The 55,269-nt window shown below is 45.1% G+C and overlaps 1 protein-coding gene and 2 long non-coding RNA genes across 3 annotated transcripts; all 3 read left to right on the top strand.

Moving 5' to 3' along the window:
- Positions 1-15,635: 15,635 nt before the first annotated feature.
- On the top strand, positions 15,636-22,937 carry MGST1 (microsomal glutathione S-transferase 1). The gene is made up of 4 exons (XM_083461663.1): positions 15,636-15,826; positions 21,052-21,200; positions 21,746-21,840; positions 22,391-22,937. The coding sequence occupies exons 2-4, from the start codon at positions 21,075-21,077 to the stop codon at positions 22,638-22,640; spliced, it is 471 nt and encodes a 156-aa protein (XP_083317789.1). The 5' UTR covers positions 15,636-15,826; positions 21,052-21,074; the 3' UTR covers positions 22,641-22,937.
- Positions 22,938-23,270: 333 nt separating this feature from the next.
- On the top strand, positions 23,271-25,755 carry LOC310687049. Its single transcript, XR_014516151.1, has 2 exons — positions 23,271-24,066; positions 24,143-25,755. It is a non-coding gene; the product is annotated as an uncharacterized lncRNA (long non-coding RNA).
- A 26,218-nt stretch (positions 25,756-51,973) lies between these two features.
- Positions 51,974-53,754, top strand: LOC310688190. Its single transcript, XR_014516798.1, has 2 exons — positions 51,974-52,222; positions 53,265-53,754. It is a non-coding gene; the product is annotated as an uncharacterized lncRNA (long non-coding RNA).
- Positions 53,755-55,269: the final 1,515 nt, after the last annotated feature.

The raw sequence follows: 55,269 nt of genomic DNA, 5'->3' as shown, positions 1-55,269 counted from the left end.
CCATCACAGCCAGCATCCTTGGAACACGAGCCAGAACCTGAACCCCGGACCAGGGAACACCACAGGCCACAACGCACACGTAGGCCGCCGGCGTACCTCGAGGACTATGAATGCGACCTCCCGGGCAGGACTGGAACTTAGAGGGGAGGGGTGTTATGTACTGAGTTGAATAGGATCCAAACTGCAGCAGTCTGATTGGTCCTAGAACAATAGGATCCAAATTGCAGCAGTCTGATTGGTCCTAGAACAATAGGATTCAGAATGCAGCAGTCTGATTGGTCCAAGAACAATGCAGCAGTATGATTGGTTGGCAGAAACCACCCAATCATGCTCCAGATATAAGTGAATCCACAACCTGATTGGCTTACAGTAGAATTCCAGAATTAACCAATCATGTGCAGCCCATTGTGTAAATAATGTATATAAAGCAGAGACTTTGAGGGGACTTTCATTCATTCCTCCTCACCACTATGAGCTGAATAAAGAGCATGAAATCACTTTGCGACTCTGAGTATATTTCAGAGGGTTTCTTCCTCATCTTTCATAACACCAGAATTTGTGGACTTCCAATGAAGCTTCAGGTTGGAAGATTCAGGACAGATTTTTTAAAAGTACTTATTCACACAGTACATAGTTAAAACTGTGGAACTCACTGCCACAGGAAGCAGTGATGGCCACCAAGTTAGATGGCTTTAAAAGAGAATTAGACAAATTCATCCAGGAGAGTGCTATCAATGGGTAAAGGTAAAGGTAAAGGATGTCTGGACGGTTAAGTCCAGTCAAAGGCGACTATGGGCTTGTGGTGCTCATCTCGCTTTCAGGTCGAGGGAGCCGGCATTTGTCCACAGACGGCTTTCCAGGTCATGTGGCCAGCATGACTAAATTGCTTCTGGTGCAACGGAACACTGTGACGGAAACCAGAGCGCATGGAAATGCTGTTTACCTTCCCGCCACAGCAGTACCTATTTATCTACTTGCACTGGTGTGCTTTTGAGCTGCTAGGTTGGCAAGAGCTGGGACAGAGCAACGGGAGCTCACTCCATCCTGGGGATTCGAACCGCGGACCTCCCGATCAGCAAGCCCAAGAGGCTCAGTGGTTTAGACCACAACGCCACATGTGTCAATGGATCAATGGGTACTAGCCATGATTGCTATTGACTGCCTCCACATGCAACTGGCTGGCCACAGGATGCTGGACTAGGTGGGCCTTTGGTCTGATTCAGCAAGCTGTTCTTATGTTAACCAAGAGAACTGAAATTGACAGATCCACCCATCCCTACCTCGGAGAAAGCATTCTGAGTAGGATTGTGTTGCATGATGCTTCCACCTGCTGTCGAGTCTCCCTGCTATTCCTAAACACAGAGAAATAAGAGGGGCTCATCAGGCACTCTGCTGACAACCCAGAGATAGGTAATGATAGCAATCTTCCTGATAATGATCTGACATCCATTTAATGTCTCTTGTTCTCAGATCGCTGCAAACGTTGCACAACTTCATCCCTGGGAAAAACCAGCTTCTTTACATAACGTTAGGCAAAATCTATAGAATTTCACAAGGAGAGGACTTTGGACTAGGCTTGATTGAAGAAAGTTTTTTTATTTTAAAGATTTCCAGGCAAAAAGCCCTCACCCCCAAGAAGGGCGAGATTAAAAAAAAATAAAACAGAACTACAATCCAGTTTTCAATAAAAGACCATAATTTATTACAGTAGTTAGAAAGATCTCAAGAGTCTAACCAAGTGATCCATAAAATTGAATAAGGCTGCAATCCTATTAATGCTTCCATGGGAGAAAGCTGCTGTTGTACACAGTGCAACTTACTAGTGAGTAGGCATGCACTACTCCACAAAAACCCCAACACTACTCCACTTAAAACCAGCATGAAGATAAAAGGTAAAGGTAAAGGGACCCCTGACCATTAGGTTCAGTTGCAGACAACTCTGGGGTTGTGGCGCTCATCTCGCTTTACTAGTTTGTCGGGAGACAACTTCTGGGTCATGTGGCCAGCATCACTAAGCTGCTTCTGGCAAACCAGACCAGCACATGGAAAAGCCGTTTACCTTCCCGCCGGAGTGGTACCTATTTATCTACTTGCACTTTGACGTGCTTTCGAACTGCTAGGTTGGCAGGAGCAGGGACCGAGCAACGGGAGCTCACCCCGTGGCGGGGATTCGAACCTCCGACCTTCTGATCAGCAAGTCCTAGACTCTGTGGTTTAGCCCACAGCGCCATATAGCAGATAATAATTCCAAACCAGGATGTATTATCAAGTCCTACGGTCATGCACTGGTTTGATGCAGAGGAATGGTGAGAGGAACCACTTGGGGAACCATCATGGGAAGAAAGTTCAGAGCCAGGGGATTGGTGGTGGGGCAATGGTGAGTGGTCAGAGGGAGAAGAGGGAGAAGACTGGGAAGAGGAGGTGTCGGAAGCTGAAGAGGTAACAGGGCTTAAAGAGTCTCTGGCAGAGAGAGTGTTGGGACTCACAGAATGCTGAGTGAGATAGTAAGTCTGCAGGCTTGAGTTTGCTAGGTGATGCAACTGGCTGATGCAATCAGCCTGCGATGATTTCTGTGGAAGTGCTGGGTCAGAATGATTCAGCAGTAATGTGCTGTCAGTTGACTGGCTGCCATTGGTTTAAAAGAGAAACCTTCCAGCAGTAAGTGGGTGGTGTAGAGGAGTGTGGTCAGAGAGGGAGAGTTAGAGATCCTCCTATTTGCCTTAAGGTGCAGCCAGGTGCTCTGTTTGGCTGTATGAACTGCTCATGTATTATATAGCCTGTAGATATTTGTATATATAGCTCACAATAAATATACTGCGCTGAAGAGCCTGGAACTCTGAGCATTTCTGCTAAAGCGCCGTGAAGAATTTGTGACAGAGAGGTCCAGAATCAGAAGCTGAAGCAAGAGAGTGAGAAGAGGGAGGCCGAGAAGCAGAGATGAGTCCAACTGCAAAAGAGGCAAAGGTGTCTCCCCCTCCTGCTGCAAAAAGCTCCCCTCATCCATGGTCTCCCAAAACCAGAAGAGGCATGAGAAGGACAAAGGAGAGATTGGCAACACAGCGATCATTTTTATTTTGATGTTTGTCAAAATCTTATTTTTGGAAACTGACCTGGAAGTTGTGCTGAAGGATGGGATATAAATTTTTGAAATAAACACAGCACATGGAATGGCATACAGTGGTACCTCGGGTTACATACGCTTCAGGTTACATATGCTTCAGGTTACACACTCCGCTAACCCAGAAATAGTGCTTCAGGTTAAGAACTTTGCTTCAGGATAAGAACAGAAATCGGGTTCTGGCAGTGCGGCGGCAGCAGGAGGCCCCATTAGCTAAAGTGGTGCTTCAGGTTAAGAACAGTTTCAGGTTAAGAACGGACCTCCAGAACGAATTAAGTTCTTAACCCGAGGTACCACTGTAAGGCTAGTGCTTCTGTCCTGTTTTATAACGATGGTTTCTCCCCAGCGCCAGCCTCCAAACCAGGTCGGGGAACAGCGGGATGGCGGCGCTGCGCCTCCCAGCTGTCCCCCGAGCTTGTGGGGCTGCCCGATATCTGCATGAAGCTTGTGGGGCTGCATGCAGGCTGCTATCCGCAAGCCTTGGGAGCCCAACGGGAACTCCCGCGGAGTTCCCAAGGCTTGCGGAGAGCTTCCTGAAGCCTGCATTCGCCCCATAGGACGCACACACATTTCCCCTTCATTTTTGGAGGGGAAAAAGTGTGTCCTATAGGGCGAAAAATACGGTAATTTATGGACCTAATAGGTATCTAAAGTCATTTGCATATATGTATTTTATCAACGTAATTGTTGAACTGAAAGACAATTAAGAAGATGTATAGTAATAGTGAATTTTTTTGGGGGGGCTCAAGAGAGTGGGGCCCTAAGCTATAGTTTGTTTGCTTATACGCAAATCAGGCACTGGATACAGCGAATGAAAACTAGTAAAAAAAAAAATGCCGCCATTTTTGTACAGTTATGATGTGACATTCTTTCCAATTCATTTCCCATTCAATCATGACTTATTTGACTGTTCATCCTGTTACCCCCCCCCCCATTATCTCAGCCCCAGTTGAACCATCCAAATAGCCATTTGGTCCCAACGAAGATAGAATTGCATCACTTTTCAGGGGCGGACAGTTCAACAGGGTTTCCATCCCGCCCATGCCCACTCCCCGTGAACTGCTTGTCATGTTTGTTGTAAAAGATGCAGCACTTGGAACTGTCAGTCAACACACTTGTTAAAAACACAAGTGAGCTATGGAAGAATTAATCGGCTGCCTCCTCCCCTCCCCCTCCTCCTCCCCCTCCCACCTAAATATAGTAATAAGTAGAACATTGACCCGGCAAGGCAGCAAGCATGGAAGAAGGTCTAATTCGAAGTAATTAGCAATCCATCATCCCCACCACCGCCCCTGAAATGTTTATATTGACCTTGGGCCAAATGCATCCCAGGTAGAGCAGCTGTTAATCCTGAGTAATGCTCAGGCCATCTCCACCAAGGCTGGTCCCGGGAGAGGGAGGGAATGCTAAAATGAATTTGGAAGGGCTCAGAAGAAGGCAAGAGGGTTTATATGCAGGGCAATGCACTAAAACACATCCATGCAGGGATCCAAATGGCATGAGGTGAGAATTCAGTACCAAGAAAGCTGGATTTTGCAACCTGGATAAATTGCGCAAATGAAGCTTCCAAAGATCTGATTCATTTTAATGCTGGAAATGGACTATTGCTGCTTGCAGACCTGGAGAGGAAAACAGAGCTGTGCATAGCATTGAAACCTTGATTCCAAGATGGCTTGCCTGATTTTATTCCTCAGAGGTTTTCAAGTCAGTCCTTGTAGGTCTATAGCAGGCATAGGCAAACTCAGCCCGCCACATGTTTTGAGACTACAGCTCCCATGATCCCTAGCTAACAGGTCCAGTGGTCAGGGATGATGGGAACTGTAGTCCCAAAACATCTGGAGGGCCGAGTTGGCCTATGCCTGGTCTGTATAAATATATTTTCCCTTTTTCTTTTTTAAAATGTGCCAAAGAGACCGTGCTTGTGGAAAGCCAACGTTTCAGAGGGAAGGCCTCTGAGCAACCTTTCTCCATGGCAGGGTAGTTTTCTTTGTGCAATAATCTTTATATAAAAATAAAAAATGTGGGAAATTCAAACATGGAAAAGGGCCACCTGTATTGCGAGTGGTACATTCCTAGAGGACAGAACCACATTGTTTGCTGCAGATTTGCTCTTGGTCCTTGATATAAGAGTTGTTGTTTATTATTCTGTGCTCCCATACGTAAAAACAAATAAAACCCAACAGCCCACTCTGCACATAGAAATCTAGCATCTATTATCATACACGCAGAGTGAGACACACTAATACTAGTTATAAAATATGAAAGATAACCAGAGCAAGCCAAGGAACACATGATGATTAAATGGGTTCAATACAGAAATAATATCCCATTCCGTGCCTGGGAAAACCTTTAGAACAGAGAACATAAATTTTCATTAAATGTAGCAATTAGAGAGAAATGCCATAAGATCATGGCAGGGGGCTATACTCTTGTGGTTGTAATAAATAAAATACATACAAATTATTCAAAGCTTTGTTGGAAATGCAAAAGGGCAAGTAGGTGATTTTATATATGTATATGTATCAAAAGGCAAAGGCCAAAAGGGGAGAAATTATTGGGAAATGATTAGTAAGATGATAGAGAGGATAATGGGGTACACTTTATTCCTTTCAACCCTCTAATTTACTAAGTTATGTAGACTGGTTTGTTAGATGCAAACTTAAGTGCACATGTTACCTTCAACAGAGGCACAATCTGTGCTCCTGTGTGCACAAATAGTTGAGCTGCACACTCGTAAAGTTATTCACATGCTATCTTCAACGTGTGTAGAGCCTGTGTACATGTGCACACAACAGTTGAGCTGTACAAAACAACGTGTGCAGTCTTGCACACATATAGCTGTGCATGTACAGAGAGTGTTCAGAGTAACAAGACAACAGAGAGCAATGCTACTGGTATGATCTATTTGTGTAAAAAACTGAAGGTCAAATACGCTGCCTTTGATAAAGGACTGGTTTGACAAATTATAAAATTATGCTTTGATGGCAAAATTAACATATTAAAGGAAGGCAGAGTCAGAACAGATCATTGGGAATGTTTTACTGAGCACTACTGATGTACATCAGTGCATCTAAATATACATTTTGTTTCTCTTTAATTTAGATGGGTTATTAATAGATTGCATGGCGACAAAGCCTGATCCGAAGAGCCGATATGCTTTTGTGTATGAAAAATAAAGAAAATATTTGTGCTATTAAAAAAAGAAACATAGCCTGCCAGGCTAAGTGGGGCAGGGTAAACTCTTGAGTGAGCACGTCCGTAATGGAACTGCAAAAGCCAAATTCAGAGGGGAAATTTGCACTAAAATACTGGTAGATTTTCATGGGGACTTTAAAAAAAAAAAGGATTATGGGGGAGAAGTGAAAAAGTGGAGATTGTGAGGGGATTGGCAGAGGGAAGAACATTTAAGACATTGGTATGAAAATCTCTGTGTGTTTTTTTGTCACCTCGAACATTCATCTTGAGGATGAATTCTGTGCAACTTGCGACCTGCACCATCAGCATTGAATGGGTGCTAATAAGGCTTTTACATTCCTGACCATGTAAAATTTTTTCTAAGGAACAGACACAGCTGCCTGGTTTTCATAAACTTATTGCACACTGTTATCGTAGCATACATGAAGGACTTTGCAGCCATTCAACCTGCTGTTACAATCAACCAGCCTCAAGACCACACCTTATAGCATGGAAGTATTGGTGGTTGAAGGCCCTCTTCCCTGAAATTTCCCTCTTGAAAACATGGATGGGTCAATCAATCAATCAATCAATCAATCTCAATTTCTCATTTTTCCCATCTTAAATTCAGTTGATGACAGGTATTTTGCGGATCTTTCTTCCATTTGTAAGAACATTTCAATTTCTGCAGAGTTGGCATCAAATTTTTGTTTCTCTCCATTTCTCAGTTTGCCTCATTTCCATATCAGCCTGTGGTTTATTTATTTTTAAAGGCCTCATGGAAATTCATCATAGAATTTATCCTAATATTTGTGTGCATTTTGTACTGATATATGTACACATTATCAAGCAATTATCCCTAATACGATGTATTTTTGTATGTTATTTTTACTAATTAAGACATACGTTTTAATGCACATGGAACCCTAGTTTATACATTTGTGCCCACATGGCTTGTCTGGAGAATTCAGAAAAGTGAGAATTGTTTTGGGAAATATGAATTTGGCAAGTTCACCTTGAAATGCAAACTGAATTGAATTCCTGCCCACCCCAGTTGCAAGACTGCAAGAACTTTCACACCAAGGTCCAGCACCTAAGAATAAACTTCTGCTGAGAAAGCGACTTAGCTCTATTTGCCTATTTGCCTTGTTTGAGTTTCCCAACCAAAAACTTTGACCCCTTGCTATTTATCCTGATAACTCACCTCCGCCCCATATAGGGCAAAGATATCTCCACAGTGAGAATAGAGGGCTTCAGGAATCATTATTATCCTGTAGTTAGAACGGAATCCGTTCTGGAAGTCAGTTCGACTTCCAAAATGTTCAGAAACCAAAGCGCGGCTTCCGATTGGCTGCAGGAAGCTGCTGCAGCCAATCAGAAGCCCCATCAGACGTTCGGCTTCCAAAAATAGTTCACAAACTGGAACACTCACTTCCGGGTTTGCGGAGTTCAGGAGCCAAAACATTCGAGAACTAAGCTGTTCGAAAACCAAGGTACGAATGTATTGTTGTTCAAATGTGTTACTTTAAATGTGGAATAATAATAATAATAATTGATAAAATGAGCTGGTGGAGAATTGTGTGTACTGTGGAAGGATATTTTCAGGGGCATAAAAAGCTGGCTCATTCCAGTGAGCCAGAGCTATCCACTCTGTTCCAAAAATGTTAATAGCTTGGGAATGACCAACTGGTTGGCACCGATGTTCTGCCCTCTTTATGTTGGTAACAGCCTGTGCCAAAAGCTAAACAGATCCATTTATACTTTCCCACAAACTCCCTCTCTCTTTCTCAGTTTCCTTGCCTCCTTGCATCATATAAGGCCTCTCTCTACCCATCTGCAACGATGCACATTTTCCTGCTATACAAATGAGGGAGGGAATGCGAACTGCTTTCATTCATCTTTCCTCGGCTTGCGTCATGTAGCCTGGGGCCTCTCTGCCAAGGATTCTTGTTATCACTCAGCCAAAAGTTTGCTATAGAGAGCTTTCTGTCCCAGATTTGGAGACAGGAGCAAACTGTCCCTGGAAACCAGCGTCCGGGACTGAAGATTCGTCACCACCACTTGTTCTATGGCATCGGCTCTCCTCTTGGTGACTACTGACCACTCAGAACAACCCTATGAAGTTTTGCAGGGTGGCATAAGCAAAAATAAAAGGTCTTAAGAGGCCCTTCACGGTATTTGAACCCATAACCTATGGATGCAATTTTTTAAGGAAAGTGCTCTGACGATGTCTCCTAAGCCATCCTGGGTTTGATTGATGAAGGATGGAATATAGGTGTACATAAGTCCTACCACTGTTGTACACGGTGTGTGTGTGTGTGTGTGTGTGTGAGAGAGAGAGAGAGAGAGAGAGAGAGAGAGAGAGAGAGAGAGAGATTCTGGCTCAGCATCCATGCAGTTCTTCAGAATACAGCCTCTCCCCACACAATGCTTCTTTTGAAATAATTGTCCCAGGCGGCTATTAATGTCTAGCAGAGTCCCGTAAAATCATTAGGAACAATCGTGCACCACAGCAGAAAATCCTTGCCTAAAGAGTCGACCCTGTAGAACATTATTGCCTTCGGTAGAGGACGGCTGCTCCTGCAAGCCAGCAGAAAAGTTCAGGGTGACAAGGAACTTGCCGCAAGAAGGGGGGGGGACACAGGGGGGAGTAGAGGAGGTAGGATCTCTCACTTTTTAAGCTGCCTCTGCCTTTGCTGGCTAAGCAGATTCTGATTATTATGACGACTTTAAATTGGTTAAGCAGATCCCTAGCCCTTTGAGGAGGAGGAGGATAAAGCTCCACAAGGGATGAATGAATTCCGCGTTAATAGCTGTCTGGGATAAATCTTCCGCCTTTTCTTCCTATTCAGTTTCTCCTGCTCTTTAAAGCGACATCCACACATTTTGTAGAGGAGCCATTTTAAGGCACTTGAAAGAAATGCAACCAGGATGTGAGGAATAGTTCTTAATTTTCCTATGGCTTTATATATAATACACACCATCTTTGCGCCATCGTGGAGCCCAAGGGGGAGAGCCAGTGTGGAGCGACGGCCAGAATAACCGAGGCTCAAGTCTCTCATCTATGTGTCTGTGTCACTTTGGACAAGTCGCTATCAACCTGCCCTATCGAACAAAGTTGTTTTGAGGCCACTATGGTGCTTTGGCACCACTGGAGGAAACATTACTTCCAGCAAACATTTCAGGAGAAGGTACACTAAGTTATCACCTGTGGCTTAGGGAACTGCAGGACATGGACTGACTTAGGAAGAACCCTAGCTTTTAATGATGATGATGATGATGATGATGATGGTGGTGGTGGTGGTGGTGGTTTATTTATACCCTACCCATCTGGTCTGGCCTCCCCAACAACTCTGGGCAGCTCCCAACAGAATATTAAAAACCCGATAAAACATCAAACAATTTGATGAAACAAGTCTGAAGATGGTAAAAAAATATGTTAGGATTTTGAGGGTTTCTGATGGGATTGTTGATAGAGTTGAGCACTTATATGCTGCTTTCCTGCCTTGCCAATGCTCCTCATATAACAGTTTAAGAACCACTAAACTATTGTTGTTGTTGTTGTTGTTGTTTAGTCGTTTAGTCGTGTCCGACTCTTCGTGACCCCATGGACCAGAGCACGCCAGGCACTCCTGTCTTCCACGGTCTCCCACAGTTTGGTCAGACTCATGTTTGTAGCTTCGAGAACACTGTCCAACCATCTCGTCCTCTCTTGTCCCCTTCTCCTTGTGCCCTCCATCTTTCCCAACATCAGGGTCTTTTCCAGGGAGTCTTCTCTTCTCATGAGGTGGCCAAAGTATTGGAGCCTCAGCTTCAGGATCGGTCCTTCCAGTGAGCACTAAGGGCTGATTTCCTTAAGAATGGATAGGTTTGATCTTCTTGCAGTCCATGGGACTCTCAAGAGTCTCCTCCAGCACCAGAATTCAAAAACTATACAATCCAACATCCAGTTAAGAAAGAAAGGAGGAAACGCTGACTACTCATCAAAAAAGTTGAGAGAAAGAACCCATGGCTTGGGGAGGGGAGGAGGTGGAGCTGCAGAGCAGGTGCACCACCACTAACAAGGCCCTGTCTGGCATACCGACCAATTTAGGCTCAGACAGAGGCGAGACCTGGCGCAGATTAGTGAAGCCTCTCCTTTTATTAAAACTCAACTACATTAGTATCACTATTCTTGCGAGTAGAATTTGTTTTAAACTGTTTTTAATATTGCATTTTTAAATTGTTATTACCTTGCTGTGAAGGATGGGTGCAAAATAACAACAGCAGTAATAATGGTATGTTCAAGGGAGTTTTTAAAGAGTTTCTTTCTTAGAAGAACAGTACATTGCCAACTTTTGCAGTATGTGTAATAATGTATCCCTTCACAAGGGTACAAATTTAGCAGGTGCAACAACAGGCACACAGGACATGGTAGCAATGATAGGATCTATTTCTCCTTGCCTGGTGCAATTAGAGGAGAGGAAAAGTTTTTCGGATCCCATTTATTACAGCTGCATTTCAGGTGCAGATCCCAGATCATCTGGAAGGGGGGCAGGGAACGAGACTCTCATTGCTGACATCCATCAGAGGGTGACACCTTAGTTTCATGAAAAAAAACCCAGAACAAAGAGCTGGGAGTGTTACAATAGAAGTGACAGTTGGCTTTCTGAGGACTTCTAATTAAGACTGCACTTCTTCATGGCCGCACAGCACAGAAACTAGTTAATCACTGGTACATCACCTCAAACCCATTGCTACTGTAAGCAGATGTACGCAGATCTCGATAGTGCTATCAGCACAGAACACCCTTTCGCGAGGGACAGTGCCTATTAAAATCCAATTAGAAAGCCCCCGTCATAATCTTTGATAAATGATTTTGATTAGTCATGCTGATTACTTAATTAATGGGCCTAGCAAGGGATTGTGGAGTGAGGAGGGGAGGGATCACTGTGATGGTCGGGGAGAAGAAGACCCCCTCAACCTGGTTATTTCTTCAACTAGACCTGCACTGTGAAACAGGTGGCAGCAACAGAAATGGAAGCTGCCAACTTTGGGGAGGCCTGTGAGCACATTTGCAAAGAGGAGAAATTTCTGTGGGAACCACATGGCACTGGGTAGTGACCAGGCATACACTACAACCTATTCTGTTGAACACAGTAGAACGCTTATTTCCTTTGAGTATTTTTTTTTTATTAAAAAGATTTATACAGCAGAGCTAAAGGCCTGGAAGTTGCAGCTGTCCAGTTCCACCAGCATCCGTTCTGTCTCACATTCACACATCACTAAAGGTAAAGGGACCCCTGACCATTAGGCCCAGTCGCAGACGAATCTGGGGTTGCAGTGCTCATGTCACTTTATTGGCCGAGGGAGCCAGCGTACAGCTTCTGGGTCATATTATTATTTATTACTTATACCCTGCCCATCTGGCTGGGTTTCCCCAGCCACTCTGGGGGGCTCCCAACAGAATTAAAAGCATAATAAACCATCAAACATTAAAAAAGTCCCTAAAGCAAAAACAAAACAAAACAACAAACAAACTTCCCTAAACAGGGCTGCTTTCAGATGTCTTCTAAAAGTCAGATAGTTGTTTATTTCCTTGACATTTGATGGGAGTACATTCCACAGGGCGGGAGCTACTACCAAAAAGGCCCTCTGCCTGGTTCCCTGTAACCTCACTTTTTGCAGGGAGGGAACCAACAGAAGGCCCTCGGCGCTGGACCTCAGTGTCTGGGCTGAACGATGGGGGTGGAGCTTCTGCAAACCCAGGACTGTCCCTAGAAAATAGGGACATTTGAAGAGTCTGCAAATGCCATACTGATCTGAGCATTGGTGCCTCTAACTGATCTCCACAGATGAGGCAGCAATTCTTCTGAATGTCAGTTCAAGAGGGAAGAGGGCTCTTGTGCTAGAGATTGATTTAGGGGAGTGCAACCACAGGGGGTGCTGCAACTATGATGTAGAATAGAAGGTCAGAGGGGGGTGGGTGGGTGGGTGGGTGGCACCAAATGGTGGCATCGCCAGGGTGCCCCTGAAATTTGAGACCCCAAGGTCCACCAGTGCTTGTACTCTAATCCTGTTTGTGATTTCTGGCTGGCCACTGTGAGAACAGCAAGCTGCCCTAGATCCACCAGGATCTTATGCTATCAAGAAAGCCATGTTCTGCATTCCAGAAGCTCCATTATTCCCGTTTTAGAACACAGATGGAGAACTTGTGCAGCCTGCATCCAAAATTAGCAGGACTAATGAATCATCAGAATGCGCTGCACTTTCCTGGAATCCATGCTGACTCATAAATGGATGGATGTTACGACTGAGAGGGCAGTCTGTAGCTTTTGAGTGCCTGTTGTGGCTGAAAAATATGCATATATAGCACTCTGAAGCCAGATAAGTACTATTATTATTTGGTGTAGTTGCTTTATTCTCTCTCTCTCTGTGTGTCTCTCTTTCTCTCTCTCACACACACACGGTTTTAAATTGTAGGTTGTACTGTAAATCCATATTTTATATTTGTGTCAAAATCTCTCTCTCTCTCTCTCTCTCTCTCTCTCTCTCTCTCTCTCTGTGTGTGTGTGTGTGTAAAACAAACCACTGAGGAAAGCTTGAGGGTCAAAACATGTTTCCAGAGCTGGTCCAAGACATTTTGGCACCTGTTTATATTGGTTACATAAAATTCTTTCATAATATTATACTACCACTACTAATATCCCAGTTCACATAAATCACTAAACAGTTGTTTGAAAAGCACAGACCTAACTTTACGTGTTTGTTTGCAGTCCTACCTAAGGACCATGGAGAATCTTCATGCGTAGCGCTTGGGGTCTGTAATCCTTGGAGATCTCCTTCACTTAACTGGATGGTGCTGGGTGGTGCTGAGGCTGCATTCTGGATTCCCCATTAAAGCCAGGAGGCCTATTCACTGCAGTCGAGGCTTCAGGAACGAGCCCCTCGAGAGCAACTATCGCCCCCCAATTGCTTGTCTTAATTTTCATTTATGCCAGAAGAGTTTCTAACCACTGGCTAAGCAGTGTGCGTCGCTGCTTAACTTCTAAAAGGAAGCGTAAGGTGGAAATTCTTCAACCGTCATTTGGAAAAGTCTGGGCATTTGAATGTAAATTTCATGTATGAGCTCAGAAAGTACAGAATCTGGCATTTGATGCAGAAACAGACATTGTGAGAACCTTTTTTTGTGTGGCTTTTAGAGTGTCAGACGTGGGAGAGCAGGGTTCAAATCTCAAAGGGTTGTTGTGGGAATTAAATGAGCAGGGGGAGAACTATGTAGAGCACTTTGAGCTTGTTGGAAGAAAAGGTGGGGTATAAATGCAAAAAATAAATAAACAAAATGTGATATGCCATCCTGTTTTTTATATATATAAATATTTTTATTAAGCAATTTCAACATAACAAATTATCAAATCATATAATCACATACATTATTTTCCCCCTTTCCCCCCACCCCCTTCCACTCCCTCCACCCCCACCAGGGACTTCCCTCAGCTCCTTTCTCTGATTTCTTTGCACATATTATTCTCTGCATGTTATAAAATTATAGATATACTTGCATTGTCTATCTATCATGTTATCAACCAATAAATTTGTGTATGTTTATTCAAAACCTGCCAAGGAGTCCAGTTCATTTTGTTGTCTTTTTAGATAATTTGTAAAAAGTTCCCATTCTTCCTTAAAGTCACAGTTGTCCTTGTTCCGCAGTTTGTATGTCAATTTAGCCAGTTCTGCATAGCTCATCAATTTTTCTTGCCACTGTTCTTTTGTTGGGATTTCTTCATTCTTCCATCCTTGTGCTAGCGAGACTCTTGCCATGATATACCATCGTGTTTAACCCACCCTCCTAACCTGCCCACCATTTGTGTGAGTTAGCCCTGTGTGGGGTTGCCCCCTTCGGCTAGGCATGAAATTTACTAGCCATACATTCGTCCTCCACTACAAAACAGCCAGACAAACCAAATGCCCAAAGAAACACAATGGCTGTTTTTCTTTCCACCCCCTCCCCATGCCGTAACATTCTATTAAAGCTTTTCTATAATGCAATAAGAAACTAATCTAAATAAAAACAAAAATGGAGAAAGAGAAAAGAAACACAGAGTCCTCTCTCAAAGGTACTTCCTGCAAAGGGGAAGAAATGGAGGCAGTGAGAGATTTTACTTTCTTGGGCTCCATGATCACTGCAGATGGTGACAGCAGTCACGAAATAAAAAGACGCCTGCTTCTTGGGAGAAAAGCGATGACAAACCTAGACAGCATCTTAAAAAGCAGAGACATCACCTTGCCAACAAAGGTCCGTATAGTTAAAGCTATGGTTTTCCCAGCAGTGATGTATGGAAGTGAGAGCTGGACCATAAAGAAGGCTGATCGCTGAAGAATTGATGCTTTTGAATTATGGTGCTGGAGGAGACTCTTGAGAGTCCCATAGACTGCAAGAAGATCAAACCTATCCATTCTGAAGGAAATCAGCTCTGAGTGCTCACTGGAAGGACAGATCCTGAAGCTAAGGCTCCAATACTTTGGCCACCTCTTGAGAAGAGAAGACTCCCTGGAAAAGACCCTGATGTTGGGAAAGATGGAGGGCACAAGGAGAAGGGGACAAGAGAGGACGAGATGGTTGGACAGTGTTCTCGAAGCTACCAGCATGAGTTTGCCCAAACTGTGGGAGGCAGTGGAAGACAGGAGTGCCTGGCGTGCTCTGATCCATGGGGTCATGAAGAGTCGGACACAGCTAAACGACTAAACAGCAACAACAACAACACTTGTCATGCACAGAAAGTGATGGATCCTCCCAGCTCTCACCTGGGAGAGCTTTCCTTTCTTTCCCCAACATCTCACCTGGGAGATCTTCATTTCCCTGCCTAGAAGACAAGAAACCTCAAATTTTCTGCCCATCAATTGCATGTGCCTAAAAATGATTGCTGCCTGTGTTATTTTCCTCTTTCCTCTAAGATGCCCCATTTAAGCAGGAATGTGACGCACAAAGCACCTGGCTTCTCTGCAAGAATCCTGGGAACCGTAGTTTACCCTGTGCGGAGGTACTCTTCCAAGGACCCTTGACAAACTCCACATCCTAGGATTCTTCACCATGTGCTTTAAATGTATGGTGTGTACGCAGGCCCTCTGCACACATTCAAAGGCACCTGACGAGCATTTCTGCATTCTGCTTAGTTTCACCCCATTTTGGTTCAAGGATTGCGGTGGTGGGGGGAGTGCAATTGAAGCAAGAGGCCTTGGGCAGTAGGGAGGCAGGGAAAAGCAGAGCAAAGGCTAATGAGCACATTGCAAGGGACTGTGCGTGTGAGTTGGAAAAAGCTGTACAACAGCCAAGTGGGAGGGCCAGGGAAGGAGCCCGTTGGAGCTGGAGGGTGTGTGAGGCAGGCTGCAGAGCAAGAGAAGCTGGGTGACTCCATTAGGGGAGGGTTGAGGGAGGAGAGTGAAGTGGGCAGAAAAGGCAGGGAGCTGTGTCTGTTGGAGAGAGATTAAAACAGCAGCAGGAGAGTCTTGCTTCCTCAAAACGGTGGTGTTGTGTGGATCCGGAAAAAGACAAAGGTGCGTTGGCTTTAACGCTTTGCAGAGCATTTTCCCTTGCAGTAAAAGCTTTTTGCAGGAACAACAACAACGAAAGAGCACAGTGTGCGTGGCTGGGCCTTCGCTTTCTGTGTTTTGCTTGTGCAACTTTTGACAAAGGCTTTCTGGTTCACAGACCAGTGTGGGAAGTTGGAGGTGGGGAGACTGAAGTTGCAACCGGATAGATAGATGGGTAGAGAGACAGACAAATGCTTGCCTAGGAGTAAGTCCCAGAGAACTCACTGTGGCCTTTTCCTGAGTTGATGTCTGTAGCATTTCACAGGGCAGGTGCAATACATACTGGAAATGTTCAGGCCCTTTTGGGATCTTGGAATGAAATCTAAAATCACCTCATTGGCCTCGCCTCCTACATTTTCTACATCGCCAAACTTAGCATGCTCACTCTCTCGAGGAAAATATCACCTTATGGTTTGCTAGACCAAGAAGCAGGGGAGAGGTTGGTGAGCGAGAGAGCATGCGAGTAGGTGCTAGTGGAGCCACTAAAGCCTTTCTATGTCTCCAGTTGCACAATTTATTTCTGGGCTTTCCTAATTTATTTAGTTAATGCAGTTGCCCATCTTAACTTCCCAGTTTTTGAAGAGTGTTATTATTATTATAGATTTATTATTTTAAGTATGGGATTTACCTGAAGCTAGAGGAACACAGGACCTGGTTTTACTGAGAAGGCAAACCACTATGTGAGAGGGAAAATGCCAGACTGCAAGTCACATGACTGAATGCTCCGTGATACAGATCATATATATATATATATATAATCCCTGCACATAGAAAATCAGCAGGGAGAATGTGGCTTGCTAGTGCAGGCGAGTTTTTAATTCTTGGGTGGAGGAGCCTTTAGTCATGTGAACTTCCCCTTGCCTCACTGACACAGGTTTTCCACCAATGAAAATTAGCCTTCTTGAACAAGAGGAGCCGCTGCTCCTCTGTGTTTCCCTGTGGGGTTCTAGAAAGCAAAGATTCAAGCAGGTAATTTCTTCAGCATCTGCAGGCGTTTATTTATTTTCTGCTCTGATTTTCTATCTGCAAGGGGGAACTGCAACATAATGTTGCAGCGTGGTGTACACCTCCTCAATGTTCCAGCAAGATGGACATGTACTCCTCCAGGATATTGTACCCTGCTCTCACCCTGCTTTTCATCCTCCTCACCCCTACCAAAAATCTCAGCATCCTGTAGTCACTGTGCATGTTCCTTCCTGGGGCTGTTTTTACCTTCCATTCCATGTTAGGGTTGCCTCCTTCCATCACATGTTTTGTAAACCTTGGTTTTCCCCAAGGCTGCGGACATGTCCCTAGTCTGCCTGCCTGGTGCCATGTTGGCTACAAAGAGTAGAAGCTGATCTATCAGAGCAAGTGGACCACAGCCTCCCCAGCTCCCACCTGCCTGCCTTCTTACTTACAGCCAGCCCAGGGGCTGTCGGATTCCTGTTCCTTAATGCCTGTAGAACTTGGCATAGAGTTCTAGAATCAGTTGGCTCTGCCTGTCGGTGGCTCTGGCTCCCCCTACTGTCAGCCTCCCTGCCTTTCACCCTACCAGCCTCTATGGGCCCCAGCCATCCCTAGCTACCTAAGTGATGACACTCACATATGTACATTGGAAACAGAGGGGCTAATTTTATCAACTGCCAAATGTTTCTAGTTCTTCAAGTTCCTTTAGTAAACTTTCCCTCTTGGCACTGATAAGATAAGACAGGTTCTCCCGCTTGAAATGTCCGTAGTGGGTGTTGTTGTTTTTTATAAAAAAATGTGGATATATTCAAGATGCCTGCCATTGGTTATTAAAATATAATAATCCCCATCTCTGCATAGTAGCAAATGATTGACTTATGAAGTGCTTAAGGACTCATTACTTTCTTTCAAAACGAATTGCTTTGAACAGCAAATGCAGTTAATCTTTTTTGTGTCTATTTCAGATATATTTGCAGGAGGGGGGAGGGGGGAGAAGGAGAAATCTCTCCACTTTTCGATGCGAGTAGGATTGAGTGAATTGCACTTATTTTTATAAGCACCCTTCAATCAAGCCCAACTAAATGCAAATTATTTGGCCTATCCTCCCCCGTGCCTCACTTCTTCTGGAACTGCTGCCAGTGCAACTCCCCTGCAGTTGCTTGGAGAATCTGGCAGATAAAAAAGTTTTTTGCTAGTCTGAAAGGCTGTCTCGGCCACTGTGGCCATTAGTGAATGAACAGGTGCATTTGCAAGGATGTGCTATGCAAGTAACTGCACAGAGGCACATTCCTATGCAGGCAAATGCAGCATGTGGGGATGCAGTGGCAAACTGCCCTGGTTTCTCACTGTTTTGCAATGCACACTAGCATATAGCATAGTCATTGCAATCTTGGGCACAGACTTTGACCGCTCACCTTGTTGCTGGTGCAACATTATCCCAGGAGGTGTGATCTCTCCAAAGCATTCCTGCCAAATACCTGCAACACAAAGGTTACTCCCCACGCCCATGCCAGTGGCTCAGTTGTTCACCTCAAAGTTCATTTTTCTTCTGCTTTGCCATTGCAATGTGGTAAAACCTGTTGTTTTAAGTTCTCCCTCAAGGATCAATCTAAGCTGGGTTTTGATTACCAAAGCTCCAAGCAGTTTGTTCCTGCCTGCACTCTTCCCTCCCTTCCAAACATCCATTTCCCACCTTACAGAGAGGGGAGAGGAGGAGGAGCAGGCAAGTCTAAACATGAGAGTATATTGTGTATTGGAATGTTTATTTCAGGGATGGGAAACATCAGACCCAGCCAGGGATTGAACAAAGTCCTTCAAGGAGTAGTGTAGTGGCAAATCCAGAAATGCAGGGTCCCTTTATGAGAGTCACTGCTGCGCTGCTTTTAAGGTAAAGGTAAAGGTCTGGCGGGAAGGTAAATGGCATTTCCGTGTGCTGCTCTGGTTCGCCAGAAGCAGCTTAGTCATGCTGGCCACATGACCCGGAAGCTGTACGCCGGCTCCCTCGGCCAATAAAGCGAGATGAGTGCCGTAACCCCAGAGTCGGTCATGACTGGACCTAATGGTCAGGGGTCCCTTTACCTTTAAAGGTAAAGGTAAAGGACCCCTGACAGTTAAGTCCAGTTGCGAACGACTCTGGGGTTGTGGTGCTCATCTCGCTTTACAGACCGAGGGAGCCAGCATTCGTCCACAGACAGTTTTTCTGGGTCAGGTTTGCCAGCATGACTAAGCCACTTTTGGCGCAATGGAACACCGAAACCAGAGCAGTGCATGGAAATGCCGTTTACCTTCCTGTCAGAGCGATACCTATTTATCTACTTGCACTTTTGGCGTGCTTTCGAACTGCTAGGTTGGCAGGAGCAAGGACTAAGCAACAGGAGCTCACCCCGTCATGGGGATTCGAACCACCGACCTTTTGATCGGCTAGCCCAAGGCTCAGTGGTTTAGACCACAACGCCACCAGCGCTGCTTTTAAGATTACATTATTGGCATCCACCTGTCACTGGAGACAGTGGAGGAGTGCGTCTTTTGGGGTGAAGTCAAACTGAAGTCAAACTTTTGGGAGGTTGCAGCATCTGCAGTTCTTCATAGTGCTCTACCCATTACTTCATCTGCTTGTTGTTGTCTGTGATGATCTCTCCAGAAAAGGTTTTCAGTGGCACAGTTTTCCTGACTGTTGGTCTAAAGGCTTTTGCAACCATTCTGCGAGTATTGCCACTGTCAGCAACGAGTTGGATGCTATAGACACAGCTTTAGGCAGTAGTCATTGGCACATCGTCTGGCAATCCACTGGGCATCGCTCCTCGCCTTTCTCAGTGTAGCAAGTGTCTTTTCACAGAGTGCGCACTTGTAGCTCACAAGAGCCTTGCGCTATGTGACAATAGCAGGCTCCATGTCATTTAGGTAAAGGTAAAGGGACCCCTGACCATTAGTCCTGTCATGGCCGACTCTAGGGTTGCGCTGCTCATCTCGCTTTATTGGCTGAGGGAGCCTGCGTACAGCTTCCGTGTCCTTTATGCCAGCCTCAAACCAGTCAAGGATCTGTTGCTGAAGAAGGACATAGCTGTTGGAAACATGCCCGGGAAGGCCGCCAACTTCCCAAGTCTTCGGGGCGTCTCTCTGGTAGTCCTCTATGGCCGTAAATCTCCCAGACACTGTGCTACATCAGCATATCATGGTGTTTAGCTGCTGATATATCACGATGCTGAAAACCAGATACCACCCAACTGTAGCTGATTGGAGACCACACTTTCTGCTTTGGGCTATGGACCCTCTTTGCCTAGAGATGTATCTTGCTCACCACCAGGGAGTGATCGGTGTCACAGTCCACTCCCGTGTGACAAAAACACACTTCATAATAATAATAATAATAATAATAATAATAATAATAATAATAATTTTTATTTATACCCTGCCCTCCCCAGCCAAGACCGGGCTCAGGGTGGCTAACACCAGGAATAAAAAATTAAAATACAACTTAAAAACAAGATTAAAATACAACATTAAAATGCAGCCTCATTTCAGTAGAAACTCAAATCAAAAACTTTTTTGGGAATGAAGACGTCAAATCTTCACCAAGGCCAGCTATCCAGACTGGTTCTACGTGGGCCAGAAAAAAGCCAGGGAAGTCCCCAAATAGGAGTTCCACCACAGAAGGAGAAAAGAAAAAGGAAAGAGGGGGAGGGGATCAAGTTGATTCCAAACCAAAGGCCAGGAGGAACAACTCTGTCTTACAGGCCCTGCGGAAAGAAATCAGATCCTGCAGGGCCCTGGTCTCATGAGACAGAGCATTCAGTGCCGATCGCCTGATAAATTGTGGTATATAAATTATTTTAACAAGATAAAATGACTTCACTTACTGCAAACTGCAGCCCTGCTTAGTTTGGATATTCTCCTTATTCCGTTAAAGTAGAAGGGCTATAGTTCAGTGGTAGAGTATCTCCTCTGTAGAATGTCCCAGGTACCATCTGTCTCTAGGTAGGGCTGGAAAAGGACTCCTGCCTGACGCCCTGGAGATTTGCTGCCGGTGTGGAGAGTATTGAGCTAGCTGGACCAATGATACAATGGCTTCCTGCTTGTTCCTATTCTGCTGAGTGAGGGCCTAGATGTTGCCTGCAAGCCCTACCCTGCTGACACCCACCCCATACTTGTACCCTCGCGCTTCGTTTCACATGTCGGGAATGCTGATGTCACATCCTGAATGTAATGTTAAATAACATTCTCGCTCTCAATTTCCATCCCAGGTCTCCAGAGGATACGGGCCAAAATGACTAAACTTAATGAAATAGTAGACATGGACGTGCTGAGGGCCTACACTTTTTATGCGGCCATTATCATCATAAAAATGATGCTGTTGAGCCCTCTAACAGGATACTTAAGAATGAAGAAGCAGGTGAGAAAATCGATGTGTTTGGAAATGGAAAGCCCAATGGTGTTTTTCAAAAGGCGGAAACCCACTAATGTGATTGGAGAGGAAGATGGTCTGTTGCTCTCTGCAGAGGGACAGGATCCAGAACTGTTTCTTGGAAACCGGCTGATATTCTGCACACAGAGCTCTCAAAATCTTTATTTATGGCTCATTCACACCATACATTTAAAGCAGTGGTTTTTCAACCCTGGGGTGCCATGAATGATGGCCAGGGGGGCCGTGGGCAAAACTGACCTCTGTCCCTTTTTCCTTCCTTCCCTCTTATGACACCCTCTTGCGTCTCTGCCTCCCAAAGGCTTGCACAGCTATTTGTTGCAGCAGCCCTGGGTACAAGCTCCTCAGGCAAATGGTGCCTTTGGGGCTGGCCAGGGGGTGCTTCTCAAACCCCTCTTTTTGGAGCAGGGGGGCGCAGCTCAAAGATCACCCTATTTTTGTAGTTGTAAGTTGTTTTAAATGTTGCGGGACCTAACAACAACAAAAATGCATTTATTCCTCATGCCCTCTAATAGGCATTCGCCAACCCTGAAGATGCGGCTGCCTTGGGTAAAGGAGAGGCTGGAAAAAAGGCTCTCAGGACTGATCCGGATGTGGAGCGCGTGCGAAGGTAGCTGAGGGGACTTTTACGAAAACAAGCTTATTTTATTGGTTTTACTTGAAAGCTTTCTATCCTGCTCTTCAGAAGAAGGAAAAAGTTGCATGAAGTAACAATTTACATATGTTGAAGATGTCGCGTGCATTGTATCTGTTGTGGGTATTCTGTATCCATCAGTGCAGGGATTTACACTTGCTCCACAGAACCTCCCCCTGTGTACCCCTTAAATCTATTCTGGGGCTTTCCCAAAGCAGATTTTGGGAAGATGCAGAAAGGGGAGCGGCAAAGTTCTACTGCAAATCCTTGCACTCAAAAAATGGGTGCATTTGGTGATTGGTTTATGTTGAGGTACCCAACATGCTGCCCTCCAGATGTTGTTGAGCTACAGCTTCCATCAGCTGAAGGCAGCCTGACCAGTGATCAGGGATGATGACTGTTGTGGACCAGAAACATCTGGATGGTGCTATGTTGGCTACACATCATCTAGGGAGTTGCTTTGATTGGTAGCAAACAGCCAGAAGAGCTCCTTTGACGCTGACTCATACTTTCCTTCTTTCTCCAGACTCCATCTCAACGACCTTGAGAACATCATTCCATACCTCTTCATTGCATTCTTCTATTCTTTCACGGGCGTTTCTGAAACCACAGCCTTGATTCACTACAGACTATTTACTGCGGCTCGACTCTTCCACAGCATTGCCTACCTGGTGCCCCTTCCGCAGCCCTGCAGGGGTCTGGGTTTTGGGGTCGGTTTGTTTGTGACCTTTTCAATGATATTCCAGCTTCTGTGGAATGGCCTGAATCTGTCATAGAAAAGAAGCCTGCCCTCGTTACCACCATAATGGCCATTCTACGGTAGTTTTCAGATTTTTGCCTTTGGGGCATCTTTTCCACACCTTCTACCTAGGAACAACCTCCCCCGCCCCCCGGCCCGGCCCCCGTAACCTGCCTGCTACAGAACTCCCCAATGCATGACAGAGCATCCCAGGGCATATTCTAGGGCAGGGTTTGGGAACTTGTGATCCACCTGACATTGTTGGACCACAATTCCCATCATCCGTGACCACTGTCCTGTCCTGGTGGGGACTCATGGGAGTTTGAGTCTCCTGGAGGACAGGAGGTTATTCCCCACCCCACCCTTGCTCAGTTAATGTGAGAACAAAACCATACACTTTCCTGCAGATGCACATTACAGGGGAAGATTCATAAGTCTTCCAGGGAAATGTGCTTGCTCTCCTGGTTTACGTGGAGAAGGTCTGATGTTCAATCCCTGGCATATCCAGTACAAAGGATAAAAGCAGAAAACAGTTAATGGGGAAATATCTTTGCCTGAAACCCTACACATTTAAAAGGCTGTAGAATATTAGAAGAAGAAGAAGAGTTTGGATTTGATACCCCGCCTTTCACTCCCCTTCAGGAGTCTCAAAGCGGCTAACATTCTCCTTTCCCTTCCTCCCCCACAACAAACACTCTATGAGGTGAGTGGGGCTGAGAGACTTCAAGAAGTGTGACTGGCCCAAGGTCACCCAGCAGCTGCATGTGGAGGAGCGAAGACGCGAACCCGGTTCCCCAGATTACGAGACTACCGCTCTTAACCACTACACCACACTGGTTCCTGGTTAGAGGAACGTTTTCGCCTGGTGCCCATGTAATGAAGACACCAGTCGAGCCTCCCTGGGGAGAGCATTCCACAAATGGGGAGCCACTGCAGAAAAGGCCCTTTCTTGTTTGCCACTCTCTGGGCCCCTTATGGAGGAGGCACACTGAGAAGGGCCAAAGATGATGATCTCAGGGCTTGGGTCAGTTCATATTAGGTGATGTGGTCCCTCATATACATTGTCTAGCAGTGGCTGTCCAAGGTCTTGCAGGAGTCTTTTCTAGCTAGTTGGAGACGCCAGGGATCGAACCCAAGACTTTCTGCATGCAGGCAGGTACTCTACCACTGAACCACCCCCCCTCTCTAACAAGGTTCAGACCATTGCCTCGTCAGCTGCACGATCATTGCTTTAGTTCACCAATTTTTATGTGTATGGGGTCATAAGGTAGCTGAGCTCACATGTAAATGTAAAAACCTGCATTTACTTTGGAATATCAGAAGCTAGGAACCGAAAGTAAGTATAGCTTGCATTGTTATGTCCCGCTTCTGAATGTCTAGATGACTTTGGTTGGCCAATGTTGGAACAGAAACAGGGGATGGATGGATACTTGGTCTGGTCCAGCAAGGCCATATTTAAGTTTGTTCACACAGTTGAGTTGTCCCAGTCATGGGCATACTTTTGTGGTGGTCTTGTTCCTCCAGCTCCAGATTCCCCAGAAATTAATTCAGGTATGTTTTGAACTACAGTTCCCATCAGCAAGTGTAGCCAATGGTCAAGGGTGATGGGAGCTGTCGCCCAAAGTATTTAGAGGACACCAGGCATGGTGAAGAGGGGAAGATATAGGCACTACCAGGAGCCAACGGCCACACTGTAAGTCCTCCATGAATCATAGGACAGCTCACCATGATAGGATGAAGGCCCTGCTCAGGTCTGCTACAAAATAATGACAGAATATTCATGTTTTCCTACTTGCAAATCATTTTATGTTTTCAGTTGTCCACACTTCTGCTTGTCCCGTACTTTCTTGGCATGGTTGCGAGAGGTTTTTTGTTTGCCCTGCTTCTTTCCCCGGGAAAACCCACTGTTTACCACTGCAAACCAACTGATATTTGCTCCTGTTCAGCAGTAAACAGAGAGTTTCTCCTGGGGGGAAGCAGCAGGTCAAGTAGGACTGTGGATGAGCCTTAAATGCAGTGCCTCTGCAACAAATGTACAAATGTGAAGCACGATATGTAAAATTAGATGTAGCAACAGAGGAGAAACAATTCGGCACTTGTTACACACAGTAACAGGTCTTGAGTTTTGGAAGCAACAATGGATCTGGATACCAGTTGCTGGAAACCACAGGGGAAAGGCTCTTGTGTTCAGATCCTGCTTACAGGTTTCCCACAAGCATTTGGTTGGCTTCTATGAGAACAGGATGCTGCCCTGAATGGGCCATTGGCCTGATCCAGCAGGTTCATATTATGTTCTTTGCTTGGTGGGCAAACAGGGTTCCCGATGGATACAACACATGCCCTCCACCCCATGCTCCACATCACTCCTTCGCTACAACCATCTAGCAGAGCTCAAGACCACATTTGTCGAGTGCATTATGCCCAAGCTGATGAATGCACATCAAACCCATTTTATAAGCTCCGTCTGTGTAGATCTATGCCTTGAGGTCATCACCAAAGGTTGTCCTAGTGGTTATAAATTGGTAAAAAGAATTTGCCCATTCAGCTGCCCATTTTGAGAGGTTTGACTCCAGTCATCATTCCTTGAACACCAGTCAGCATTCTGGGCAATGTTGTCAACATAATATAAGCTGCAAGGTTGCTGCATTCTATAGGGTGTTTTTTTGTTTTGTTACAGTATATGGTAGCTGATTCCGGGTACTGTGAACAACTTTTTTTTTGCCCGCAGATAATCTTTCTCCTCCTTTCTCTTTCGCACACTGTCTCAACCTCAGAATGATTGGAATGACTTGTACAAGCTTTAGGATTTGTTAATGTGTAACAACTCTATTGACGGCATGTACGTATGGTAATTTTCTACAGGTGCTATTTTGGGATGTATCTTTTTGAAGCATAAATAATAAAGACAACAGCAAAAAAGGGGGGGGAAAGTCTTTGCATTTGGGGGGCTATTTTCGTTCTCTTGGCTTCTGTAACTGCAGTCAGCAAATAGGATGTCACAAAGAATAAGAGATTCAAATCAGGGAGTTCTTTGAAGATTATTTACCTTAATAATAAGATATTGCAAAGCAACGCCAAGCCTTGTTGTAAATTAGACTTTGATGCAAATAGGTGTTTGTAACCAAGCGCTGAAATAAACACAGGGAGCAGAATTTTCTTAGCCTACCGTATCCCTTAAGAGAAAAGAATGTTCTGAGTGTCTTCTACCAGAGTTTCAGCCATAAAGTCTTTGAAGCAATTTCTTTGCCTATAAAAATAGAGCAGGCATTGAGACCCTTCATTATGCAAATCCAATTGCTGACCAGACTTGATGTGTGTCCAACAGCTATTCCAGACATTATTGCACATAAATGTTACACTGTATTCTTCCAGTTGTGCAGGTAGCTGCTCATTGACGAAGCATACAAGGGCAAGCCTACTGAACTTCAGAATTATTATGAATAAATACCATATTTTACACTCTATAAGACACCCCATGTATAAGACGCCCTCTATTTTTGGGGACTCCAATTTAAGAAAATGGGGGGAGATGGCCTCACATTTTTAACATTATTTTAAAGGAAAAAAACATAGTCATATACACGGTAAATTTATTAACCCACCTTCACCAGTAGGTCCCAGGGTGGGTTGCAACAATTTAAAATTTGGAATTAAAAATGGTTAAAACAGAGTAGTTCTGAGGGAGGTGGTTGACCTTAACGCTTGGGGAGGTCTGTAGGGAAGAAGGGGATCTTCCCAGAACAGGGTCATTTGTTTTCAGACTCTTCTAGGGACAGGGAGAAGAAACAGAAACAGCAGGCCATGTATTCCCCTTGGACAGATACAGTTGCAGTGAATGATTCAGTAGGCTTCAACTTTTTTTTACACCACCTTTCACTTATGCTGCATTGTTTTTAACACTCAATTGGGAGCCGCCCAGAGTAGCTGGGGAAACTCAGCCAGATGGGTGGGGTATAAATAAATAAATAATAATTATTATTATTCCCCTTTATTTTAATTAGTGTTGTGTCAATAATTTCTCCTGCTCCCGCCTGCCCGCCCCCCGACTATTTCCCACCAATTAATGAGGGGGGAAAATTCAGTGAAAACTCTCAAAAGGTCTGCACGGTGCAAGGTTTTTGTTGCACTATGGAGGGAGCTACTGGCTGCTGCCTGTGCCATCGCCAATACATTGCTGCCTCCAATTTTGTAGCTTTGAAAAAGTGCATAAATCTTTGGTAGGACTGACATGCGTAGAAATAAATGTGCAAGTGCTGCATATATATATATATATATATATTTGTTTTCGTAGATTTTCACGGGTACAGGAATGCAGGTTTTGGTGTCCTCGGGTGTCTTCCCGTGTAAAAGTTGGGGTGTCTAGGCGACGTTTCGACGAGGTCTCACTCGTCATCTTCAGGCTGGTGCTTTCGGCTTCTTGTTACTGGAACAGAGCGGGATCTCAGTGTTTGAGTTCCTATAAATACTGTAGAGGGGTGTGGTGTATTGCCTCAAAAGTTCTGGGCAGAGGGGAAGTTCCCAGGCTAGTGTTCTTTTCTTCTTTTGTTCCTTAATTACTTGAGGGATATCTTGAGTGATTTCTTGAGTGATATTCTGAGTACCACTTAGGTGGGTCATTAGGTGTGGATTAGTTGCTAAAGCCTTCGTGTCTTGACCTCTTGAATTTGTGAAGAGTTTTTCTGGGAAGATGGCTGTACTGCACTTAGTTGTGCTTTGGCTTGGCTTCGTGTATAGGGGCGAGCTGTGGTTTTGTGCCCTGTGCCAGCCAGATCTGTGTAGGGATTGCAGGGGGGTGCAGCATCCGGAGGTGCCACTATGGTTTGGTTACTGGATGGTGTCTGTAATTTATCTGTGGAGAGGGTCTGGGTTTGGGTCTGGTGTGGTTGATTGGTGGTGGCGTTCTGTGTGCCTCTGGATCTGGTGTCGGTTTTTGTGGGGAGGGCTAATTTCCAGATGTCTGGCAGGCGGGACGTGTCGTCACGCTTGTTCATGTTGTGAGGGTGTTTCTCTATCTCGATGGCTTCCATGATTATTCTCTTGTGGTGATGTTCCATGTTAAAGAGCAATTTGGAATCTGCAAAATTAATTTCGTGTCCTGTTTCTTTCATGTGTTGGAAAAGAGAGGAAGATTTTTCTTCTTTTTTGACGGCATTCTTGTGTTCTGCGATACGTGCATTTATTCGTCTGTTTGTTTGTCCAATGTACGTGGCTGGGCAGACTTTGCAGGGTATTTCATAGACCCCTTGGTTTTCCAACTGGATTTTATCTTTGGGGTTTCTGAGGATATTGGCTATTTTTTGGTTGGTGCAAAAGGCTGTTTTGATATTGTGTTTATGGAGGATTTTGCTAATTTTATCTGTAGTGCCCTTGATATAAGGAAGGAGGGCCATGCCATTGTTTTCTTCCGTGTCTTGGTTTTTGGGGGGTGTTTCTTTTTGGATTAGCTTCTTAACCCTGTTTTGCTGGTATCCATTGGCGATTAACACATTTGAGAGATTCTGTAACTCAGTTGTCAAGTGGTCTTTGTCAGCCAGGCGTTTGGTTCTGGAGATGAGGGTCTTGGCTACGGAGTTTATTTGTGCAGGGTGGTGGTGTGATTGAGCATGTAAGTAGCGGTTGGTGTGTGTTTTTTTCGGTAGATAGTGTGTCCTAGGGAGCCATCAGGTTTTTTGTAGATTAGGACGTCAAGGAAGGGAAGCTGGTTGTTGGCTTCTATTTCCATAGTGAATTGTATTTTGGGGTGTAGGCTGTTGAGATGTGTGAGGAAGCTATCTAGTTTTTCTTTCCCGTGTGGCCAAATTACAAAGGTGTCGTCAACATATCTGAGCCAAAGTTTGGGTTTGTGTTCTGACTTGTCTAAAGCATTGGTTTCAAAGTGTTCCATGTACAGATTTGCGATGACCGGTGAGAGGGGTGATCCCATAGGTGCTCCTTCTATCTGTTTGTATCTTTGTCCATTGTGGATGAAGTACGTGTTGGTTAGGCAGTGGTTGGTCAGGTCCAGGATGTATTCGGGGGGATTGTATTTGTTTTGAATGGCTGTCAAGGCTTCATTAATGGGCACTTGTGTGAAGAGAGATACAACATCGAAGCTCACAAGTAGGTCATCGGGATGTAGGTTTTGCTTCTTTATTGTTTCTATGAACTGGAAGGAGTTTGTAACGTGTGAAGAGATGGATTCTGCATAGGGCTGAAGTTGCTTAGCGAGAAATTTAGCGAGATTTTGTAGAGGTGAGCCTATGGAAAACAATGGCATGGCCCTCCTTCCTTATATCAAGGGCACTACAGATAAAATTAGCAAAATCCTCCATAAACACAATATCAAAACAGCCTTTTGCACCAACCAAAAAATAGCCAATATCCTCAGAAACCCCAAAGATAAAATCCAGTTGGAAAACCAAGGGGTCTATGAAATACCCTGCAAAGTCTGCCCAGCCACGTACATTGGACAAACAAACAGACGAATAAATGCACGTATCGCAGAACACAAGAATGCCGTCAAAAAAGAAGAAAAATCTTCCTCTCTTTTCCAACACATGAAAGAAACAGGACACGAAATTAATTTTGCAGATTCCAAATTGCTCTTTAACATGGAACATCACCACAAGAGAATAATCATGGAAGCCATCGAGATAGAGAAACACCCTCACAACATGAACAAGCGTGACGACACGTCCCGCCTGCCAGACATCTGGAAATTAGCCCTCCCCACAAAAACCGACACCAGATCCAGAGGCACACAGAACGCCACCACCAATCAACCACACCAGACCCAAACCCAGACCCTCTCCACAGATAAATTACAGACACCATCCAGTAACCAAACCATAGTGGCACCTCCGGATGCTGCACCCCCCTGCAATCCCTACACAGATCTGGCTGGCACAGGGCACAAAACCACAGCTCGCCCCTATACACGAAGCCAAGCCAAAGCACAACTAAGTGCAGTACAGCCATCTTCCCAGAAAAACTCTTCACAAATTCAAGAGGTCAAGACACGAAGGCTTTAGCAACTAATCCACACCTAATGACCCACCTAAGTGGTACTCAGAATATCACTCAAGAAATCACTCAAGATATCCCTCAAGTAATTAAGGAACAAAAGAAGAAAAGAACACTAGCCTGGGAACTTCCCCTCTGCCCAGAACTTTTGAGGCAATACACCACACCCCTCTACAGTATTTATAGGAACTCAAACACTGAGATCCCGCTCTGTTCCAGTAACAAGAAGCCGAAAGCACCAGCCTGAAGATGACGAGTGAGACCTCGTCGAAACGTCGCCTAGACACCCCAACTTTTACACGGGAAGACACCCGAGGACACCAAAACCTGCATATATATATATATATATATATATTCAGACAGACTGGGACCTGAGAGAGAGGGTTCAAATCTTCATTAGCCGTGAAGCTCTAAGCTCAGGCCTCTCAGTCTAACCTTCCTCACAGAGTTGTTGTTGTCAGGATAAAATAAAGAGAGCCATGTACATTGCCTTGGCTCCTTGGAGGTAATACTAAACAAATAAATGGGGAATATTGAGTTTGTTGGACCTCCTGTCTGGTTTTCATACAGTACCTCAAATTTTGCTTAATCTATTCTAAATCATTTGTCTACTGAGCACGGCTACAGAAATAGCCACAATATGAGTCCAAATAGCAGCCACAAATCCTTCTCCCCCACCCCCGCTCCACATGTGGTGTTAAGCTGACTCATTAATTTGTCATTGTTAGCTTTCATTATCACCGTGTTCAAATATTGCATGTTATTGTATTTTATTATTCACAGACGTGGAAGGAAGTGAGCCACCCCCACCGAGGCCGGCTAAAATGCTGCTTTTTGTTCAGACAAATGATTTGGAACCACCACTAGATGTCCCTCTTTGGCTTTTCTTTTCCTTCGGGGAGGGGAGGCATGCCTTCCAAACTTGTTTTGTGCACAGCAAAAGAGGTGTTGGTTTTTCCTGATCGAGAGAAGTTTTTCTCCTCCTTTCACAGTACAAGAAGCTAGGGCACTCCGTGAAGCTGAATGTGTGACGAATGAGGACAAGGAAGTACTTCTTCATATAGGGCATAGTTAAACCGGATTTCTTTTGGACAAGCGGCTTAAGCAGCTGACCGAGAGCCAGGAGGTCAGAAGTCTAAAGTCAGGAGACACAAGGCTGGAATGTGAATCTGGGAATTGGACATGTCACCCAGGCATAGTCCCAGCCTTTATGGCAGGAATGGAGAACCCGTGGTTCTCCAGATGGTCTCAGACACCAACTCCCATCATGCCCAGCTGGCGTGAGGAATAGTGGGGGATGATGGGAGTTGTGGTCCAACATCATTGGATTGGGTTGGATTAGCCAACCCTTGCAACTGTGCAATTCTATGATTGTATGATCATGTGATGAACCACAAGGCTCCCATCTCTTCTCTGTAGTCTTTCCACATCAGGGGACATTGCCAGCGACTGTCTTGGGAATGCAGCATTGCTGAGAAACCCAGGGAACACTCTAACCGGCCATAAAAGTGATATAGTGGTACCTCGGGTTAAGAACTTAATTCGTTCCGGAGGTCTGTTCTTAACCTGAAACTGTTCTTAACCTGAAGCACCACTTTAGCTAATGGGGCCTCCCACTGCCGCCGCGCTGCCAGAGCACGATTTCTGTTCTCATCCTGAAGCGAATTTCTTAACCTGAGGTAATATTTCTGGGTTAGCGGAGTCTGTACCCTGAAGCTTATGTAACCCTAGGTACCACTGTATATGATTATAGTGTGGCTGGACCTAAAGGGACACCAGGTTCTTCAGGAATTTCCACTGCTGCTTTCCTTGCAACTTTAGGAATCAGCTGATGGGGAGAGAAGAAGAGTTTGGATTTGATATCCCGCTTTATCACTATCCCAAGGAGTCTCAAAGTGGCTAACAATCTCCTTTTCCCTTCCTCCCCCACAACGAACACTTTGTGAGGTGAGTGAGGCTGAGAGACTTCAGAGAAGTGTGACTAGCCCAAGGTCACCCAGCAGCTGCATGTGGAGGAGCAGAGACGCGAACCTGGTTCCCCAGATTACGAGACTACCGCTCTTAACCACTACACCACACTGGAGGTGCACTGACGGTAACATGCAGTCCCTCCATCAGTGAAGACTGGTCCATTTGGGTGAATGGGACACAGTCCCACCAATCTCTTTCTGCTCCTCTTACTTACAACCAGACCAGTGGGGAGCATGGCCTGTCAGCTCTAGCTTCACCTACTGTTTGGGTTCCCTGCCTTCTGCCCTATCAGTCCACATAGACGCCAGCTCCCACTGCCCTGGGCCTTAGTTTAAGAACCCCTGGAGTAAACAACCGAGACTCCATTGCACAGTCCGGTGATGGAATGGCTAATGATGCAGCCCCTTTTAAAGTCATGTTTCTCATTTGGACACCGCACGGCATCCCTATTTGTATTTCATCTCCTTTCCTGGCTACTTTATCTATGTCCTCTCTGGTTGAGTTGCAGCCCAGGGGACATTGTTTTAATCATTTGCAGTTCCTACCTGAACTTCCTTGTATGTATTTAGTATCGCTTTGCTTTGAGACAGGAACATATAGAAAAGGTATTTTTAATTCTCACGGCGGGGCTTGATTACTTAAAAGGCATTTTGTTCCCTTCTGCTTGAAAGAAAACATTCAAAATCTCCTATATTTTCTCTGCAGAAGAGAAACCATGCAACTATTTGTTTGGGCTTTCTAAAACTTTTCTTATCTGAATAGATTTTCACCCAACGAAGCCAGAAAAAAAAAGAGTGACATATCTAAATGAGCAATAGCCTTTATTTATATTGCATTTTGATCTCCCCCTTTCTCCAAAGAGCTCAGGGTAACTTATATTTAACTTCACAACAACCCTGTAAAGCAGGTTAGCCTGAGAAATAGTGATTGGCACAGCATCTCCCAGTACTCTCCAGGGGGATTTTAACACAAATACGTCCAGTCTGAATCCAACACTGACTAGTTACCCAGTAATGTGTTTCTTGTACCAACAAGGGGGATAGGCTAGTTGACCTCTGAGATCTTTCACAGTTCTTTGATTCTCTACTACATCATAGTGGCTCTACCAAGGTTGCAACAGTAATAAGTTTTGGGTTGTGTTATACTTTTGCCATACTCCTGTTTCCAAAACATTTGAAAGAACCGGGAGAACGTTTAGCAGGAAAACACGACTGGTCAAAATGTGACACAGCTCTCTTCAGTGTGGACTAGCTGGATGAAAAAAATGTTTTGATTATATCTATAGAGAGAGGGGGGGGCTGTTTTATTCAAAATTTTAAAGAACACAAACACAAAATAAAAATGTATCTGAAGAAGTGTGCATGCACACGAAAGCTCATACCAATAACTAACTTAGTTGGTCTCTAAGGTGCTACTGGAAGGAATTCTTTTGTTTTTTATTTAATTTTTTTTGTTTCAACTACGGCAGACCAACACGGCTACTTACCTGTAACTAAAATAAAAATGGCAGTAAATAGCAGGTTCAGGAATTGGAGATTTTTGTAAGGACTGCAGCATGTATGTACGGAGGATCGAACCCTTTCTGGTGTGATATGGTCCTAATTACCTTCCCCCACTTACTTTTATTGCTTTTATTTTTTTTTCACAGAACCATTCATGCAAACTGCGCTCACACATTTTAAATGTGATCTGCTTTGGCTGGGGTGTGTGTGTGTGTAGAGAATCACAAAATGATTGTCCACCTTTTGAGCTTCACAGAGCTCTTCTTTGTGGAAGGTTGGCAATAAATGTGGAGGGAGAGGGTAAAAACCCAATGTCTTGGATGCAGGGGTGTCTTGGGCGAGCGGGAATAGCCCTTCCACTTACAGAAGGCAGCCCTCTTGTACCTCATCCCACACCATCATAAGGCATGGAGTTCCATCTGATGTTCACGGGAGCCAACACATTGCTGGCAACAGGGTATTGCAAATATTAATATTGTGCAGCTTGAAGCAATAGGATCAATAACAACTGACTCCTCTTGGAATAAAAATTGTCCAGACCAAAATGTGGTTTCAAAGCTTTACTAACAGAACTTTCTTCGGACAGGCAGAAAAAACAAACCATGATACAGTGGTACCTCGGGTTACATATGCTTCAGGTTACATACGCTTCAGGTTACATATGCTTCAGGTTACAGACTCCGCTAATCCAGAAACAGTGCTTCAGGTTAAGAACTTTGCTTCAGGATAAGAACAGAAATCGTGCTCCGGCGGCACAGCGGCAGCAGGAGGCCCCATTAGCTAAAGTGGTGCTTCAGTTTCAGGTTAAGAATGGACCTCCAGAATGAATTAAGTACTTAACCCGAGGTACCACTGTACATCCAAATAGTTTCATACCACCATGTCCTTGTCCAGGCACAGGTCCAGCTTCTTACAAATATGAAATAACTCCAAACAGACCTGAAATCAAAGGTCTGTCTCTCTCCACAGCCTCCATTGCAGCCTGGAGCTGTTTCCTCTTCAGGAGACACATCAACCCACCTTTATCTTGGATGGCTTGAGAACAAAAGACTCACGCCCAATGGAGATTTGCAACAGATCTAAGTTAGGCACGTGACAGAGCCAGCAGAGATGCATCGACAGTTAATTATCAACCTGGTGACACTTAGAGAGCTCCTAGGTTAGCTCAGTAGAATTTTCCAATGCAATGTGCAGTCAGAGCCATTTTCCATTTTGATGTGCAATTAAACCATTATACTTAACACGAGGAATGGTAGAAGTTCCTTCCGCAAGACCAGAGGGCACCTTTTGCAAAGGACTATAGGGAAAAGAGGGGTGCGGGTGGTGCTGTTGGTTAAACCACAGAGCCTAGGACTTCCCAATCAGAAGGTCAGCAGTTCGAATCCCCGCAACGGGGTGAGCTCCCGTTGCTCGGTCCCTTCTCCTGCCAACCTAGCAGTTCAAAAGCACGTCAAAGGGCAAGTAGATAAATAGGAACCGCTCCGGTGAAAAGGTAAACGGCGTTTCCGTGCGCTGCTCTGGTTTGCCAGAAGTGGCTTAGTCATGCTGGCCACATGACCTGGAAGCTGTCTGTGGACAAACACCAGCTCCCTCGGCTAGTAAAGCGAGATGAGCACCGCAACTCCAGAGTTGTCCGCAACTGGACCTAATGGTCAGGGATCCCTTTACCTTTACCTTTATAGGGAAAAGGCTATGGCACAGTGGTAAGGGTTCCTGTGCATTCAATTCCTGGCATCTCCAGGCAGGGCTGGGAGCGAGGCCTCCATGAATCCCGGGAAAGCAAGTGCCGGTCAGTGTATACCATCCTGAGCAAGATGGACTAACGCAGCTTCCCATGACTGTATGACCTCAGGTCATAGGCGCCGACTCCATGGGGCTTGAGGGGGCCCGAGCCCCCTCAAAAATTCGTTTGGGGGGGCTCAGCCCCCCCAATAATCTCGGGCGGCGGTGGGCGCGTCCGCGGCTTTTATAGGGCGCCCGGCGCGCACCAGCTCAATAACGGGCACCGGCGCGGCGGGGGGCGCCGGGCCGGGGGAGGGGGGCGGCCGGCCTGTCTCCTTGGCAACCCCATGAGCAGCGCCGGCTCCCCCGGGAGGGCCATCCCCCCGCGCCGCCGATCGCCAACACCGCCGACGCTGTGGCTGCCCGAGCCCGAGCCTGAGCCCGAGCCCTACCCGAAGCCCGAGCCCGAGCCAGAGCCCGACCCCGAACCTGAGCCCGACCCGGAGCCCGAGCCCGAGCCCGAGCCCGAGCCCAAGCCCGTCAGTCAGGAAGGAAGAAAGGAAGGAGAAATGGGGAGGGAGACGAGGGAGGAAAATTGCGCGCAGGGTGAAGAAAGGAGAAGGGCGAACGAGACGAGCTTCCAACCCAAAAAAGGGCTGGAAGACTGGGAGGATGAAGGATCGGGAAAGAAAGCGACGCCTTCCCCGCCCGCGACGTCGCCCGCTTGTCATTGGCAGCGCAGCGGGCGCCCAGAGGGGCTGGGCACCGGCGCAGGGCCGCTCCGCAGCCGCGGAGGACAGCTGCGCGGCTAGCAAGGTGTGCCGCGTAGAGCGCGGCCCTTGTGTGGCCCGGTGGCCAGGCAAGCTTGGGCGGGGACCCCCATGCAAATCTAAGACGGGAGAAGAGGGCAGAGCAAAGGGGGTCCCTTCCCCAACCTCCAGCTCTGAGACTTCCCTGAGCCCCAGAAAAGCGAAAGGATTTTCTCTTCTTCTTTTTTTATAAATATTTTATTAAGTTTTCAAATACAAAGTTAGAAACATACACTGAAGAAAAAAGTAAAAGAACAAGAAAAAGAAAAAAAGAAAAAGAAGAAAAGAAAACCAACCATTCAACACATTTTTTATATAGCTAACTGGACTTCCTCGCATCTCCCTTACCCTGCATTCTTTATAATAAAGATATCAGCAAATTATTACCTTGTTTCGTACCTTATTTTGTACTTTTCAAATACTATACCTCTAAATTTAACATACTTTTCATCAGTTACTTATATCTTAAATTAAACATAGTATTACCTTAGATTTTGACCTTTTCTTACTTAAAATATAATTTCCTGTTTCCCAAATCTAATTGCTGAAGCTATAGTTTCCGAATCGTGTAAATTTTTAACATTCATACAACTTATATTGTTTTTGTAAATAGTCCTTAAATTTTTTCCAGTCCTCTTCCGTTGTTTCTTCTCCCAAATCTCGGATTCTGCCAGTCATTTCAGCCAGTTCCATGTAGTCCATCAATTGCGTCTGCCACTCTTCCAGTGTGGGCAAATCTTGTGTCTTCCAATATTTTGCGATAAGTATTCTTGCTGCTGTAGTTGCATACATAAAGAAAGTTCTATCCTTCTTTAACACTTTCTGGCCAACAATGCCCAAGAGGAAGGCCTCTGGTTTCTTGGGAAAGGTATACTTAAACACCTTTTTTAACTCATTATAGATCATTTCCCAGAAGGCCTTCACTTTTGGACAAGTCCACCAGAGGTGAAAGAATGTCCCTTCAACCTCCTTACATTTCCAACATTTATTATCAGACAGGTGATATATTTTTGCAAGCTTGACTGGGGTCATGTACCACCTATAAATCATTTTCATAATATTTTCCTTCAAGGCATTACATGCCGTGAATTTCATTCCGGTGGTCCATAACCTTTCCCAGTCCTCAAACATGATGTTATACCCAATATCCTGAGCCCATTTTATCATGGCTGATTTGACTGTCTCATCCTGAGTGATTTTCTCTTCAACCTGCCCTCCATCCTCTTGCAGAAAACTCTTTGCCTGCCCTGCCCGTATCTCGTTTTTGCTTTTTAATTCCACACACGCACCCTTCGGACTTCGTGGCAATCGGGCGTGCGGGTGCGTTTCCTAAGAGAGTGAGGACCCCCGCCTCCTCCCCACCTGCTCCCTCGCCAGCCAGCCAGCCGCGCGCCCTAGCCGGAGAGCCCCGGCCGTCCCTGTCGCGCAATCGGCTGGATCTCCCTTCAGCAGGCCGTGCTCACAACTCGGCCCAGGGACCCCCAGCAGCGGATCTCCGGCTCAGCTGAAGAATCCGGCAACAAGCCCCCTCCTCCCCAATCGCTCCGCCGAAATATGCTCCAAAACCCCCCAGATAGGCCGCCGGCCGCCAAGTCTAGTGGCGCCCTGAGCGAGGGTCTCTCCCCAACACCGCCACCTCGAACTGCGTTCTCCCGGCTACCTGAGCGAACCAGCGGCAGGACCCCGGTATGGGCCCCCCCAATATTTTTTATAAGTCGGCGCCCCTGCCTCAGGTTGCACCCCACAATGGTGGGCCAAGGAAGCAACATTCGCCCTCTGCTTGTTAATATAGAAGACAGCGGTTATTCAATTGTTCCTGCTGACAGTATTATGTTACTGCTTATATAACGACATGCATGGAGTAACGTATTTGATTTCCTCCCCTCCCGGTAAAAATCCATTTTGAACATATTCTATATATGTATAGCAATAAATGCACAGCAATAAATAACATCCTCGAGACTTAAACATTTTGATATTTACCAGGCGAGGGAAAATTTGCTTTTAACACAAAATCAGTACATAGTTTAAAGCAGCGCTGATTGTTTTGTTTATCACTTTAAAAATGCACAGTTTGGGAGGTGGGGGGGGGAGGGGAGAAGATCCATTTTAAACACAGAATAAATTGCTCTGAGTGGCAGGTCTGGTGGATTATTACCTTCGCTTGCATCCCAAAGTCATTTTCATTTATTAATTGTTTGGGTTATTCTATGTTCTTTTTCTTTCTCCGTCCTACTCCCCACCCCCCTTCTCAAAAATTTACTTGGTATTTACTGTCTCCAGGTTTGAGGAAGTGCTGTTAAATGATTCCATGGCTTGTTTAATCCCTGGACTATTTCAACACACACACACACTGCTTAATTTAACTACAGTATTCTTTCACTTTCTCCTTCACTTCCTCCTCCTCCTTTGTTCTTAATTGTTTTCAGAGTGCTCGACTTCCATTGGGGACTCACTCAGCAAGCCAGACTTCAAAGAACTGTTACAGCAGAACAATTTGGCAATATGCTAATTGGGGTTTCTCTCTCATGAAAAAAGAAAACAACTTTTTCAATGTTGTTTTACAAGGGCCATGTTTTACAAGGCAGAGAAAGTGGCCTTCTGGTCTTGAACCACATCCGCACCGTACATTTAAAGCGATATCATACCACTTCAAACAGTCATGGCTTTCCCTCCCCGCAAAGAATCCTGGAAACTGTAGTTTGCTGGGAGTTTTTCGGAGACCCCTATTCCCAGAGTGGTTTAATAACCCCTCTTCCCAGGGAACGCTGGGAATTAGGGGCTGCATAACAAGTCTTAACAAATAAGTTTCCAGGATTTGGGGGGGGGGGTGAGAGCCATGCCTGGAAGAAGAAGAAGAAGAAGAAGAAGAAGAAGAAGAAGAAGAAGAAGAAGAAGAAGGGGAGTTTGGATTTGATATCCCGCTTTATCACTACCCTAAGGAGTCTCAAAGCGGCTAACAATCTCCTTTCCCTTCCTCCCCCACAACAAACACTCTGTGAGGTGAGTGAGGCTGAGAGATTTCAGAGAAGTATGACTAGCCCAAGGTCACCCAGCAGCTGCATGTGGAGGAGCAGGGACGCGAACCCACTTCACCAGATTACGAGTCCACCGCTCTTAACCACTACACCACACTGGCTTAATAGTGATTTAAATGCATGATGCTGGCAGGTGGGTGGGACAGCCTGGGACAGCTTGGATACCTGACTCCCCCCCAGCTCTTTGGCCAGGGTTGGTGGTGCAAGAGAATACTACTGAATTGAGGGATGATGGCGCTAGGCAATTTACAGTGACCTAAGACCTACTGAAGTGGGCTGCTGGCATGTAAATACTGCATGAGCGTAGGGATGGGCCCTTGGGCTGGTTCATGGGACCTGGGATCCTTGTTGATGCCACTTGTTGAAGAAATGCTGGACCTGGGCAGGAGAACTGCCTCTCCTGCACGGAAGTTAAGAGGAACTGTTTGGGTAGGCCACAGCTCTTGCTGAGATGAAGGCCAGAATTGGGGTTGAGGTAGCTTGAAGAGAAAGGAGCACGGTGTTGCCAAGGGAGGGTCAAATCTGTCAATTTTGGTTCCTCTCGGTTACTCATTTTCCCTTTCATAAGTCCTGTTCTCCACATCAGTTTGCTTAAAAAGAAAAAAAAAAGACATCATGAAAGTTCATCAGCATTTTTGCATGAGTTTGTCCTTAGATACATGTTCCTTTGCAATTTTGCCGAATATACACATTTCTGCAAAGCAAATTTCTCCAGTACAATACATTTTTTGTATGGAATTTTCATCAACGTAGGTTTTTTCAATGCACATGTCTCTGTGGTGTATGCATTTTGGTCCACATTATTCAGGTGGAGAACAGCATTGCAAAATTCGTAGAAGTGCGACTTTCAGAGGACGGCTGAGTTTTGACTGGCATATTGTTTTGGGAAGCGTGAATTAGGTATGTCTGCCTTCAGATGCAAACAGTACTGAATTTCTCCCCTCAATCCCTAGCCTTCCTTGAGAAAAGAAACTCCATTCGCATGAAAGGGATGGCCTCCTCCTAGAGCAGAGGGGCATGTTTGCTTCAGAAATGGTGAGCCTTAAACTCCTCTGCAGTCTTCTGCCTCCTCGCTCCCCGGGTCTGCCATCTTGGCAGTTACCGCTGTTGCCAGATATCTGAGATGTGCTTAAACGCTTTGATGAATGGCCCCAGCTTCCTCTTTTATTACTCGCTTTGAGTATTGGTGACACATATGCTCCTTTACAAGCCCACCCTTGTGGTAATTTCCTTAATGAGAACGGCAATTGGAAGGAACATCTTCTACAAGAAAGAAAATGACACACAAGCTCACTTCTCCCCACCACCACCTCTCTCCCCTTCTCCAGTTATTCATTATTCACAATCAAAAGGAAGAATTAGCTTTCAGAATGATCTCTCCAAAAAGGGGTTATCAGTTTGAAGGAGGCACTTCTGGTACTAGGGGAAAGAGAGAGAGGGAGAGGGAGAAAACTTCAGAAATGAATTGAGTGGCTTACAGGGTAGTTGTCGGAGGCTTATGAGCGGCCGACAGGAATTACATTATGAAGAATTATTAACAGACAAGTCTTGTGGATAACGTATAATTTTATCAGAACAGACATGGAGAATTTGTCCTCAGCGCAAAAAGCTCTGCTTTGTTTAAGGCTTTGAGTTGGGGCGCTGTTGGGTGGTGAGAGCGGCTGGGGCAACCCAGTCAGGTGGGTGGGGTACAAGGAATTAATTATTATACTATTACCATGATGCGTGTGCCCCCATTCCTCCGAGAATAGTGTCACCAGAATATGATTGCAGTGCATAGGAAATGGCCATTGTCTTGGCTCCTACCCAGCACATTTTGGGAAAAATCCATGACTCCTAAGAGTGAAAAACAACCAACAGATAAGATGCAAGTAGACATCTGTGCACAGCATAAAAACCTTGAGTTGAATAAGTGTTTTCAAGGACTATGGTTGGATGAGGAGATGGTGAGGTGCTGGGGTGGCAGAAGGTGGGAGAAAGTGGCTAGCTGGAGAATAAATAGAGAGAATAAATGGTTAGCTAGAGAATAAACAGCCAGGGAGACACCGCTTTTGCTGCATAGGGTTAATGCATATTTATTTTATTTTATTTTATTTTATTTTATTTTATTTTATTTTATTGAATTTATATATCACCCTATACCCACAGGATATGCTCTCACAGACTCTTTTGCACTCTGTTCAGTGATGCATTAGATCTGACTAATTCACAACCTTGTTTGAGCCTCCGTATTGAACCCCCAAAGGGAATTTTCTCCCCCAAAGGACACAGACATAGGCTCTTACCTAGAAGTAAGAAAGAGATCTTTATTCAGGCAAATAGCAGGCTCGACAGCAGGTGTCAAAATTCAGGAATTCAGGAGCAGGGCAAGAACTGGATAGAAGCAATGAAGGTGTCCCAACAAGTTTCCCCATCCCTTCTGCCAAGTTTTTAAAGACAAAGCATGGCGTGCTCATTCACGAGACTCACTCACCTTGTGGGGATATCGGGATTGCAAGCGCATACTTGGTCTGGGAAGGTGGGTCTGCTCCCATTTGTGAAGATGGCACCTGTTTCTAGGCTACCTTTGAAGGTGACCCAGAAACTACAACTAATCCAGAATGGGGCAGCTAGACTGGTGACTGGGAGCAGCCGCCAAGAGCACATAACACCGGTCTTGAAAGACCTACACTGGCTCTCGGTATGTTTCAGAGAACAATTCAAAGTGTTGGTGCTGACGTTTAAAGCCCTAAATGGCCTCGGTCCAGTATACCTGAAGGAGCATCTCCACCCCCATGAGTCTACCTGGACACTGAGGTCCAGCGCCGAGGGCCTTCTGGTGGTTCCCTCACTGTGAGAAGCAAAGCTACAGGGAACCAGGAAGAGAGCCTTCTTGGTAGTGGCACCTGCCCTGTGGAACGCCCTCCCACCAGATGTCAAAGAGAACAACAACTACTAGACTTTTAGAAGACATCTGAAGGCAGCCCTGTTTAGGGAAGCTTTTAATGTTTGATGCATTACGGTATTTTAATATTTTGTTGGAAGCCACCCAGAGTGGCTGGGGAAGCCCAGCCAGATGGGCAGGGTATAAATAATAAATCATTATTATTATTAAAGGAGGCAAAACTGAGCCCTCCTGTTCAGGCTACTGATGAGTCACTCCCACCACCTGTTCAGCCTCCTACCATGGCTGATAAAAGCATCCCCAACCTCAACCTGCCTGCAATCTTACTTGAGGACCATCTACTGTTGGCCTCCCTGCCTTTCACCCTACCTGTCCCAATGAACACCAGCAACCCCCCCCTTTTCTTTGCAGGCCTAACTGGGAATCTGTCTAATGGGGACATGGTTCAGGCATGTGAACTAAGTAAAAATGATGATGCTGATATTAGTTCAAGCCCTCTGACATCCACTAACTTGGAGTTCTGGCTTCTATACAAAGGATGCTGGTTCTGACCCAGTGGCAAAAACATTGGCCAGGCTGTCCCCCCTCCTCAATTTGGTGAGCAACTCCCAACTTGCATGTGGGAAACTGGACAGTCTGCAGTTGAGCTACTAGTGCGAACTGAACAGCCACACTGAAGCTTGACTTCTTTTCTGAAGTGCAGCAGTAAGTTAAATCTAAAGTCGTTACACTGCAAATAGTCTTAACTTTCTTTAGCATTGTTGAGATTCGAAGCTGCCTCCTAGTATCAGCGTTTCAATCACAGCCGAGGAGACTGATAACTTATGCACAGTTCTTTAAGAGCAGTCAGGTAATGTTTGCATTTTATGGATAAATGGATTAGGGATTTGTCAGGCCAATTTTGCAGGTTTCTTTCAAGAATATCACAAATCTATAAATTGTCATATTGCTTTTAAACTCAAAAATGCCATAAATATTTATCTCGGGGAGAGGAGGCATGTTATTTGCAGCTTTGCCTAATCGTTTAAGTATTTCAAATATTCAAAACCACTTGTTATTCAAAAAGAGACAGCTGTAGTGAGAGAGAGAGGGGGGGGGGAGGGTCGGGCTAGGTTTCATTTGGGCCAGAGCATTTCCAGGCAACCCAATGCTGAGTGCCAGAATTTGCATGATGGTCTTGTTAAGGGGCAATGGCATGGAAAATAGTTCAGTTTCTACAATTTTGCCTGGAACAAAATTCCCAGGTGAATCTGGAGGTTCCAACTAGGGCAAATTCCTTGTTGAAAGGTGAGGGCAGTGGCGTAGCGTGGGGGGTGCAGGGGGGGCCGGCCGCACCGGGCACAACATCTGGGGGTTAGGGTTAGGGGGCGCAAATCCACGGGTTAGGGGGCGCAAATCCATGGGTTAGGGGGCGCAAATTACTTGCCTTGCCCCGGGTGCTGACAACCCACGCTACGCCACTGGGTGAGGGAAGTGAAATGAGTCTTGATAAAACTAGGAAAATGTATTGGAGGCTAGTAAACAACATCCTTGGTGTGTGTGTGTGTGTGTGTGTGTGTGTGTGTGTGTGTGTGTGTATGGACTTCCCTTGGTGACTCTTGCCACATTGTCCTGAATTCTTGTCTCCCTGCTATCCCAAAACAGGAACTCCAGCAGGCCATTTTATGAGCCTGCATTGTGATTGGTTGCTCACAGGCCGGGCAGGCTTGCACAATGTATTTGTGGTATCCATATTTAGCAAAGAGGTGTTCGCCACTGCACCACCACCAGTGGAAACTGCTGCACCAGCACAAAATCCCGATTTCTGCCCTCCTGCTAGTTATGGTAGTCATGCAATCTGTTCCCCTGTTAAAGAACCTGACCTCATCTTGGTTTAAAAGTTTGTATGCTAAAATGGCCTGCACAGTGTTGATCTTGGTTTTCCTGCAAGATTGAGGGCTAGATGCATTTTCTTTTCGAGAGAGAGAGAGAGAGAGAGAGTCACATTTCATGCTTTATAACACTATTGCTAATCTGCAAATTTTGGCCGCATCTGGGATCATTTGTGAACACAGATCCACTGGGCTCTCCAAGTTAACTGCTCACCGGAGTCCAAACACACCATGCAGAAACTCTTTAGGTGGCCGCACATTAGTTACTGTATGTTTCCAGAGAAAACAAGATGTTTTATTGCTTCATTATTTGTTATTTATAAAGCTGGGCAGGTCCTTTCCCATGATTCATGCAAGATTATTGTCCGTCTGGCTCTGGCAGCTCCCCCATTACACTATGTTAACATATTTCAATAAGTAATCAATTTGGCTTGCCGTATGCTATCGGAACGCAAGTCCCATTACTTGCACCATATTTATTTTGGTTGATAGGTTGTCCGTCTTAGTCTCAGGCTACCCTTTTTGCATTTGCCATTTTAGGATAAAATACTTAAAAGATTTGCATTTAAAAAATGAACTCAGGGATTGGACCGCCTCCAGACAAAAACAAGTAATTATGTCATTTGTATTGCAAAGCAAGAGCGGCTGTAAAACATCAGCACACTTGGAGGGAAAAGAGAGAGAGAGAAGATTGATACTCTCAAGCACTCTTACATTACATGTGAAATAAGAGGCACAGCAGGGGGAATAAACTTGCTAGGTAGGTTGACATATGAGTTCCTTGCAATCAGGAGTACAGAGAAGGGCAGTTTTGTGGTTGTCCATAGCATAATCAAGAACACAGGATGGAATTCACAGTTGTGCTATGGAGATTGCTGCATCAGAGCAAGCATTTCTGCTCGTCAGATGGAACAATTGCCCCTCCCCTCATCTCACACACTGCATTGAGGGTCCTCAAACAGTGTCCGGGCGGAAATCACTGAAACGTATCTGGACGTTGGCAGCGTCGACAACTTTGCTCAACATTTTTCTGTCCTGGATTTTCACTATTTGAAATTTGGGGGAGGTGTGTGGAGGTGCACAGGTGAAGGGGGGAGTCCCATTCTGCAAGCCAACACAACAACTTTGTTGAGTGTGGCCTGTGGATTTTAAACTTGGCTCTTACCAATTCAATTTGAACAAGGAGATAGTCTTGTAGGGCTAAGAGAGACTCCTTTCTAAAACTCTGGAGAGCTGCTCCCATTCAGAAGAAGAAGAGAGAAGAGTTTGGATTTGATATCCCGCTTTATCACTAACCAAAGGACTCTCAAAGCGGCTAACATTCTCCTTTCCCTTCCTCCCCCACAACAAACACTCTGTGAGGTGAGTGAGGCTGAGAGACTTCAAGGAAGTGTGACTGGCCCAAGGTCACCCAGCAGCTGCATGTGGAGGAGCGGAGACACGAACCGGGTTCCCCAGATTACAAGTCTATCGCTCTTAACCACTACACCACACTGGCTTTCTTACATTCAGTGTAAACACTACAGAGCTAGATGGACCAAGGGTCTGACTCAGTAGAAGACAGCTTCTTATGTTCTTAATAACTCTAATGCATAATAATAATAATAATAATAATAATAATAATAATAATAATTTGACTAATGCCAATAAAGAAGCAGAAGAAGCAGAAGGCATCTCCAAATTCCATGCAGAGTTCACTTGCATTCAAGTTCCGATTAGAGTAGTGGCATCAAACTCTACTGGAGGGTAGTGCATACATAATAATAATAATAATAATAATAATAATAACAACAACAACAACAACAACAACAACAACAACAATAACAATAATGATAATGATAATTTATTATTTATAACCTGTCCATCTGGCTGGGCTTCCCCAGCCACTCTGGGCGGCTTCCAAAAAAATATTAAAATACTGTAATACATCAAACATTAAAAGCTTCCCTAAACAGGGCTGCCTTCAAATGTCTTCTAAAAGTCTGGTAGTCCAGACTTTCAAGACCGGTGTTATGTGGTCCTGGTGGCCGCTCCCAGTCTCCAGTCTAGCTGCCGCGTTCTGGATTAGTTGTAGTTTCTGGGTCAGCTTCAAAGGTAGCCCCACATAGAGCGCATTGCAGTAGTCCAAGTGGGAGATAATCAGAGCATGCACCACTCTGTCGAGACAGTCCGCAGCCAGATAGGGTCTCAGCCTGCATACCAGATGGAGCTGCCCTGGACACAGATTTTTACACCCAATGAAAAGTTCTCAGTAGTGAATCTAAAGGCAGGGCTTGGCCCTCATTGCTCAGCACATGCCTGAATATCCTGTTTTTTTGGTCTGGCACTCTGGCGCAAGGACTTGTGCCAGAGCGCCAGACCAAAAGACCCTCACTCTGGTGCCCGTCCTGGATTCACTAGTGAATTCTAGCAGGGAAAGTAGTTTGTGATGCAGCCCCTCTGCTGCTATTTAAATCATTCTTAGAAGTCCACACCAGTGAACACATACAGATCTCCCCGTTGTGCTTTTCAAAATCATGCCCACCCACCCAATAATCAGGAGCATTGTGTTCATTTGGTTTGCTTCTTCTCCTGGTAAATTGTGGTCTCATCACATGATAATGCCAACCAATCAGGGTTAGTATTCTGGTGCCTTTCAGCTCGGCATCTGGTTCTTTTGTTTTGGTGTTTGCCAAGGGTGGGTGGGTGGCGGGGAGCTGTTCAGTTTGCTCAGCCTGGAGAGAACTTCTCTCAGCACAGCTGAAGAATCAGAAAGAGGTTCCTATCTGGGCGGAGACACATCTGATTGCTACTTGCCGGAGTCATTTTAAAACGGGAGCGAAATGAATCAGACAGACAAGACACACTGTGGAAAATGAAAAGTTGCATTTATATTATAATTCAAATTGGGTTTTTGTGTGTGAATCTCCAATGTTTTCACGCCGCACCCATAAGGAATCCAAATGCACAGGAATAACCAGTTACAGAAACTAAGGGGAAACTAACTTGGCACTTTTATTAATGAAAATATTCAGAAAATCAATTTTTCAACAATTCACAGCCAAGTCTAATCTTGAATAAGGAGGACTTTAGGATTTAGCCAACAGTTTTAAATTGCAGAAGGCCCTGCTCTGTTTGCCAAAGGTCTTGCGTGAATATGAATAACTGTGATTCAATCCCATTCCTGTCTAACGATTTTATTGATATTTGTCTTGCCTCCATCTCCTTTAAATTAAGGTTTGGGGCCCTTTCTCCTGGCCACAAAGTTTGCATTTGGGAGGGGCAGGCTGTTCTCCTATTGGCATAAGGAGATTTCCATTGATCATTTCCTTTAATGCATTCAGTCTTTCCCCCTCCCCTTCCCACACCTCCCACATTAAACCTTGTGCAACATCACCAAAGATTTATTGTCAATGATTTATTAAAATGTAATCTGCAGGTTAGTCTGTATCATAAAATGAAATCTGTGGGCTATCTTGGTATAAACGTGCACCCTACTTTGTCAGAGAAAACAAATGATTAAATCTTCATTAGTATGGGCAGAATTTGATAATGAATTTTTTTAAACGTCTATTATGATCCCTCCCCAAAACCCTCCAAAGTATTAGGATACTTATAGAGTAAAGCAATACACTGGTTAATTATCATTTGGGAAGCACAATTCTCCTTAATGGTTACTTCTCTCCATCCCACCCCCCCTCTCCAATCCTATACTTTAATTTGAATTAGCCAATCTTGTTTAATTTTTCCCTAGGAAAGGTTTCCGCTTGCCCTAGCAATATTATAGTTGCTAATTCAATTACACTGAAATAGTTTAATAGAAAATATAATTGCTGATTCATACAGAATACCCATTAAGGAAGTGCAAAGGCTTTTACCTCCGGGTAACTGCATATTAGTACTTTGGGGACTGAGGCAGGAACACTGGATAGGAGAAGGTGCTGGCTGATCTCAAATTGTTCATCACCTGCCTCCCAAATAATATGAATGGACCCAAACTAAATGACCACTCATTACAAGTTTCAATTTAGGAGCTTGGCTGGGGTCAGCAGATTGCTTATGCTGATCGCAATGATTTGAAGTTGTGATTACCATAAGCAATTTAAATTTTATTGATCCAACCTTCTGAAAGTTGTAATTGAGCATAGATGTTGGGCCTGTGGCTCTCCAAACTAAATTGTACTCTGAAGCCCTTGCTGGATTACTGGAAGAATCAATAAGCAGTCAGTCACGTTAACAATGAAATAGCTCCATTAACATACAGCACTATTGGTGAAACTTTATTTAGGAAGGGTGTTGCGCTCACTTCATTGTTTTATCAATGAATCTCCGTTGTCGGGGGCTAAAGTATTGCTTTTGTTTGTCTAATGAATTTGTGTTCTCCTCCTCCTACTCACTAACCATCATCTGCAAATCCAACGTTATATTGCAAAGATTTCCCCTTTTTTTGGGTGCATAACAAATAGCCCCCATTGCTTGGAATTGTGGTTCGCCCCTTGTATTGCCTTGGAAATAATTCAGGACTTTCAGTGTAAACTATACTATTAAAGTTTGCTCTAATTCAGCTTTCTCCTCTGCAGGACCATTGATTGCGCTGGGGCTGCAATTTATGTGATTTTCGGCAAGCCAATAGTGGACTGGTCGCTCGTAGATCATTTTCAGGCCTGCTGCCTCTGCACATCTATGACTTCGCCAAAGATGCTGTCCTGACCATAAGATGAGACTCCCAGTCTTGTACCATTACGGGGTCCTTGGACTTGAGGTTGGAGCAGGGGATAGAAAGGGGAGAACTGAAAGTTTCCAGTTTGTTGAATGAAGTACAGTGGCACCTTGGTTTACAACCATAATCCGTTCTGGAGGTCCATTTGTAAAGCAAAACAGGTTGTAAACCAAGGTGCACTTTCGCCAGTGGGGTCTCCAAAATTTTTTGTTCGTAATACAAAAAAGAAAAAGGGTTGTAATCCAAAAAAAAGGTTGCAAACCGGTACACACAATTCCTGGTTTGGTGTGTTTGTAATCCAAAACGTATGCAAACCAAGACGTATGCAAACGAAGGTACCACTGTACTTCAGCTACATTAAGTAATGATGGAAAACATACCAATTAAAATAGGGATGTCCCATTCCATAATGACCATTTTACTATTCATAGCCCACACATCTTACTGGGTTTCCCCAGCCACTCTAAGCAACATACAGTGGTACCTCGGGTTAAGAACTTAATTTGTTCTGGAGGTCCGTTCTTAACCTGAAACTGTTCGTAATCTGAGGTACCACTTTAGCTAATGGGGCCTCCTGCTGCCGCCACGCCACCGGAGCACGATTTCTGTTTTCATCCTGAAGCAAAGTTCCTAACCCGAGGTACGATTTCTGGGTTAGCAGAGTCTGTAACCTGAAGCATATGTAACCCGAGGTACCACTGTATATAAAAACATAATAAAACATTAAATATTTTTTAAAAACACTTCCCTATACAGGATTGCGTTCAGGCGCCTCGGGGTCAGATAACTCCATATCCTTCAACATTTCTCCAATGAAAATAGAGACATCCTAAGCAAAAGCGGGGATGCAGGTGGCACTATGGGTTAAACCACAGAGCCTAGGACTTGCCGATCCGAAGGTCGGCGGTTCAAATCCTTGCGACGGGGTGAGCTCCCGTTGATCAGTCCCAGTTCCTGCCAACCTAGCAGTTCGGAAGCACGCCAACGCAAGTAGATAAATAGGTACCGCTCCGGCGGGAAGGTAAACGGCGTTTCCGCGCGCTGCTCTGGTTCGCCAGAAGCGGCTTAGTCATGCTGGCCACATGACCCAGAAGTTGTACGCCGGCTCCCTCGGCCAATAAAGCAAGATGAGCGCCGCAACCCCAGAGTCGGCCATGACTGGACCTAATGGTCAGGGGTCCCTTTACCTTTAAGCAAAAGCAGGACATTCCGGGATGATATCAGAAACTGGGGCACCTACAGGGATGTTCCTGGAAAATAGGGACACATGGAGGGTCTGGGATAACCTGCAGCACATCTGGCTGGGGTTAGTGGCATCCCTGGGCAAGAAAAGCAAGGTCTGTGAGCCAGGCTATGCACAGAGTCAGATCTACATTCCTGTTTACCTTTCCTGTACCGTGCAACAGGAACATTGGAAGCTCCTAATACTCAGCCAAACTGTTGATTCATCAAGGGGCTGTGTGTTCTACAGAATTATCTACACCTACAGACATTAGCCTGGCCTCAGGCATGATACGTCATATCCACCCACCTCATCTCCCCCAGGTTCCTTAGATTTCAGTGTATATTGCTGACATAGTTTCAAGAATGTTGTCACACTCATAAGGACTAGAAATTCGTTTTTTTTTTTAAAAAAAAAAAATACAAGCTCAGATTTCTCCGGAAGTGTATGTGTGCACCCTTACATTCTGTGCCCTTTCTGCGCTGTGGAATTATGGCATGCAGAAAGCGCTCAGCAGATTGAACTAAACACAGCAAAGTACTTCTTTGTGAATTCTGTGGGATGTGATATGTAAGTAGCAGTCAAGTACAACATTCCTTGTTTTCCTAGAGTGGACATGTGGGGGAATGTTTGGTCCAGCCAGTCAAAAACTTCCTGTTTCCTCATGGCTGGGACATACTTCCTTTGCATGTAACTAGAGGTGGGTGTGTCCTTACCTGTCCAGGTTACAAAAGGGACAAGGCACGCAGCACACTCTCTCTCTTTGACTTCCTCCGTCACTGGAGCAGCTTTTTGCTAGAGATGCTCTGTTGGCTTCCAGCCAACAGAGGACACTGGGATTATCCCCATATGGGATAGCTCCACATGTATATACTTTGTAACTAAGTCTGCCTTCAGGGATCCATCTGTGAACTGAATGTGAGTAAACTACTTTTATATACTTTACACAAGATTGTGGCGTGTTTATTCTTTTAAGAGGGATATAAGGGAACTTACTAGGAACCTAATAGTGAGAGGCTTACACAAGCCTGCAACTAACTACCTGCTATGCGTTTAAAAGGGGAATGTTAAACTCTGCTAAGTAAAGGAACATGTTAGCACAAGTTAGGAAGGATATTAATAAACAATATATCCTCTCCTGCCTCCCTGAACATTCCCACAAATTCATGAGACTTCCACACCCAGAGTGTGAAGTTTTTAGGTCATTTCTACAAGGAACTGTAACCAAATGGAGTGGGGGAGGTGGAAACGAACCAAAAAAAGAAAAGAAAAGAAAAGCTTTTATTGGGAGCCCTTTTACACTAAAAACAATTAAGTTTTGAGATCCATTTAATTTTTACTTGTTTTAAGCACCGTCATAAACATCTGCCATCTGGTGCAAAAATTGCTTCATATGGCAGGTGGAGATTTATTTTAAAGTTCTTTGTCTTTCATACTTTTCCCGGCTGCATTTTCCATCAGGATAATTTCAACTTGCAGGTATTTAAATAGCCATTATTCGCTATAATGGAAGAGGCACAGTTAAAAGGATACACTCTGGATAACTGCTTTCATTTCACCATCAGAACACGTTGCTTTCAGTAATGGTGTGAAGCAGGTATCTGTGGTTTCCTGGCCTTCCGCCTCCAACTACGGCCGGGGTTCTGATCTTTAAAAGGCACAGTAAAACTGCAGTGACAAGTGGTGTCGGGGAAACCTTTTGTTCCAACCCACCGTCGTCCAGATTATAGCACATCATGAAAAGAAAACAGGAGCAAAATTGAGCGATCTGCAGATCAATGGGGAAGTTGTAAGATGATAATATTTTTGATTGCCCATTTTGGTAGAAATGCTTAATGGGCCTCTCCCTCCAATCAACAGGACATAGCTCAAATACAAACAAGTCACGGAGCAAGATCTAAGCCTTGGTTTTGTTAGTTACTGGCACATAAATGGAGAGTATGTGTTTGGAGGCTTTTTAATGTGAGCTAATCCCTAGCATAGGGACATGGGTGGCGCTGTGGGTTAAACCACAGATCCTAGGACTTGCCAATCAGAAGGTCAGTGGTTTGAATCCCCGCGATGGGGTGAGCTCCCGTCGCTCGGTCCCTGCTCCTGCCAACCTAGCAGTTCGAAAGCACGTCAAAGTGCAAGTAGATAAATAGGTACAGCTCCGGTGGAAAGGTAAACAGCGTTTCCGTGCGCTGCTCTGGTTCACCAGAAGCGGCTTAGTCATGCTGGCCACATGACCCAGAAGCTGTACGTCAGCTCCTTCGGCCAATAAAGCAAGATGAGCGCCACAACCCCAGAGTCGGTCACGACTAGACCTAATGGTCAGGGGTCCCTTTACCTTTACCTTTTTAATCCTTAGCATGTTCTGCAAGACCTTCACTGTGTTACATCTCCAGACTCTTTTCCAGTATCTGGTGGGCTAATGATGCAACAAAGCAACACTTGTTAAGCCCAGCATCAGTGAATGCCTTTGGGCAAGCTGCTAGAAATCCTCAAATCAGTTCCACTGCCATTTAAATTTCCCACAATTCTCCCAGTGACATGACAAGGCTGAGTGACATGGACATGCTGAGCAGGGCCACCCTGTCCATGTCACAGGAGCATGACGGTCAGTAATCACACAGCTAACTCTTTGTTAGCAAAATCATGATCCCCACAGATTTGGTTGAGTGATCCTCACAGACTAGGCTGAGGCCTAATGAGCAGTTCATTTCTGGTGGTCTTACTCCATTAAAATCAGTTGCCAAGACTGAAAGTCCCCACTTCCTCACAGCCACCTAAGTCCTCTACTCTCCAGGGCTTTTTCCAAGCAATCGGAGATTGGGCCTGCAGGCAACTAACCTCTCCTCTACCCTTTTCATGGCTCTTATGGTTCTGGGAGACCAGGGGGCAGGAAGCATTTCCTGAGGTACTTCTAGCAGTATAACAGACATAGGGGCTCACCACACCCTTCTTAACTGGTTTGGGATTCTTCTCTTCCTAGAAGAATACTCCCCTCCTGACTGAAATGAGACCCAACCCACACCTCTACTTCTCATTGAAACTCAGCCCTCCAGTTAACCTCTTCCTGATACTCTCACAAGACACTAAAAACTGTCTTCCTATCTAAGCTAAGAGACTCCTTTCCCTATGTTATGTACTGAAGTTCTCACCCTGGGCCAGCAGGGGGATACTGTAGCTAGTTATGCAAATAAGGGATCGAAAGTGACGTTCAGTGATTGGATAGTTACAGAAAGTTGTTACTGTTGCCTTGTAGTTGAGCTCTATGTAAGTAGGCTGACTGAACCCTTCAGTTCAGTTCTGTTCTGGCCTGTGAATAAACAAGAGCTGTTTGAAGAATCGCTGTGTCGTCTGATATGTTCACCCACAACTTAACACCCTAGCTTTAGATATGTCCCTCAGAGTGGATGCTATACACACAGATTAGAACCAATGCTCTCTCTTTTCCCCAACCCTCCCTCCTCAAAGCTTTCTTAAACCATCTCTTCAACTATCTCCCCAAAACTATTTCCTAAACCAGGTATTCCCAACCTTCGGCCCTCCAGATGTTTTGGATGACAATTCCCATTATCCCTGACCACTGGTCCTGTTAGCTAGGGATCATGGGAGTTATAGGCCAAAACATCTGGAGGGCCGCAGGCTGGGGATGCCTGTCCTAAACCATCTGAACGCTCTCTTAGAAACTGCTCCTTTTATCCCTCCCCCAAAGTGCTGTCTCCACCCCTCTCTGGCTTGGTAGCCAATCAGAGAGCAGCTCCAGCACTCTGGTGGAATTCCAAGGTACTGCATCACCCGACTCTGGTCCATCACAGCATCACTCAGCAGGTAGAGGCCAGAGGCAGTCAGCTGGGCAGAGGGTTTATCTCCACCCAAGTCAACCCCAGCCCAGCCTGACCTGGCACAGAGTGGTTTTAGATTGCACCCTTAGTCTCTCTCTTTCTTGCTTGCAGGTTTGGTATCGGAGCTGCTGATTGAGAAAGTTGAAAGGAAGATTTTTCCAGTCCCCTTTAATAACCTTATTCAGGAAATCAGCCAGAATTTCCCTTTCAATCAAGGCAATAGACTTGTCGGGATAATATATTGTGCACGTGAATTCCTTTGGCTGAGTAAAGCTGCATGAAGAAGCTGCTCTAATTTGCACTGTTTTTATTGCCCTTTGATTTGGAGTGACCATGCTCTCCAAGGCGAGAGTCAAAGGAAGGGGATGATGGGGGGAAGAGAGAGAGAAGCTGATTAGTTTTCACTGTGCCTTTTATGCATCTGAATACCTTAATCAAGTCCCTTCTAACTTTTCTTCAGTTGGGTTTTGCTGTCTCTCAACATGCTTTATGTGACATGAATAAAGTACAAATTGCAACACAATCTTGGCACTTATGCATTCTCTTTTTTTTCTCCCCCTGGGGAAAAAAAATACAAATAAAATCATCCCCTTCGCCTTCACTTGCATTCCTTTTGTGTTTGTTTTCAGCACTGATTCCCGTGATTGTGTTTACTGGCATTGAATGTCGAAGCAAAAAAGCGGAGGAATATTCTCAGAAAGCAAATGGGAATTTGTTAATGTAAGTATTTGTGAGGGGCTGGAGAGAACCCAACAGCAACCTTGACTCTTGCATTTCCAACCACTCATCGAATCACGGACAAGGAGCATTCGCATAACCCTGCAAATCAGAAAAAGCAGCTTGAGCTTCTTCAATCAAACCTGTAAAGATTGCAGATATACAATACAGCTCGTTCCATCTAGTGGGGCTTCCTGGGGTAATAGGTACTTCTGCCTCTTGTGCTTAAGACCTGGCATGTGACTCAGTTTCTGATTTATTTCTTTAACATATACTGTGCCCCCTCATCTGAATCCTGGCAAGATGGAGGCATAGTGGGTGGGTCTCAAGCCTGGATAACTACTCAATTACCTGCTTTGGGTATACTTCTTCTGAAAGGGCTGGTTCATAATCTGGGGGTGTTCCTGAATCAATCTTTGGCACTAGAGGCCCAGATGGCCTCAGTGGCTAGGAATGTCTTCAGCTTCCAGACAATGATAGTCTGACCACTGTTGCCCATTCAATGGTAACAATTTTAATAATCCTCATCCATTTGTTGTGACAGTTTATTCTATCACGTAGTTTGCCACCCTTCACAAAGCATCTTCCAGAAGCCCCTTGAGGCTTGGTAACCTATTGTGTCACATGATGCTGGAGAGAAGCAGAAAGAAAGAAAGAAAGAAAGAAAGAAAGAAAGAAAGAAAGAAAGAAGGAAGGAAAGAAAGGATTCTGCATTTATGCCATAATCTTGCGGGTGCATGAAATGCGCCCAGAGCGATGGCATTCTTAATGTGCGCTTATGCTAATCTGCCAAACCATCAGTATATGTTGTTTTATAAATAGTTACCTTTGAAATGGAGCATTGTTTAAAGCCAGATGGTTGGCTTGAAGATTCATTCTTCATTTTTTGCTTCTGTGGTGAATATGCAGATTTACAAGTTGCTTTCTATTTTCCCACAGCTCCATCTAATATTTACATTCAGATAATGCTGATAAGGGGGCTGGAGAGGCCAGACGTTAAAGAGAAAAGAAAGGAATGTAATATAGGGCATAGTGTTTGCTTCAGAAGTGAGCGTGTGAGGCAATAAAGGTGTACTAATGGGGTGTTAATCTTGTGTTCCTCCCTCCCTCTACTTTTCCTGTTACATGAAAGCCACTGTGATTAGAATAGGGGTGAAATGAACATAAGTATGATAAATGATAACTTTCTCATGGGAGTAAATATGAGAGAGAGAGAGAGAGAGAGAGCGAGAGAGCGCTTTGCTAATCAAGCCGGGCAGAGAGGGCGAACATAGTCTGAGAACACCCATCTGGAAACGAGTCTAGATTCAAAAACAGTTCGCTGGAGTTGCTACTGTAAATGGAGATCAAAGAGTACCACAATGTGAGCTGGTTGGATCGCAGGAGCAAAAGGAGCTTC

The sequence above is a fragment of the Podarcis liolepis genome, assembly GCF_965112155.1.
Source record: "Podarcis liolepis genome assembly, chromosome: 10".
NCBI classification, from domain to species: Eukaryota; Metazoa; Chordata; class Lepidosauria; order Squamata; family Lacertidae; genus Podarcis; species Podarcis liolepis.
Note: the sequence above shows the minus strand (reverse complement) of the source record. Positions and strands in the feature narration are given on the sequence as shown.

Coding starts and splice junctions, on each gene's coding strand:
- MGST1 (XM_083461663.1), top strand. CDS start 21,075: ATGACTAAACTTAATGAAATAGTAGACATGGACGTGCTGAGGGCCTAC. Junction 21,201..21,745: donor ACTTAAGAATGAAGAAGCAG/GTGAGAAAATCG, acceptor GCCCTCTAATAG/GCATTCGCCAACCCTGAAGA. Junction 21,841..22,390: donor GATGTGGAGCGCGTGCGAAG/GTAGCTGAGGGG, acceptor TTCTTTCTCCAG/ACTCCATCTCAACGACCTTG.